Raw genomic sequence first — 72,089 nt, forward strand, 5'->3', positions numbered from 1 at the left:
GCCTTTGCATTCCGAGCCTAACGGCTTTCTACTTATAAATACTTATGTGCTAAAGCTTGTAATTGCGAATTATCTGACAATATTCTTTAAACTTTAACGTTGGACTATGTTTTATATATATTCACTCCCTGAATGATTTCTATATTAAGCGATTGAATTTTGATACGGCATGTCACAACACAATCTCATAATTTATAATTGTACATGTACAATACAAACAAATGGTAGCTTCTCATTTGGCTTAGGGTTGTACAAATACTTTCGTTAAATATGATTCAGCTACAACTTTGAACTAAAAAAAACAGGGCTACACAATAGCCCAGAAAATCGTAATGAGCGTGATAACTCTGGATAACTCTAACATTGACCTTATTATGATGCTAATAAGCTTAACATTTGCCTTATCATTTGATCATTTTGAGCAAAGCTCTCTTTATTATTGTATAAATGTGTACCAAATGGCACTGAATAGTCACAATGCATATCAATGACTTATATTTATGATGATTCCTCTGATGTAAAGCCATAATATTTAAAAAATATAGCATGTTAACATTGACCTTATCATTATGCTAATTAGCTTAACATTCACCTTATCATTTGATAATTTTGAACAAAATTCCCATTATTTTTGTGTAAATGTGTACTAAATGTCACCATATAGTCACAAGACATTATCGATGAGCTATATTTATGATGAATCTTCTGATGCAAAGCCATAATATTTAAAAAATATAACATCTTAACATTGACCTTATCATTATGCTAATTAGCTTAACATTCACATTGAGCAAAACTCTCTTTATTATTGTATAAATGTGTACCAAATGGCACTAAATAGTCACAATGCATATTGATGACTTATATTGATAATGATTCCTCTGATGTAAAGCCAAAGTATAGAAAAAATATAGCATTTTAACATTGACCTTATCATTATATTTTGTTGTATAATGTTCACTCCCCCCTGGTAAATGGTTCTTTTGCAACAAATAGACTCCTTAAGTAGATAAGTTGAAAATAATGGGAAAATAAAAGTGGCATCTTAACATTCTACCTATCATGTAGTGTGGACGCGGACGGGGACGCGGACGCGGACGCCAAGACTATAGCAATAGCTCTAAGCTCTCTTGCACTAAAGTGCAGGCGAGCTAAAAATGGTCGACTTTATTGATCGAGGTAAACAATCATGTTAGCATATGGCTGCTCACGGCTGGGCTTCGCATTAAATTCCATTCTATAAAGCTGATAATTCTTTATTCCACTTTTCGCAACAAATATATCATTCACATATTTCTGGATTACAGTCTGTGGCGTAGCCAGAACGATAATTGGGGGGGCCCATATTCATATATTCGTGATACGCAGGTTTAATTTCTTTTCAAATCAATTGTCTTTACAGTCTGTTAACATGAATATATGAATATGGGCCCCCCCAATTATCGATGCTGGCTACGCCACTGATTACAGTGGCATAACCTGATAATGCAGATAGCTATAAACATGGTCATTATTTTTGTACATGCATGGTACGTATGATAGCAAATTTTAATAGTCTATTCAAGTTACATATACAACAGCTTTGGAATAGAGTCGAAATATCGCAACAAAAGTATTGTCTTGCATGTAATTTTATAGCTCATATCTTGAGTTTAGCTCTATCAGATTAGATCTTTAGTTCTATTTAAGAAATAGAAAACATTTTTCGTGTTTCTATACAGTTATAGAAACAGGCGTGGGAGTTTGGGAGAACGAGAAATAATCAGTAGGGCGAGTTTTTCCACGTTATTTGAAGTTCTCCCAAACTCCCACAAGTGTTTCTATAACTCTATAGAAACACAGGAGAAGATGTTTTCTATTTCTTTTATGATATAACTTAATGAAAAGATTTTGTACAAATATTGTAATTCGATTGAATTACAAATTCTCATTACATCGCTTCGCTTGTCAACAAAATTCCCGTGTTTCTATAGAGTTGTAGAAACACGCTTCTCGACGAATCAGCACGCGCGTACTATTGTTATATTATCGTAGATATTGTTTTTCGTGTGGGTTTTTTTTATTGATAAATTCAATAGAATAGATAAATTGGAATTGTAAAGAATGGCCCTTTTTTGATACCTTTTATAGTTAATACGATGCACAAATTCAGTAGCTAGTAAGCGATCTGAAAATGCGTGTTTTTTATGTAAGATTATAAAGCATTGCGGTTTAATAAAATAGCTACGATCGACCTACATAAACACAGCGTGTTGTTTTCTGCACTAAAGTTATCGAAATTTCTAGAGATTCAATTCGAACCAACCACTGAAGCATTCCGCGATACAAACATATATATGTAGCCGCGTATTTCACCGTGGTTAGGCACTGCTTTGTCAAAAATTAAGGCAACTGTCAGGAACAAGACACCAAGATACAGCAAGCCTTAAAAACGAAACAAAATGAAGTGGAAATATTGATGCATCACGTGAAAAGTAAAGGTTAACGCTCCATTTCGGATAGATACAACATTTTAAATCATTAAAGGACCAAACGAGACACCAACCCCGCAATTAGTTTTGGGAGAAAGGGTTACGAGGGAGAAGTGCTCCAAATATAATGTAGATCTAATGTAGACCTGTTACAGCTTTATACATGTAGTTTATAGTACAATTAATTATGTAGTCCTGGCCAAGGACTCTGATGTCCTCAGGGGTCGGGTATTCCCATGCATGTTGGACGTCCTCAGGGGTTTAGCAGCTGCTCCCCAGTATTGGACTTCGCCCAAACGGGATCATAGCTCCCCTGATAGGTGTCCTAAATGTCCAAAGGGCTAGGTTTATACTTATGTATCGACAAGAATGCATGTAGATTTATGCGAGTCTATGGGGTAGAGGGTGACCTTCGGGAGGACTTCATCTCCACAAATACGCAGCATGCGTATTCCCCATAGACGAAACCCTCGCCCTGAAAAATTTGTGTACACGATACATTGGTTAGTTCAAATCTTGGCAAGTGTGGCTGAAACATTTGACAATGTTGAAGACAAGTTTGAATATATAGCGTTCGTAACAATCCGAAGACCAACGTCCCAGTGTTTTTTTTAAGAAGGTAAGCTAGCTGATGCTGCAGTTGTAGCAGCGCCAATGCGATAGCTGTGACCGGCGAAATTAAAACCAGCGAAACCTGCTTGTGAAAGCAATTTCCGCGTTCCCGGGGTTAGTATTTGCTTCGAAAGTGGTCTTCCCGAAGCATTCAGAAACAGAGATCGATTTGTTGTTGCTGGTCTGATGGCTAAATATCGCTTCCTTGCCTGAACAGGACAGGAGTTTTTGTACCACCGCCGACCGACGCAAAAAGGATCGGTTTTCAATTTTTTCAGCCGAACAAACATCGTTAACAAACAGGCATTAGATTAACCTCGGGGTTAAAGGTTCCGTTGCACGTAAGCTCGCCCAGCCTTAAAAAGCCAAAATTAAAAATGCCAAGCTCATGGCCGCCCATAACATAGTAGAATCAAATCACGTTGAGGCAGGTATGGCAAGCATCAGGTGAAACAGTTTTAGATGATGAATTGTTATTGGAAGGCGAACTCGTATGTTATCTCCTTGTCAGCGTTTAATGGACCAATTGAAGGCGCAACATCTTGTTGACCTCTAACTTAAAGCCATTGCGGATATGAAAGTTCCGAACTGCTGTAAGGTAATTTTTGATTGACGAGTGTTTAATGGTTTTAGCTAGGTAAGCGGAAAACTGTATTAAGGTGTCTTCTCTGGCGGGTAAGAGATGTATGACCCCATTGGGTCGGTATAATTGAACGAAATTGATAAAACGCGTTTTACCGGCAGTCCGGCACTGTATGTCTGTTTGGTTGTAGCAGCCCGGGACAATTGAATATAGTAGGGGATATCATCCTTCAAAGTTGTAGCAGGCAGTCTGGAATTTTGTGTGAAATTGCCTCTGGAATTCCACCTTTTTGTCTGGAATTTTGTGTGGAATTGGCAGGAATAAACTTGCTTAAACTACAAGCATAAAGCTGTAACGAGTCTAAGGGGTAACTTTGACCTGATAAATATTTGCAATATATTTGGAGCACTATTGCGTCAAAACCCTTCCTCGCACAACTAATTGTGCGTTTGGTGTCTCGGTTGGTCCTTTAATGATCTATAACGTTGTGTCTATCTGAACTGGAGCATTAACCTCATTTTGATGCATCACACGTCAATGTCAGAGACTTTTTCACGTCGTAGTATTCACGTTTCCTACTTCTCCTGCTTCAGCTTCGGCCCTTGTACTAGTTAGTAACAATAATACTCAAAGTTGGGACTACTCAAAGTAGGGACTAAGGAATACTTTGGGAATAAGTAGATTCTCCCCTCAATGTCATCTCAAAAACAATTTTTAGCTAGCGTATATTTTTAAAAGTGTATCCTAGGCATGCTGATGAGCCTAATATGGGGCGAAGCAGTTCAGCTGGTAGTCTGAAGACTATAATTTAAAAAATGAACATCTTAACATGCTAGTAAATGAGTCATGCGTGACGCCATACGTGACGTCATAAATGACGTCATAAAATTTGACTAAGGTATGAAAAATCCTAGATCCGCACCTGTATCCAAGAACTGGCCCCGTCGTTTATTCTTTAACATGTTGCCAACCTAATCACAGGCAAACTTTGCGATCTCGTATATGTGTCGCATTTATAAATTTGTTAAAGCAATTGCAAATTTAATTTTCTTTATATGGATATTTGTTTTCAATTCATGTTTAGCTACTTACTTATAGTTTTTCTGAAGACTACCCGTGTTCTTGCACCCGTCAATCAATTCTTCCACCCGTCCCACCACTGCCTTTATGTGGCCGGCGAAATCGTCGTTGGCAAGTGTTCAAATGTAAAGGCACCCATCCTAATCATTATATCTTCTATATCTTATTTAGCCTGAGGAAGGAAATTTAAAAGCTGGAAAAGGTAGAGTATGAAAAAAAGAATCCGAGTAACAAGGTATGTTATAATATTGAAGGCTTTTAGAAACAGCCACGACCAGGAGTTGTAATCAAGTAAGCATTGCTATTGAAAATCACGAATAAAAATATATTGTCCTTAAATAATTACGAGACCATTAAAACACGATTAACCATCTGAAAAGCTTAGCTATTGACATTACTTCTGTTGCTCACTTAGTGATCGATGGCAGATCGCGCTTCAGAGGTGCAAAACAGTATCGATGTGGGCGAAGCTCACGTGAATTTAGGTCATTATGACCAGGCTATCGACTGTTTCAAAAAGTCGTTACAGATGGCCACGGCAATCCGCAACCAATATGGTATAATTCATGCTAATATGTGTTTAGGAGATGTTTACGAAAGATTGAAGGACTATGAAAAAGCTATTAACTATTTGAAAAAAAGCTTAGAAATTAGCACTACCATTGGTGATACGTTTTTAATGGCAGAAAGCAATCGCCAGTTAGCTAATATTTATTATTCTTTAGGAAAGTGGGAAATCGCAATTAGCCATTGGAAAAAAACATTAGAATTAGGAACAGCAATTGACAATCAAGAAATAATAGCAAAAACCAAATACAGTTTAGGCTACTCTTACGTTCAGCTAGGAAGAAACGACGAGGCACTTTTATGTCTCGAAGAAGCGTTAAGAATTTTCACCGCCATTGGCCACCAGAAAGGAATAGCTGAAGCTAATATGAGTTTGGGCATATTTTATCAAAGAATGAAAAACTATGAAAAAGCAATTAGCTTTTTGAAAGTCAGCTTAGAAATTAGCACGGCCATTAGTGATCAGTCATTAATGGCAGAACAGAATAGAAATCTAGGCGATCTTTATCGTTGCATAGAAAAGTGGGAAAGCGCAATTGACTATTATAAGAAAACATTAGAATTGGGAAAAGTAATGGACGATCCAGGGAAACAGCAAATGTCAAATGGAATTAGGCATTTGTACATTAAACTAAAAAGAAATAAGAAGCACTTCAATGTTTCGAAAAAGCGTTAAGAATTTTCACCGCCATTGGCGACCAGGAAGGAATAGCTGGGAGTAATAGCCGTTTAGGTCACATCTATGCTTTTTTCAGTGAATATGAAAAGGCATTTGCTTACTTGAATCGCGCTTTAAACATATATAATGCTATTGATGACCAAAATGGAATTAAATATGTCAGTAACGAATTGGGCCGTGTTCACCAGAATAAAGGTGAATACAGCAAAGCCATCGAATGGCACAGAAAATCTTTAGAGATAGCAAAGACGGTCGATGACCAAGCAGGTATAGTAGAAGCCAATTGTTATTTGTCTTTGATTTACCAAAGAATGGGAGAGGATGAAAAAGCCATTAGCTATATAAAAGAAGGCTCTATAATCGCCAACGCTATTAGTAATCAGACATTAATTGCAAAAACCCATTTCTATTCAGGTAATATTTCTTTTAAATCCAAAAACTGGAAAAATGCAATTGACCATTATGAGAAAGCATCTAAAATTTTCATAGCAGAGGGCGATCAAACTGCCATAATCACGATCAATGGCAACTTGGGAACTTGTTACCGTGAACTAGGAATGTATGACAAGGCTTTGAACTATCACAAAGAGAGTTTAGAATTAGCCAAAACGACTGGAATGCCATCAGGGATAGCAGAAGCCAATAGACACATCGGTATTATATATAGACTGTTGGGTGATCATAAAAAAGCCATTGAACATAGTACAAAAGCTTTAAAAATAAGCACTGATATTGACAAGCCGTTTATGATAATACGTAGTTATGAAGAACTAGCAAATATTTATAAGAGTTTAGGAGAATACAAAGTTGCATCATCATATTTAGTAAAACTTATTAAAGTTCTTGAAGAGCAGTTCCAAAATACGGTTCCGGATGAAAACAAACTCTCCTTCACAAGTTTTTTCTGTAGAGCTCATGGAGAGTTAATGAGTTGTTTTGTTTCTCTGGGGCGCATAGAGTCAGGATTATTAGTGGCTGATCTGGGAAGAGCTAAAGAGCTCCATTTTTCCATTGAAAGAAAACGAAATTATTTAGATGCACAATTGTCTCATTACGCACAATCAATCTGGAGCAAAATTGAGAAAAGGGAGGAAAATCGAGAAATAGAGCGAATACAGAACATTCTTCAGGTAAAAAATAATGAAATTTCAATTGTGTTATTTGCATTTGATTTCAATGAAGGGTCTCTGAAAGTTTGGGTTTTGAATAGCGATGTCACCTTTAAGTGCTTACATGATTTATCGATTATATGGGCGTTTGTGATAAATTTTTCTGCAAACAGAGGTGTGAACGTTAATCGAGATTCTTCATTTTTTAAACTTGATTCACTCGCGAATGAACATAGTTTTGAAAGTCCCATGATCTCACCGCCAACCAAGCCGTGTAAAAGGGAAACGCCTGAAGACTTGCACGAAAAACATTTGAGCGCAGATAGTTGCAGTGATGAAAATAGTTTGAAAAAACTGTTCGATTTTCTCATTCAACCGATAAGAGATGCCGTCAAAGGGAATAAGCTCATTGTTGTTCCTCACGGGCCACTGTTTTTTGTACCATTTTCGTGCTTGATTGATGAAAATGGGAGGTATTTATCTCAGAGTTACAGCATTCAAGTAACACCCTCATTACACACTCTGACGTTGACCAAAGAACAATCCCAGGACCTCGGGTTTGCGTTGTTTGTTGGTAATCCAAAAGTTGGGCATGGCACAGATTTTATAGCTGATGACCTACCCAAAGCAGCTGAGGAAGTTGTAAGTCTTTCGAAGCTCTTCACAGCTAGGCCTCTCGTAAATGCTGAAGCAAAAAAACAGGTCGTTATCGGACTTTTAAGCGGTGCCAGTATAATTCACATTGCTGCTCATGGTGAACCGGAGAGAGGTGAAATAATTCTTGCTCCTGACCTATCTGCAAATGAACAATCTTCTTCTCTTCCTAACCAAGATTCCTATGTCCTCACACAACAGGATATTACAAGCATTTCATTGCAAGCTCGCTTGGTCGTCCTATGCTGTTGTCACACAGGCAAAGGTGAGATTTCTCCAGAAGGTGTCATAGGTATAGCTCGGTCTTTTCTTGCTGCTGGAGCTCGCTCTGTTCTCGCCACACTATGGGGCATTGATGATGATGCAACAAAGGAGTTTATGGAAGTATTGTACGGGGAACTGCTTCAGGAAACACCAGTTTGTGAAGCTTTAAGAAGGGCAATGAACTTCTTTCAGCAACACGAAAGAGAAGATTACCGCTCCTTTTCAATTTGGGCTCCATTTACTCTCTTTGGACATGATGTGATGTTTACAAAAGTCGAGATTGAAACGATCAGAAAAAAATGCAGTGAAACTCTACCCGAGTGTGGTTTTGCGTTGTTTGTTGGTAATCCAACGTCAGACTTACCTAAATCCACCGAAGAGGTTAATTCTCTTTCAAGGCTTTTCAAAGCAAAGGCCTTCGTTGAGGGCGAAGCCAAGAAACAGGCTTTGCTGGGACTTTTGAGCGAGGCTAGTATTATCCATATTTCTGCACATATTCAACCTAAGCAATGTGCAATAATGCTTTCTCCATGTGGCTCCTCGAGTGTGGAGGATGACATTTTGGCACAAAAGGATATCCAGGGTCTTTCTCTGAAAGGTGGCTTGGTTGTTTTATGCTTTTGTCATGCTGACCAAGACGAAATCTCTCCAGAATGTGTTGAAGCTTTAGCTCTGTGTTTTCTTGCAGCCGGAACTTGTTCTGTTCTTACCACACTAAGGCACAGTGACGATGATGCAACAACGGAGTTTTTAAAAGCATTTTATAATGAATTACTGCATGAATTATCAGTCAGGGAGGCGCTAGAGAAGACCGAAAAACTCTTTGAAAAGCGCGATGAAGAGGCGTACCAATCCTTTCTAGGTCGGTCTCCGTTTACAATCTACGGAGAAGATATGATGTTTCAAAAACATGATGTTGAAACGATAAAAGGGAAATCTCGCAAAACGTTTTCTGATTTTGTTGTGTTACCACCATTAGATGAGCTTACTGGTTCGTTTGAAAATCTTGATGTACAAAATGGATCTTAGTATAGGTTATCCTTGCGTATTTTGTAGTTTAGTTTAAGAAAAGAGTACTTACAAGTTCTGTTTGGATCTATATTGGGTAGATTTCTTAGTCTTTGCTTATCCAAGAGATATTCTAGCAATACACCCTCGAGCGTGGATGAACACAAGATTCACTTGAAACTAAAAAAATGCATGGTTCTGATTGTAGTAAAGAGCCTATGTGTTTAAAAATTATGTCTCAATCATTGCATGCAAGAAGCGCCAAGTTGCGTAAAGAGTGAAATCCACGTTGCGCTAACGTACGAGGATCGTGTATAATCATTATATAATCTTGACTTGGAAATGTTTTCGTTAAACCTTAACCGTGTATATAGACACAGTTTTGACAAAATAGTATTAACTGACATGTATCTGTAATTTTTCACAACAATTAGCAGCTATTTTCCAGTGTTTCATGTGCGTTAGAAAATCAGTGATTCCATCACAGGCTGTTCTCCACGAAAAGATCTTCTCGTTACGTTCCAGGCGTAAGTATTAATATTCAAACTCTAATGTTAAATAATAGTTTAAACCGTAAAAATAAACCGTTCGAAAATCGAAGATGCTGCCAAGCTGCATGCTACTTATTGTGTGAATCATGCGACTCTGAATTTGTTTTAAAAAAAAATACAAAACATTATACCGGCCAGCGATGTTATTAAAACAAGCTGGTAAAACCAACGTGCACTTTCTTCGAACTTCTTTTTGAACCAATTCATTTCATGGCAGGAAAAAATTAAACCATTTTCTAAAAGAATACCAAATACGCATGCGCTAACCAAAATGTTAAGAAAAATTATTTGGAAAAAGCAAACCAACAAACATTGTCCTAAATAAGTTAATTGGCTTGCAGGTACACCACGTAAGAATAATAAATACTTATGTGGTGTACCGATATACAAGCTAATTTACTTATTTGCATGACATCACCATGCAAACGTACAAGAATATTATAAACATTGTCGTATTCAACATTTCTTAGATACACGAACTAGTACCGTGTATAGGATTTTGTACTCCACCATACACCGGTATCTTTTTTCCAGAAATTCTAAAAAAATACTTGGAGAATGCAGTTCGCGTAGACGGCAGCTTAACTGCAGCTGTTCTTTAAAACACTATTGGCGAATTTAATCCAGAAATTGCATTTTCCAAAAAATGTTAACTTTTAATGGAGGATAATCAGGAATTGCTCAAGAACCACGAAAAACGCTAACTCAGCAGCGCTTGAGAAACCATAATGATGGAAATGACAGCAAAAAATATTTCGTTGTTCTGAGCACAATCAATTAGCTTAACGCTATTTTTAATGTTAGGTATCTGACATTCAATATTATAGTAATCTTAATTCTTTTATTGCATGAAAAATCTATGTATAAATTGTAAGACAGTACACAGCACCTAGTTTTCACCAAAGGAAAAACGACCATTAACCTACAACCAATATTCCATAACCTGGTGGAAGACAGCATCAGAGTTGCATTGGTATATTGCACGAATGAGAATCAACGAGTGCGATGAAATAATTCGAGTTTTGATGCCTCATATACAAAGACCACATCCCAAAATTGGAAGCAGCCAGGGTCTATTTATTAGTCGTACGAAAATCTGCCAAGGACACATCCCGTATTAGATTGGAGTCACTTAAAACTCGTATTGTACACAATTATTCAAACGCTCTTCGCAAGTTTACAATCACAAGTTGCCATTAAATGAAATACCGTGAATTTTGCTGGGGAAACTCGGCGCAAATGCACATTCCTAACAAAACATAAATACTGTTGTCGTGAAAATACGTAAACCAAGAGCGACGATGTTTGAAGAAATTAACTTAAACTCGAGAACGAAAAACGGTGAAATTTCTGTGTTGTGCAAAATGCGGAATGATATAAGCTGAAAGATACAAGACTAAACAAGATAATTAGGCCTATCGATGGTTTTCATCTGGTGAACAGTGATTATGTGTTAATATATGATCAGATGTCAGTTGAATCTCTATTGCTTAATTACAACGATTACAACATGACTTTCTCGGAGGATGCAAAATAACTTCATGTACGAAGCAATGAGAATACTATAAATAGATTTATGGTCCAAAGGGTATTGGTTTAAAGCTCGTAGATCATTAACTTCATCATTGTGATTTTATTCGAACAGTATAGTTCACGAGAGATGGCACGGCAAATTGCGTCGAAGATTCTATGTCGCATTGCAAGAAACTACGAGGAGATGATGATCCACAAGATGGTTATAAGGAATGTTGGTCATAATTTCTGTAAAGAGACATAGAGTTAAGCTTAACTGAACAAATAATTTTTGCAAGTCACAGTCGTGCCAGTAAAATTGTTCCTATATAATTTACACATCAGTTTATTTCCTCCTTAATAATTAAAATTTTGAAATCTTACTGCAAATTACCGAAAAGACCAAAATCATCTGTACCTTATCTTGCACCTTATTGAGGTACAATTTAAAAATCGCAAAAATATTATCAGAATCAGGTACGCAGTGTCAAAAACTCCCAGCAAATGCATTAAATTAAGCTACAATACTCCTAGAACACTTTCACTACCACGGCTGTTGCTCCGCATGCATGATCTTTAATTTCCTACTACTGGTGGCGATATCTTGATTATCCTCCATTTGTTCACGCGATTACAGCTTCTTTTATGCATTTCTCACGCCGTCTGCTGTCGGACACAGCAACTAATAGTAATTTAATAAACGTATTCACTATAAATATCACTTCACCTGGTAAACATTTTAGCATAAAATCTAGCCTTTATGAAGGACCAAAGTATCATTGGTTAGTAATAATTAGTAAATGCATGAACATCAATCTTAGTTAACTTTTTATCTTTTAATCGTATTTAATTGTCTCTGAAAGACACCATTTTAGTATTTACCCATGTATGCTATTTCAATATTTATAATATACTGTTGTTTTAAGAATCAAACTGTTTATTTTAAGAGTCAATGTCTTTACATTTTAGCCAAATTTAATCAAGGTTTTTAATGTTTGATTTCAATATTGTCAGATTAAGTTTTTTAATATTAATCTGTGACAAGACATGAGTGCATGAAATGAGTGAAACATTGCTATTGACTGCAAGGAAATATAACTTTGTGAACAATAATTTCCAAATAATAATTCCGAAGCAATGGCGGGGCATGAATTGTGCTCGGATATTTACAGAAAATCGAAATATCAAGTTTATCTTGTTTAAGGCTCATTAATTGGGTTTACAAAACGTTGTAATCAGGAAGAGTTTTCCGCCTTATACTTCCTTCACCAACACCCTTCCCGGGAGGTTGCTCGCTCTCTGCACTTACGATATTTTACTTTCGTAGAAAGGTAAGTATTCACGTTTTTTATTCTGTTGTCTGCGTGCCGGTTACAAAATTTGCACTGCTTTTTCGTCTCCTAATGAGCAGTTGTTTTGAGATTTATCATGCAGCTGCTCTGCTTTCTAGTTCATATTTCATTTTGAAATCTTTCATCCTCGAGATCAGTAGGCGACGTCAATCTAACATGCGGCGGAATTAATTGTTCTTCATGAGACCGTGGATATGGCAAGTGAACACATGCCATCCGATATTTAGGAAAACGAATAAGAATAAAATATAAATGCTACACAACAAATATAAGAATATAGCTAAATTAATGCGAAACAACTTGTGAGCAAATTGATTGAAAAATCAAGCTTCTTAGAATTTTGATCGTTTAATGCTTGGCATATTGCGAGATCAATCAGTCGCAAACTGAGCAGATTTTGCATTCTTCCTCAACGTACATTTTACTCTGCACGAGCTCTTTTCTCCTGAGCTCTCACGCTTTACACCTGACATTATCTGACATATACAATGTGAATGATGTAACACTAGCCAGTTCTCCAATCGGTTCTTGTCGCTCGTTTTCAACATTCTAACGAGCCCTTTCGATTGCAGCCATAAACGTCTGCTTGCTTTTCTAAGCATTCTGTCTCATGAATTCCTCTATTTTCTTTTAGTATAAAAATCTTAATATAAAAAACCATCTTAATAATAATATAAAAAATTCTTCCATACCGGATTGTTATCCACGAGGACGTGTAAAAAGCAAGTAAGATATTAAGTAATACCTTATTGTATCGTGTTTATGCTGGTGGTAATTCTTTTTAAAGTTGAGACCGTATAAAAATGCGAATAGGAAGCATTATCTATTCGCATAGGATGAGACCGCAGTACAATGGTACGTGTGCTAAAAAAATCATCATGATAAACTGAAATCTAGCCTGCTCGCACACTGAATTAAATTAAGTCTGCTGAACTGCGGGCTTTATCGTGTACGGTGACGTAATATAAACTGCATAATAATATGATAATTATTCGGGCGCACCGAATACTAAAATCCACTGAGCTATATAATAATTCCTGGAGGACCGGCTCGTCATTTTTCGGTAACTTCGCCGCCATCGTTTTGTCCGCAAAAACATGGCGGACTTCGCCCTTCTGCGCAACCGCAGAAGCTCTGCTGACGCCACATGGTTCCTTTTGGCTATGGCAGTTACCACTGACCGGGCTCAATAATGAGCCCGCTACAAGGGTGTTCTCCCCCCTGGATTTAGTAAACGACAGGTTCTCCCCCCTGGCCTTTATAAAAAAAATTTTCCGTGAAAACTTGTTTTGTTTTTTTGAAATATAAAGTCATGAAAACATCATTAATTGCATTTTTTTGAAATATGAAGCGTTTTTTTAAGATGAATACAAGTCGTAGACGCTGTTATTGCCAACGCAAGAACAAATATATATTAAAACGTCAAAAAATTGTGGACAAAATTGAAGATTTTCGTACAGGCGTTTTTGTTCGTGACAGGTGTTTTTCATTATATTTTCATTATTTCTACATTCCTATAACAAATACTTGAACTTTTTGGCACTATTGTCGGACATTTTGGGGACAATTGGATATTTATGGACATCAATTAGACTTTTTTGAACCCTGTATGAACAGCAGAATTACTGAAAGTATGCAATTAATAATGTTTTCTTGAATGGTCTTGAATGTCTTCAGAACAATATATCTAGGTATAATCCAAAGAAACAGAGGCCAAAGCTCAGGGGCAAGATGCTTGGCAGCTGACTAAGTGCAAGAATATAGTTTCAACCATTCATGAGTCATATTTGCATAATACACTTTTCAGTAAGGTGATCAGCTTAATTGTACCTCAATGGGCAATAAAGTTTTCAATATTATCTAATTGCACCCCTGGTCTTATTAATGAATAATATTCATCCCTCCATAGACTCAATTACTCCTGATTAGCCCATTGAATTTAGCCCTCTTGAGTTTGATACCATAAACAAAAAATTATAAAAGTGGCTGCAGATTGAAGATACACTGCTCACACAATGCATGTTTATATTTATTTCTTTTATAAATTAATATAACAATGGTTATAAAAATACCAGCCAACAACAAAATCAGATAACATGGTAATTAAGGATAACAATGCAGATTCATAACAATGTGTATAATGTGCTTAATACATCTCAGTTCAATGTTCCAACAAATTGCATGACAATTAATTAATAAGCCATCTCTAGCTTGTTTTATTTCATAGCTAGCATCTTCATCCTGAAAAATATAAATGGAGATCTGATCAAGATTTATTCACAAGGTGCAAGAAGTTAAAAAATCAATTAATTATATAAGCCATGATAATTGATTTGAATTTGATGAGGCAAACAAGATAATATATTAACTAGGTTTTAACAGTCACCATCATCAGAGGTTGAAATTTACACTGTTTGCAGCAAAAATCTTATTACTTTGTATCAGCACCCACTCCACACTTTTGTCAGTCAGATCATGTTAATTATTGCTTAAATCTAATAGACTCACTGGGGGGAAGGTTTACCTATTTACATTATTGTTTGCTATCATGAAAACAAAATAGACCTAACTCAAAGATTGACATTGCCAGGAATTTAATTCCTTCCCCACACAAGTCAAGAAAATGATAAAGTTTGAGTATATAACATTGCACATGTACCAAAGGTCTAAAATAGTATATTTGCTGTTTGTACCATAAGTTTTGATGGATTTATATGGCTCAGAACCTTTGGTAATCAGTTTGTATTCGAGTCCAAAGGCAAAAAACTGAAATTGTTAGAAAAACCGGCTTACCTGGATGCCATAAAATAACAGCCGAATGACAAAAATCATTCCCCCGATAAGTGAATTGAGCCATTCAAAACGTCAGACATATAGAGCACAAAGCTACGTCTCCTTTCCATTTGTTGAACAGGGAAAAAGAGGATTTATATGAAATACAAAAAATATATACCGAAAGCCGAAAATATTTTCATAAAAACCAGAAGGGAGATGGACACAGTTTTTTACCTTGTATCGCGGTATGTCAGTGGTAACTACCATGAGCAAAAGGAACCATGTGGCGTTTGTGGCGTCAGCAAAGCTCAAAATCCGCCATGTTTTTGCGGACACGATTTGCCCGCGAGCCGGTCCTCCAGGAATTATTATATAGCTCAGTGCTAAAATCATGGCCAAGAGCGCACATGGCGTCGAATAATCCCAATTGCAATTGTATTCTGTGCTCTCGAACCATCGAAAAGCCACACGAAAGATATTTGGTATCCGGGAAGACGAAATTTAACGCTAGTGAGGCTCTTCGACAGTTTAATTTTGATGTTTTAGACTTGGAGACATCACTTTACATTTGTCGACTGAGTATCTCGTTAAATGGAAAAAATGGAATGGAAAAAACTTTATTTATACAACTCCTTTAAATTGAATGTAGAGCACACAGTCCGCAAGGCTGTTCACCCAACGGTGAACATCTATATCGTAACTATATGCATCGACGACACCATGTTTTCATAACAAACAGTGTAAAATTATTTTATTTCCAAAAATAACTTATTCAAAATATTTAGCGACTAAACGAATCAAAACGCTTGATCTATCGTTGATACGTTTGATCCAATCACGTTCAGTTACTTAAATCCGTGTAAGTGTTACGTCACCGTACACGATAAAGCCCGCAGTTCAGCAGACTGAATTTTCCCTAATTCAGTCTGCGAGTAGGCTACTGAAATCGAGCTGCACCGAATGTAAGGCTGCTTGGAGCAATCCTATTTCAGATTGTAGGGATAACGAATTACCGCCACAGGTATGATAAAATTCTACCTTTTAAATTAGCCTGTCAGCCTGCGTTTCTATAAATACTATCATATCTGCACGCATACAATGCATGATGCTGTCTCAATTATATAATAGCACAACATATGATCTAGGTATTAACAAGAAGGAAATTAATCATCACAGCTTATAAGAACATACTGAGATTAGTATAATTGCCAAGTTTGGCTGCTAAATGTCTGGAAGTACGGAAAATATAGCCATGCGAACTGCGAAGTAGGCAATTTTTAAATATCTTTTGTACTGCGGGCGGAAGTGTTAATTAGACTCTTTTGGCCGTAATAGAAAAGTACACATTCAAAGTTTGCCCACTTCGCTTGGCTTATGTTCGGTACTTTACAATATTTCGCAGCTAAGCCTGGCAAATTTTGTACATCCTTTTCGGATATTCCCTTCTTGTCGCCTAAATCAAAAGTTGGTCTATTACGCAAGTGGTCTATTACACCAACGATAACTTGCATCAGAATGCAAATATTTACTTAGCTCCCACGCAACCATGTGAATAAGACACGCTTCCGGTTGGTGCCCAGTCGAATGCTTGGTTATAGAGTATTGCGCAAACACTATAGCTAACAACGCCGCACATGTTTAATCTAAGGTATAACTCCATAGTTTCCTTCCATTGTCTCATTCTTTCAGATAACGATAACTGTTCAGCAGTTGAGAGATTTAGCTTTATAAAAGGTTCCATCCTGACACCATGTAATGTTATTAGCCCTTTATTAAGTTACATCACGATATTCTTGCTCATTTTTATCGTTCTACTTCAAATATCAGTAACTCTTCAAAATATTTCGACCGATGATAATTAATATTCACTGTTTCAAAGACAAAATAAAAACAAGACGGTTACTCAGCGCTATAATCCAGCCAACGAGTTTATATCCGTGATATTTCGGTTATCATTAGAAGGTTTAACTCTCATGCTCTGTGATTCAATTTTTAGGCCCTAAGTCAATCGGTCAAAACATTTCGTCGCAACATTACGCAATATGGTTGGCATATCTTGCAAGATGTTTTATTCTTTAACATGTTGCCAACCTAATCACACGGAAACTTTGCGATCTCGTATATGTGTCGCATTTGTAAATTTGTTAAAGCAATTGCAAATTTTGTTTAAGTAGATATTTGTTTTCAATTCACGTTTAGCTGCTTACTTGTAGTTCTGAGGACTGGCCTTGTTCTCGTGCAGAAAGTTCAGAAGGTGAAAATTACATACACACGGCTAAACTTCCGAATATTGAGTTTGGAAAACCATGTTGATCAATATAATCACGAGTATTTTAACAGTTAAATTCAATAATCAGTTCATCATAAGAATAAAAAGCGGATGTTTGGAAGCAAATTTGTTCCTAGAAAGTATATACAAAGCATAGTGGTCTTGACTTTCAGATTTGCATCAAAATCCCAACGTGTTTAGACGAACTCAGCGGCCATACACCCATAATCCTAAACATTTAACCATACACCCATCATGCCGTCCATCTACCTAACCACCAAACCATTCACCCTTCCACCATCCATCCATACAACCACCCACCCATCCACAAACCTGACCAACCCATCCATACACCAATCCATCCACCTGTCCCACCACTGCCTTTATGTGGTCGGAGAAAATTGTCGTTGGCAAGTGTTCACATGTAAAAGCACCCATCCTAAGCATTATATCTTCTATATTTTACTTAGATTGAAGAAGGAAACTTAAAGACGGAAAAGGTAGAGTATGAAGAAAAAGAATCCGAGCAACAAGGTATGTTATAATATTGAAGGCTTTTAGAAACAGCCGAAGTATTGCTATTGAAAATCAAGAATAAAAATATATGGTTCTAAATTAATTAAGGGACCATAAAAACACGATTAACCATCTGAAAAGCTTAGCAATTGACATTTCTTCTGCTGCTCGCTTAGCGATGGCAGATCGCGCTTCAGAGGTGCAAAACAGTATCGAGGAGGGCAAAGCTCACGTGAATTTAGGTCATTATGGGCAGGCTATCGACTGTTTCAAAAAATCGTTACAGATGGCAACGGCAATCCACGACCAATATGGTATAGCTCATGCTAATTTGTATTTAGGAAATGTTTACAAAAGATTAAAAGACCATGAAAAAGCTATTAGCTGTTTGAAAGAAAGCTTAGAAATTAGCACGACCATTGGCGATACGTATTTAATGGTTGAGAGCAATCACCAGTTAGCTAATACTTATTATTCTTTAGAAAAGTGGGAAATCGCAATTAGCCATTGTAAAAAAACATTAGAATTAGGAAAAGAAAGTAAGAATAAAAAAATAATGGCAATTGCCAGCCACACGTTACGTCTCTTTTACGTTAAGCTAGGAAGAAACGACGAGACACTTTTCTGTCTCGAAGAAGAGTTAAGACTTATGACCGCTATTGACGACCAGAAAGGGATAGCTGGTGCTAATATGTATTTGGGGATTTTTTATGAAGGAATGAAAGACTATGAAAAGGCAATTAGCTTTTTGAAAGTCAGCTTAGAAATTAGCACGGCCATTAGTGATCAGTCATTAATGCCTGAACAGAACAGAAGTCTTGGTGATCTTTATCGTTGTATAGAAAAGTGGGAAAGCGCAATTGACTATTATAAGAAAACATTAGAAATGGGAAAAGCAATGGGCGATCAAGGGAGAACAGCAAATGTCAAATATAATTTAGGCGTTTGTTACTTTGAACTAAAAAGAAATGAAAACGCACTTCAATGTTTCCAAGAAACGTTAAAAATTTTCACCGCGATTGGCGACCAGAAAGGAATAGCTAAGAGTAATAGTAGTTTAGGTCATATACATATTTTTTTCGGTGAATATGAAAAGGCATTTGCATACTTAAAAGACGCTTTAAACATATATAATGCTATTGATGACAAAAACGGAATTAAAGATATCAGCAACGAATTGGGCCGTGTTCACTGCTTTTTAGGTGAATACAGCAAAGCCATCGAATGGCACAGAAAATCTTTAGAGATCGCAAAGACGGCCTGTGACCAAGAAGGTATAGTAGAAGCCATGTTTGATTTGTTACCGATTTACGGAAGAATGGGAGAGTATGAAAAGGTTAGTAGGTATTTTGAAGATAGCTTCAAAATCGCCATGGCTATCGGTAATCAGTTATTAATTGCAAAATGCTATATGTATTTAGGTGATAATTCCGAAAAGTTAGAAAATGCAATTGACTACTATGAGAAAGCATCTAAAATTTTCATAGCAAAGGGCATTCAAACTGCCAAAATCGCGATCAATGACAACTTGGGAACTTGTTACCGTAAACTAGGAATGTATGATAAAGCTTTGAATTATCACAAAGAGAGTTTAGAATTAGCCAAAACGTCTGGAATGCGATCAGGGATAGCAAAAGCCAATAGACACATCGGTGTTACATATAGACTGTTGGGTGATACTGAAAAAGCCATTGAACATAGTACAAAAGCTTTAGAAATAGGCACTCTTATTCGCGAGCCGCTTATGATAATACGTAGTTATGAAGAACTTGCAAATGTTTATAAGAGTTTAGGAGAACATAGAGTTGCATCATCATATTTAGTAAAACTTATAAAAGTTCTCGAAGAGCAGTTCCAAAATACGGTTCCAGATGAAAACAAACTCTCCTTCACAGTTTTTTTATCAACAGCCCATGGAGAGTTAATGAGTTGCTTTGTTTCTCTGGGGCGCATAGAATCAGGATTATTAGTGGCTGATCTGGGAAGAGCTAAAGAGCTCCATTTTTCCATTGAAAGAAAACAAAATTATTTAGATGCAGAATTATTTCAATATGCACAATCAATATGGAGCAAAATTGAGAAAAGGGAGGAAAATCGAGAAATAGAGCGAATACAGAACATTCTTGAGGTAAAAAATGGTGAAACTTCAATAGTGTTATTTGCGTTTAATTTCATTGAAGGTTCTCTGAAAGTTTGGGTTTTGAATAGTGATGTCACCTTTAAATGCTTATTACATGATGCATCGAATATATGGGCGTTTGTGATGAATTTTTCCGCAAGCAGAGGTGTCAACGTTAATCGAGATTCTTCATTTTTTAAACTTGATTCACTTGCGAATGAACATACTTTTGAAAGTCCTATGATCTCACCGCCAACCAAGCCGTGCAAAAGGGAAAAGCCTTCAGGCTTGCGCGAAAAACATTCGAGCGCCGATAATTGCGGTCATGAAAATAGTTTGAAAAAGCTTTTCGATTTTCTCATTCAACCAATAAGAGATGCCGTCAAAGGAAATAAGCTCATTGTTGTTCCTCACGGGCCACTGTTTTTTGTACCATTTTCTTCCCTGATTGATGAAAATGGGAGGTATTTATCTCAGAGTTACAGCATTCAAGTAACACCCTCATTACACACTCTGACGTTTACCAAAGAACAACCCAATGACTCTGACCCCGGTTTTGCGTTGTTTGTTGGTAATCCAAAAGTTGGGAAGGTTTCTTTGCATGGCACAGATTTCTCACCTGATGACCTACCGAAAGCGACTGAGGAAGTTGCAAGTCTTGCAAAGCTCTTCACAGCAAGGCCTCTCGTAAAAGATGAAGCGAAAAAACAGGTTATTCTCGGACGTTTAAGTGATGCTAGTATAATTCATATTGCTGCTCATGGTGAACCGAAGAGAGGTGAAATAATGCTTGCTCCTGACCCTTCTTTAAATGAACCATCTTCTTCTCTTTCTAATCCAGATTCCTATCTCCTCACACAGAACGATGTTACAAGTATTTCATTGCGAGCTCGCTTGGTTGTCCTATGCTGTTGTCACACAGGTCAAGGCGAGATTTCTGCAGAAGGTGTCATAGGTATAGCTCGGTCTTTTCTTGCTGCTGGAGCTCGCTCTGTTCTCGCCACACTATGGCCCATTAGTGATGATGCAACAAAAGATTTCATGGAAGCATTCTACGGCGAATTGCTTCAGGAAACACCAGTTTGTGAAGCTTTAAGAAGGGCAATGAACCTCTTTCAGCAACACGAAAGAGAAGATTACCGATCCTTTTTAATTTGGGCTCCATTTACTCTCTATGGAGAGGACGTGATGTTTACAAGGTGCGACATTGAAATGATCCGAAAAAGATCCAGTGAAACTCTACCCGAGTGTGGTTTTGCGTTGTTTGTTGGTAATCCAACGTCAGACTTGCCAAAAGCCACTGAGGAGGTTAATTCTCTGTCAAAGCGTTTTAAGGCTAAGGCATTCCTGGAGAGTGAAGCAAGGAAACAGGTTGTGCTTGGACTTTTCGGTGGAGCTGGTATTATCCATATTTCTGCCAACGTTGAACCGAAACAATGTGCAATAATGCTTTCTCCTCGTGTCTACTCAAAGCAAAAATCTTTCGCTTTACCTCAACAGGATGACTTTTTGACGCAACAAGTTATTAAAGGCACTCGTTTGCAAGCTCGCTTAGTAGTTTTATGCCTCTGTCTTTCAGGACAAGACCAAATTTCCCCAGATGTCGTCGAATCTGTAGTTAAGGCTTTTCTTGCAGCCGGAGCTCGCTCTGTTCTTTCCACACTAAAGCACAGTGACGATGATGCAACAACGGAGTTTATAGAATTATTTTATGATCACTTGCTGCATGAATCATCAGTCAGGGAAGCGCTAGAAAAGACAAAGGAACTCTTTGAAAAGCACGATAAAGAGGCGTACCGCTCCTTTGTAGGTCGAGCTCCGTTTACAATCCACGGAGAAGATGTGATTTTTCAAAAACACGACATCGAAACGATAAGAGAGAAATCTCACAAAATGTTTTCTGGTTTTGTTGTATTACCATCTGATGAGCTTATTGGTTCGTTTGAAAATCTTAATCTGCAGTAATATATCGTAGTAGGTTAACGTTGTCTATTCTGTAGTTCAAGTTTAGGAAGGTTAAATAATCTTACAGGTTCTGCTCAATATAATGATTTGTAAGTTTTTTATTCTTTAGTCCTCGCTAATACAGAATGGGAGAGCAGACTGGCTGTAAAGTTTTGAATTACATATTTTACTCAATCATGTAATCCTGTACTTAGGTTTGTGTGAAATTCAAGATGCGCATTGCTAACGTATCCAAATAGTTCATATAATCATATAATTACCTCAACCGGAGGATATGTAAACATCTGGGTTTTATCTTTGTGTGTGTGTATTAAGTGTAAATAAATAAATACTAAGTGTATTTATGCCAAATTTTGTGAGCGAATTTCATATCGGCCATTAAAGAATTGAATATAAATTCAAGCGAATTAAATATCGAAGATTATGTAAACAAAGTAACCTTCTACGGCTCTCCAAATGCCCTAGTGCAAAAAAGTAGCTACTAAATTTATGTGAAATTTCTTCTCACCACAATTAACAGCTATTTTCCAGAGTTTGGTGTGTGTTAGAGAACAAGCGATTAATTCTATGGCATGGAATCACCACGCAAAGATCTTTGTGGTTTCTGGTGTAAGTATATAATTCAACCTTCAACTTAGATTTAGTTTAGTAAACCTGCCTGAATGCAGGTGCATAGGAACCGCGCCCGCGAAACACAACTCTTGCAGTAAAGAGGAGAGGTTTTCTTGTTGCATCATCACATAGCTGATAAACCAATTCATCAATTGGAAAATCGAAGAGGCTGCCATGCTGCATGCTACTCCATCTGGATCATGTTTAACTACAATTTCATGAATTTTTCAAAAATTATCTAATGTCTTTTTTGCACATTTCAAAGATAGACGTACTTGCTTCGTGCGTGAAAATTTTCCATCAATTTTCTGCTCAATACCATACAATGGTATAACTAATATTGAATGTTTACGAGGGCAATGGTAAAGAATATTTTCAGGTGAAAGTTAGATGGATTATTTCATTCATCGAGGAGAATGATTTGTTTTATACAACACAAAAAAAACACTTAGAAGATCTAATGTTATTGAATAAACAGTTTGTGTTTATGAGTAATTCCATGTTCGGATTCGTGATCAAATGTGTGCAATTACGCCTTACGATTAATATTAATATGAGTGATTAAATTTTGTGAAAAAGCAACTGTGCATTGAGAAAACTTCGGCGGCTTGGCAGTGCAATGGAAACATTCATTACACGGTCAGTAAAATGGAGAATTTTATCTAATGCCACGTAATCACAAACAACCAATTGAAAGACTTAAAATGAATAAGGTATTAAATAATTGCATTATTTTACTTCCATTGGAGGATAATGAAGAAATGCTCGTGAACAACGCTAGCTGTTTGCAGCTTCATATTAATTCTAAACATGGATCTAATATCAATAAGTAGCTATTACTATATATATTACTATAAATTGTTACAAAGCACAGTACTTAGTTATCTTAAATGAAAAAACCATTGACTATTAACCAACATTCTATAACCTGGTGGAAAAACAACATCTTATCGGCATATCACAAGAATAAGAAAGAACAAGTATGATTCGAGTCTTCGTACCCTGCACAGAATACGACGTCCCGAATTAGCAGGCAGTCATGGCCTAATTATATAGTCGTGCGAGAACATCGCGTAAACCTTAGGAGAATCAGTCAAAAAAACCTTCGCAAGAAAGTCATGAGTTGCAAAGGAATGGAAGTTGCAAAGTTTCCGTGGGAAACTTTGCGAATTTGCCCGTTTCAACGGAATACAAAGTGCTGGGAGCACGGAAACACATGAACTAAAAACGATGAAATTACATGAGTTAAAAAATGAAGTAGATGAACGTAAAAAAGGTAAAGAGACGTGTTATTACGTAAAATGCAGAAAGATAGCTAAGGTGGGAGATGAAAGCCAAACAGTATAACTATCAATACTTACCATGTGGCTTACAGTGACTGTGATAAAAGTGACTCTTTCACCCTAAGATTATAACATGTCCGCTTCAAGGGATTAAAAATGGCCTTTATGGTGAAGCAATGGCCGTTCTATAAATGGATTCAAAGGTTTTTAGTTTATAACGTGTATTTCTTTCAGTCATCGCTATTTTATTCGAACAGTATTTCTTGTGGAAAAGGTTGCCATAAAAATTATTGTCTTATGAACTTCACACCCTGAAGCGATGGAAACTATAACAAAGAGGACACGGACAGTCCACAAGATGGTTATAAAGAATGTTGGTCATAATCTAAGTAGAAAAATTTAATAATTTAAATAGACATATAGAGTTAAGATTAGCCCTATTAAAAGTGGTGGAAATAGAAGTGTTCCTAATAACCTATTATAGTTTATTTGCTTTATTAGGTTAGGATTTTGACACCTCACTAAACATTTGGTAATTTTTCATAAACCTTTTAATAATGCGAAAATCACGTATGATTTTGTTCTAAATTGAGATCTCATAAAGTTATTCGAAGTGAGAAATTGATCAATTAAACAAAAAACAAAACAACGCAATACATGCATGCAACCAAGAAACAACATCAACATATCAGGAACACTTTTATTGCCACAGCAGCACCAATAGTCCACGATCTTTAGCTTCCTAACTCTACTGCTGAGCTCTACATTATCCTCCATTTGTTTCACATACGGAATTTTCCTTTTTTATACTTCATAACGTCATTACATTTATTTACACAACACAAAAGTATAAAACAGTATAATCAAAAGTAGTTATTATCATTGAACAATTAGTAACTATCTTAGCCTAAAATTGGCACTTTAGAAGACCAATGAATTAGATTTAATTTTAGTCGATGATTATAATTTAAATTAGCACAAATCGGTCATAAATCGATAAGAAAATAATTGATTTCTTTGTCTATTTTTTAGTCGTATTGTGTATCGATATAGCATCACCATAAAAAATGTAATCATGCATATAATATTATTCGAATAATTACAATATATTGTTGTTTTAAGAATCAAAATGGTTACTTTGTTGATTCTATTTATCATGGACTAATGAATTATCTGTGCTCAGGTTACTGTGATATACAAAGCCAAGCACATATGCATACAATTTTGCTAATGTGACTGAATTTACAGTGCTGTATCAATGGATTGATCAAGTGCAATGTAAGTCGGGCATATTGTTTATTAACTCTGGTTATGAGTACAAAAGAATTACACAAAAAAGAGTATATATCATAAACAATACACCAACACAGTAATTTCATTGCCATTTATTGCATTGGTGCACTTAGAATGTCTTCATCTAACTTATAAGTTTGAATTCAGATTAAATATATTATGATAAAATAATTCTATTGAGGATTTGGCCATCTTAGGATGAATATATAGGTCATTAAATACAAGTGTCATTTGTAACATATGATTCCCGGGCGAAAAACACAAGAGGATTTAAGACATTTAATAGCAAACATAGCTACCTGTTAAAACAAATCCAGGCTGCCCTGTTTGATGACATCAAATGAATGCGGGGCTTAACTCTTATATGCGGTCATGCACAAGTCTTTGGGTATACGGCAATATTTTTTGTAGGCTGATAATTAATTGGTCGCAATCTGCCCCTTGCATAAATAATATGGATTTTTATTCCAGCGTACGAATTCGCCTAATTTTTCTCACGATCGATCTTAATTTGATATCTCCAGTCAAAAACGAGCCGCGTCTTTGTTTGTCTAATATTATTACGTTTTCAACGTTTCGTTTAAAATTGTGCCGCAAATGAAAGATTGTAAGGCATCCCAGCTAACCAGTGAATTAAGTGAATATCGACAATCCCACTGATCGTAAGTACGCGAATGTAAGGTAATGTAAGGTTCAAAGAAATGCAGTAAATTTAGTGAATATGACTGAAATATAAATTGTAAATTGTTGACATTCTTGGGTATAGTTAGAACAGTTTAAAAAAATAAGGAGTACGTTCTAAGTCAGTTTCTTTATTACAATAAATGCAAGGTTTCAAACCATCTATGAATGTCTTATCTCTTACCCTGGTTGCATAAAGATTGGCGTTCATGCACTGCATGGTGCTAACGAATTTCTATTTATGATGCTTCGGTTAGGATTGAAAATAGTTTCACTCTCATACAGAAAATTTATTTCACAATGATTTTTCACGACTTGTGCAAACCAAAAAAACGTAAATTTGGTATCTCGTGTATGTGTGAAAATGCCCTGTAATTTCACTTTTAGGTTGTAATTCATGTTACCGCGTCATGATGCATTTAATATAACAAAATAACATAATTATTCTAACACGACAAACTGCGCCTTTCCCTTGCATTGGCTTGTAACTGAAAAAATAACATATTCAAAGTGTTCGCATTTTACATAAACGATTTCCTTTATAAGGTAGAGGGAATTAATTAATTGGGGTCATAATAGATTTGCGTATTTTTCCGTTCGACTTTGTACGTTAGCGATTCTGCGAAAATTTCTGGAAGGAGATAATTATTATTCACAGCTGTCTCAAAGACAAATGAAAACAAGACGGTTGCTAAGCGCTTACTCAAGTTAACGAGTTTCTATTTGTGATATATTTCAGTTAGCATTGGAAAGTTTAACTCTCATACCGCAAATATATACTAAAGTGATTTGTTGATGATGGCAACGGCAGTACGTAACCAATGAGGTATGTGGCACAAGCCAATTTGAATGATTTTTACAAAAGAGTGAAAGACCATGCAAAAGCATAATTTGAACGACAGCTTAGAAATTAGCACCGCCATTGGTGATATATACTATGATTTAGACAAGTGGGAGATTGCAATTGGCTATTATAGAGAGACATTAGAATAAAGAATAGCAAAAGGCGATCAAAAGAGAATAGTTGTGCCCTATAGCAAATTAGGCATTTGTTGCAGTAAACTAGAAAGAAAAATTGAGAACAGGGAGGAAATCGAGAAATAAGGCGAATAATTCTCTGAATTTTTTGGTTTTGAACAGTGATGTTATATAGATTTGAGTGCCAGATGTTATTGGATATATTAATGTCCCTGATGAAGTTTTCTACAAGCACTTTGTGCCTATTTGTACCGAATGATCGACTGAATAATCAGCATAATGTACTTATATAGTGATAAATTAGAATGAAGTTTGTGGAGCAGACACATAGTAGCCTAGCCACCTGCAGCATCATTATACTATTAAAATTTAATCGCTATAGAAGAGCAACGTGCAAATTTGAAATTTAGAAAAGGGTTTTCTTCAATTTTTGTTATTTTTAAATATTTTTCGTCGTCTGATAAAATTTGGTCAATTTTCTGATGGGCGATTCGATTTTGCTCACATAATACATAATACTCCTCCATGACGCACAAATACACCGTTCTTTTAATGCTGCTCGATTAAGTTTAGGTTTGGACGAACCCAGCTTGGTGGACAAAAGTAGAGAAGCGCCAGAGCAGGTGTCTTGTTTAGCTAGAAATACATGCATGCAAAATCCTCACGCCTATATGAGACAATTAACAATTTTCTTAAACAGTGAATACTTTTGTGAAGTATAATTAATTCTCTGAATGTAAAATATTTTAGTATTTTTTCAAAATTAATGCATGGAAGCAATTGTGTTCGAAACTACTGAATAACCGACTTCCTATAAGTTAGATTATCAGTTAGATCATTAGATTCATATATTAGTCTGATGGTCATCGCATCCGTCTATAGCAAATAATTACGCATTGTGAACAGATAGTACTTAATATTCACTCTTTCCAAAGCAAAACGAGACAAGACGGTTGCTAAGCGTTCACTTGAGCAAAGAGTTTCTATTTGAGACGTTTCGGTTAGCATTGGAAAGTTTACTTCTCGCACAGCAAATACATACTACAATATTAATGATTTGATACGACTTGTGCCAGGTAAATTTGCGATTTCATATATGTTTGTGAATGCTGTGAAATTTTCCACAAGCACTTTGTGCCTATTTGTACCGAATGATCGACTCATTTGAGTCATTGCAGAATCATAAACCCGAGTTTGCTAGCTTGCTTTAAAAAGCAGAGATAATCTGCATAATATATTTAAGTAGTGATATAAATTAGTGGAAAGTTTGTGGGGCAGGCACCTTAGCTATACCTGCGGCATAATTATTATTAAAATTTAATTGCGTGCATGGCTTGTCGGTCGAATAAGTATCGCGTCATTTAACATGGACTTGGCTTCCAATATCTTCAAACCTTTAAGAGCAGAATTTATACTCCCGTCAACGAGGGAAGAATCACATTTTACCAGTCCTGCGTGTAGGAGATGTAAGTATTGAAGTTTGAAATAGTTTTGAAATTGGTTTTCTTTAGTTTTTGTTATATTTTTAATATTTTTCGTCGTCTTATCGAATCTTGGGCCAATTTTTCAATGAGCGATTCGATTTTGCTCACATAGTACTCCTACATGAGGCACAAATACACTGTTTTTTTAATGCTGCTCGATTAAGCTTAGGTTTAACTGGCGTAAGAATATATTTTCATCTAGATTTTTGTTCTATTTTAATAATATCGCTGCTATTTCGCCGTTTAAAGATATGGTACCGCATGTCGCGTAAAAACGTCGCACATGATTGAAAAAGAATACGACTAAGCTCTAACGCAGCATGAACCATTTATATTCATGAACACATTACACATATTACACCGCACACTAATATAAGACTGGCATACGCGAGGGGCGCTAGAGCAGAAGTCTTGTTTAACTAGAAATAGATGCTTGTGCTGTTCTAAACTTTAAATTGAAAAGAAACGACCCTACAGAAAATTTTGAGGAGGAAGAACCGAGAACCGAGAAGCGCCAGAGCAGGTGTCTTTTTTAACTAGAAATACATGCATGCAAAATCCCCACGCCTGTATGAGGTAAATAACAATTTTCTCAAACAGTGAAGGCTATTGTGAAATGTAATTAATTTTCTGAATATAAAATATTTCAGGATTTTTTCAAAATTAATGCATGGAAGCAACTATGCTCGAAACTACTGAATAATCGACTTCCCATCAAATGCCGTAGATTCATAATTTAATTATTAGTCTTCTGGTCATCGCATCCGTCTATAGCAAATAACGCATTGTGAACACGACAACACGGCCCTTACATGGTCTTATCAAAACATATGATTTTCAGAGTGTTCACATTTTACATGATCTAGTTCACGAGGGAATTGACAAAACAATAGTTTTGCTAATTTTTCTCGCTCTACTTTCCCTGATAGTGAAACATATCTAACTAACAACAGATGGTAGTTAATATTCACTAGCACTTTCCAAAGCAAAACGAGACATGACGGTTGCTAAGCGTTCACTTGAGCAAAGAGTTTCTATTCGAAAGTGTTATTTGCTTTTGAAAGTGAAACTCTGAATGTTTGCGTTTTGAACAGTGATGTTATATAGATTTGAGTGCCAGATGTTATTGGATCTATTGATGTCCCAGATAAAGTTTTCCACAAGCACTTTGTGCCTATTTGTACCGAATTATCGACTCGATAATCATGCAGCATATTGTATTTATGTAGTGATATAAATTAGTATAGTAAGTTTGTGGCTCGATTCGATTCGATTTTGCTCACATAATACAGCAACTCCTCCATGACGCACAAATACACCGTTCTTTTAATGCTGCTCAGTATCAGAGAAAAGTGATTTATGATCTGGATAGTTTTGCTAATTTGATAGTTCTGCTATAGGAATGCTCTGCTATTGCACTTTTAGGTTTTAATTCACGTTACTGCGTCATCACGCATTTAATAAAACAAAATAACATATTTATTGTAACATGACAACATATGGCCCTTACAAGGCCCTTTCAAAACATATGGTATTCACTGTGTTCATATTTTACATAATGATTTACCCTTTACTCCATGAAAAAATAAAATCCAAATACTATCCTCGACTTAGGATCACGATATAGTTTTGCTAATTTTTCTCGCTCTACTTTGCATGTTTTTGAGTGATAATTAATAATTTAGTCTTTTCAAAACAAAACGAAACAAGACGGTTGCCAAGTGTTCACTTGAGCAAAGAGTTTCTATTTGAGACGTTTCGGTTAGCATTGAAAAGTTTACTTCTTGTATACCAAATATATATATACTACAATGTCAATGATTTGAGTGACATGACTTGTGCAGGCCAAGCAAATGTAAATTTGGGATCTCATAAATGTGTGTCATGCTGTGCAATCGCCCCTTTTATGTGTACTTGACGTTGCCTAGCTAGTCATCATTGAATTTAACAAATTACCACGACATGACAAACTGAGCGTTGTGGTCTTGTCAAATTATCACGTATTCAGCGCGTTCACATTTCACATAATGATTTACTTCATATTCCGTATTTGGGCACACATTTGAGGATCTTGACACTCAATTATACATGTCTACCAACTTGCATATTTAACATTTATATAACCAGTTCTCCTTCGAATGTCAGTAATTCTTTGAAATATCTCTACCGATGATAATTATAATTCTAGGCGTTTTAAATACAATATTTAAACAAGACGGTTGCTCAGCGCTATAATCGATCTAACGAGTTCGATTATGTAACAAACTCCTCTTCACAAGTATTTGCATAAAGCTTTGAGGAGTTGTTTTGTTTCTATGGGCCACATAGAATCCGGATTAATAGCGACTGAACTGGGTTGAGCTGAAGAGCTTCATTTTTCTATTGAAACAAAAAAAATATTTGGAGACAAAATGGTTCGCTAACGCACAATCTAGGCTACATGGAGAAAATTGAGAACAGGGAGGAAATCGAGAAGTAAGGCGAATACAAAATTCTCAAGGTAGAAAGTGATGAAAATTCAAAAGTGTTATTTGCTTTTGAAAAGTGAAAGTTCTCTGAATGTTTTGGTTTTGAACAGTGATACATTTGAGTGCCAGATATTATTGGATATATTGATGTCCTGAGGAGGTTTTCAACAAGCACTTTGTGGCTATTTTTACCAAATGATTGACTCGATAATCACCATAATGTACTTAAGTAGCGATATAAATTAGTAGAAAGTTTGTGGCGCAGACACATAGCAGCCTAGCTACCGGCAGCATAATTATTATTAAAATTTAATTGGGTGCATGGCTTGTCGGTCGAGTAGGACAAGTATCGCGTCAATTAACATTGACTCGGCTTCCAATATCTTCAAACGTTAGGAGCAGAATTTAAATTCCCGTCAACGAGGGGAGAATCACATTTTACCAGCCCCGCGTGTAGGAAATGTAAGTATTGAAATTTGAAATACTGTAAATGTTCTCGAATTTTAATTTGAGTTGATGAAATATTTCAGGTTGTCTTCCTAGTTACTTACTAGGAAAATACAACAAACAATTTACAAACAACAAAGAGTTAGAAAACCTGATGTGAACAATACCATGTTATAGACCAGCCCAAGAATCACTTTTATTTTTTACACAATTGCCATACGTTTCACGGACGAATTCTTTGTTTCTGCTTGATGTTTATGAGACCTTTAAGGAACTGCGCTATAGAAGAGCCACCTGCAAATTTGAAATTTAGAAAATGGTTTTGACATGACGCACAAACACAGCGTTCTTTTAATGCTGCCCGATTAAGCTTAGGTTTAATTGGCGTAAGAATATATTTTCATCTAGATTTTGGTTCTATTTTAATAATATCGCTGCTAGTTCGCCGTTTAAAGATATGGTACCGCATGGGGCGTATAAACGTCCCACATGATTGAAAAAGAATACGACCAAGCTCTAACGCAGCATGAACCATTTATATTCGTGAACACATTACACATATTACACCGCACACTATAATATAAGACCGGCATACGCGAGGCACGCTAGAGCAGAAGTCTTGTTTAACTAGAAATACATGCTTGTGCTGTTCTAAACTTTAAATTGAAAAGAAAAGATCCTACAGAAAATTTTGGGGAGGACGAACCCAGCTTGGTGGACAAAGGTCGAGAAGCGGCAGAGCAGGTGTCTTGTTTAGCTAGAAATACATGCATGCAAAATCCTCACGCCTATATGAGGCAATTTTCTTAAAAAGTAAAGGCTATTGTGCAATGTAATTAATTTTCTGAATGTAAAATATTTCAGTATTTTTTCAAAATTAATGCACGGAACCAATTGTGCTCGAAACTACTGAATAATCGACTTCCCATTATCAGTGGCGTAGATTCATATATTATTCTCATGGTCATCGCAATGTGAAATATTTCAGAGAGCGATTGTGCTCGACACTTCTGAATAGTCGACTTCCCATGCATCAGTAGAGTAGTTCATATATTAGTCTTATGGTCATCGCATCCGTCTATAGCAAATAATTAACGCATTGTGAACACGACAACACGGCCCTTACATGGTCTTATCAAAACATATGATTTTCAGAATGTTCACATTTTACATGATCTACTTCACGAGGGAATTGACAAAACAATAGTTTTGCTAATTTTTCTCGCTCTACTTTCCATGACAGTGAAACACATCTAACTAACTACAGATGGTAGTTAATATTCACTTTTTCCAAAGGAAAACAAGACAAGACGGTTGCTAAGCGTTCACTTGAGCAAAGAGTTTCTATTTGAGACGTTTCGGTTAGCATTGGAAAGTTTACTTCTCGTACAGCAAATACATACTACAATATTAATGATTTGACACGACTTGTGTCAGGTAAATTTGCGATTTCCTATATGTTTGTCAATGCTGTGCAATTTTCCACAAGCACTTTGTGCCTATTTTTACCGAATGATCAACTCATTTGAGTCATTCCAGAAATATACACCCGAGTTTGCTAGCTTGCTTTAAAAAGCAGAGATAATCTGCAATATATATATAAGTAGCGATATAAATAAGTGGGAAGCATAATTATTATTAAATTTAATTGGGTGAATGGCTTGTCGGTCGAATAGGTATCGCATCAATTAACATTGACCTGGCTTCCAATAGCTTCAAACCTTAAGAGCAGAATTTATACTCCCGTCAACGGAAGAATCACATTTTACCAGGCCCGCGTCTAGGAAATGTAAATATTGAAATAGTTTTAATTTAAAATCGGTTTTCTTCAATTTCTGTTATTTTTTAATATTTTTCGTCGTCTTATCGAATCTTGGGCCAATTTTCTGACGCGCGATTCAATTTTGCTCACATAATACATAATACTCCTAGATGATGGACAAATACACCGTTCTTTTAATGCTGCCTGATTAAGTTTAGGTTTAACAAGCATAAAAATATATTTTCATGTAGATCTTGGTTCTATTTTAATAATATCGCTGCTATTTCGCTGTTTAAAGTATGGTACCGCATGGGGCGTAAAAACGTCTTATATGATTGAAAAAGAATACGACGAAGCTCTAACGCAGCATGAACCATTTATATTCGTGAACACATTACACATATTACACCGCACACTATAATATAAGACCGGCATACGCGAGGCACGCTAGAGCAGAAGTCTTGTTTAACTAGAAATACATGCTTGTGCTGTTCTAAACTTTAAATTGAAAAGAAAAGATCCTACAGAAAATTTTGGGGAGGACGAACCCAGCTTGGTGGACAAAAGTCGAGAAACGCCAGAGCAGGGGTCTTGTTTAACTAGAAATACATGCTTGCGAAATCCCCACGCCTATATGAGGCAATTAACAATTTTCTCAAATAGTGAAGGCTATTGTGAAATGTAATTAATTTTCTGAATGTAAAATATTTCAGTATTTTTTCAAAATTAATGCATGCATGGAAGCAATTGTGTTCGAAACTACTGAATAACCGCGCCAGAGCAGGTGTCTTGTTTAGCTAGAAACTATGATAGTTTGAGATTTATTTTCTTTTGGAAAATCAAAAACTTTGAAAAATCGCGCCGCGTTGCCAAATCGCGTCCGGTATGTGTTGGCATAGTTTTCCACTTGCAGATAAATAGTTCGCTAGCGAAATATTTGCATATTTTCTTTTGAAATGAATGAAGTGAAGCTGAACTAATTTAGCAATTCGGTCAAAATTCTAAAGAAAATATGCAAATATTTCGCTGGCGAACTGTTTCTCTGCAAGTGAAACCTAACCTAACTTAGTGAGGTAACAGCCAGAAGAGGTCTAAAAGCTCCGCTAAACAACGGCATTCATATGCGAGTTACGACCGATTATGTCAAATGAAAACCAGCATTAATGATTTTGCATGTGATGGTTCTTCCCTGAGTTATCAACCCGAAACTAGATAACAATGGTTGAAACCAAACCATCAATCTTTGGTTTATTTTATGAAGCATTTAGGTCACGTGTCCTTTATTCCCATAAGTAACCTGTAATTCAAAACATAGAGTAGCATACAGGAACCATCAGAAAGCATAATATGAATCTTTTTGAACAAAAATGTTAACCTTGTTTTATATTTTGGGTTAGAGCGAGTTCTAACTTTAGCCCAACTTTCTTCCAATTCTTTTGAAGAAATAATCCTATTGTCTTCATAGAGTGTTTACTATTTCAAAACCGTTTCAAACATGGGATTAAATCGTGAGATTAAATAATCTCATACACGATAATATGGTTCCTACTGCATGGTTTTTCAAAGTGAACCAACGAAGGCAAAGATGCTTTTAATGACACATTGTGATTTAATAAAATAACCAAAGCTGGCACAGCATGTGGCTTGCTGGTGCATTCTAACTATTCAACAATAGCACATCATGCGTGCCATTGGTATTTATCGAATCAAATGCTGAACGATAATGCTCAAAGATGTAGAGCGATAAAATATATATTATCAGAAATTCGCTTTGCTAAGGAATAAACAATTATTGTCTAAGGGCAAGACACAGAGATAGATACAAAATATGGCCAGAATCCCTTGCACGGTGAAGCTTAGAAGCTCACTGGCCTACGAGAAAGGTAGGATGCTGAACGGATTTCACTACTAGTTAGGTTCTTCTGAATGATATTACGTTGGTTAAAATGCATTAAAGCTGTTGAAATCTTTCAGTTTCTCGAGTTCGGAGAAGTATTTTGTAAAGCTACATTTATATATATGGTAAAAATCTTGACCCTACGAGAAAAAATTCTCGACCATACGAGATAAATCTCGACCGTCTGAGAAAAATGTTGTCCTGCGAGAAAAACTCGAGACCTTTTGCCCAAAATGGCTTTCCATATACCTATTATACGCAATGAAATTGAATTAGTATCCTCTTGTAGACATTCTAATAAATTAATATTCCTTTTACAAATTCTCAAGTAGGAAGCCAGACTATAATTTACAATATACGCATATGACCGAACAGCTCTAACGTACTAAGTTAATATTTCCGCGACCTGTCAATATAAATTACATTATCGCTTATAATAATAATCTGATGTCGCTGGACCAATCAGATGCCAGTGTTTTCAATAATCACCATTGTAATTATATTAATATCTATTATGAGCCACCAGTAATAACTCTCGCAGCTCAGTTTTGGAGATTCCGTAGCTTCGCTTTTAAATATTCGTCACAGTTACCCCAGACTATTGAGCAATAATCAAAGTATGGTAGCACTAAAGCTTGATAAAGATATGTAAGAGTTTTGAGGAAACTAGTGCTGTCTAAGCACATTTCAACCTTATCTAATACTTTTCACAATGATATTTTGAAAAAGAAGAGTGGAGATTTTTCTTGGAAATTTTAATTCGTTTGAGGTTTTCTGCTACGCTCAAGTTTTTCTGTGTGTGTGTCTATTAATCTAGTGTCATTCAGATGTTTATTGGAATCGAAATAGAAGTTTATACTGAAAGTTGGTTTTTTATGCTCTTCGACATTAGGTTTAGAAATGAAAATATCATTTCTAAACGATGACTTTCATATTTCCAATAATATTATCATATTCCAAATAAATCATATTTCAAATTTCATATGACGAATAAAGTTTTTATAAAACTATATGTTCAAAATGCCTTCTCTCTCCAGTAGGCATCAAGGAATTTGAATAATTGGTTTGGTACGTTCCAAGAAATATCATCTAAATGGCAGAAAAACCCTTTTCAAACGAAGAATTGAATTTCTTCAAATTTGCATCCATCGTTTTTGACGAGTTTCCGAACATGCTACGTGCGACATTTGCGAAACTTTGGAACACAAAGATTTCAAAAGTTCTTGGATGTAAAGAATGGGACGACACACCCGAAGTCCGCGCCCTTTTTTTGCATCATGAAGGAACGACTGACGTACCAACCAACACATCGTACCAGGATTGGGATTGTACAAGTCTGTTTAGAGCAACCATTTACTCAAAGACCTTCGGAATCTCCACCATGGTACGGGATTCAAACACTCAACGACCAATATATAGGGAGAAGAACCAGGGAATTTCACACCACGCTGATCAGTCCAGACGGAGTCGAAGAAGAAACATTAACTTTAGCCATTGACCAAGTTAGACTTCTTAGAAACCATCTGTGTCACATGCCAAATCCAAAATAGAAGACGCTGATTTCTTAAAGTATGTTGAACTCGCTAAAGATGCTTTTGCCGCAACTGGATACTCGACCGTTCGAGTTGATTATATTGGCAATCTTAAAGAGGATAATTTTCCAACTAAGGAATTAATAGGTTAAGAGGAATGGTCGAGTCCATTCAAAAAAGAGTAAAAGAAATGATACGCACAATGATCGATAACAACGAAAAGTTTCAAGTAGCGGTCATACGATATTCTAATAGAACTGAAGAGAATCAAGGGAATCAATGTGATGAAACAGGTAATAGTGACATTGATAAACAGAATTCTGAATTCCTCCCAACTCTGATGAAATCTATGCAAATATATATGGGACAAAAAATTATGTATGATCGAAATTTTTATGCGAAACACACTTCGACCACACAATATGTGAGAATATGGACTGTGCTACTGACAAGCTATCCGAGTTTCAAAAATTAGGTGCAGAGGCTTTGATCATCTTTGAAATCTGGATTTTTACCGCTTCTGTAAGTCGAAAATGAATTCAAACGAATTTATGCATGGTCGAAAATAAAATATTGCAATTTGATTAATTTTATGATTTAATGAATTACATCGCACACTTAATATACCGCGGGTGTCCCAAAAAACGTACTCTGGTTTGATTCTTAGATAGAGGGAAGGTTATCTTAGATTTTGGTATATCACAATTACATTTTACCCAAAAAATCACAGAGATAATAGCCTATTTAAGATGTCTCTTAATTATTCAAAATCGCGGCATAGCAGCAAAATAATCAGAGAAGTATTGCGCGCATTTAAGAAACACGTTAGAAACACGTTAACAAGACGTTATCCTGACTTATATCAATTAATTATCGTCAAAATTTCTAGTGAGATAGCATTGTGCAATAGTTTGTCAAGTTTGTTAAATGTGCGAGCTTCAGTTGAGCCGGGTGAGGGTGCTAATTCCGCCCGGAGATTTTAATTACGCCCGGGAATGCAAATGCAAAATCAAGTTGTCCGCCATTATGTCGTCGCCATAAAAAAACTTTGATTCAAATGGATGGTAAAAAATTTACGATTTTGGAGCAGTTTTGGAGTGCTTTTGAACAGGCAAAGGGGTAGATTTCGTATGTTAAAGCGTGCAAGTATTTTGTAAGTTCAATATGTGGATTTATCAACAAATGTATATGACACCCCTTTGAATTTATTCGTCAATTTTGTTAAAAATATTTTGATTAGGAAAGCATGTATTTTCAAAGGTGAATCTGTTTAAAAAGGAATTGAAATTTCGCTAACAATAGTAGTACAGTATTTAAAACTAAAAACTATTCGTAGCACAATTAATGAATTATATAGTTGAATGTCATAGCTCGAGAGTCGATTTTATAATTGTACTTGATATAGGATTTTACTTATACGACTTCGATCATTCAGCAGAAACGAGTATTATAGAATCTCAGTGATGGAAATATATGTTTATTGCTTCAGGCGAGGGGATTTTGCATGCATGTATTTCTAGTTAAGCAATATTTTTATAGGGCGTATTTTCCATATTTTAGAGACATCCCGAAATAATGTACCGATTTTAAAAAGTAATATCCCCATGAATTTTTATTAAAAATACAACTATAATATATCAAAATCTAAGTTAGTCCTTTCTCAAAGTTAGTCCTTTCTCAAACGGACGAAAGTTCTCTAAAATTGATTTTAAACTTTGCAAAAAATCATTTTCGCTAAAAAGGTAGGTTTCTATAAGTTCTGGCGCTGCCCAAAGCGTCAATGATTCAATTAAATTTCCTCAAACTTCGATAGTTTGTTTTATCTTCGTTACAGGTGCAATTTTTTGGCTATCTAAATTTAGTATACAACTGACACAATTCTCACAGAATTTATAAACTTACCATGTCCCTTTCGCCTAAATTCCCCCTAGGCTGTTTAGCAATTGGGCAGGAAAGTACATCATTGAAGTTTATGAGTTCACGGCAACCAGGTATATAATCCATCGTAATTATCGCTACTCTGGTTTTAGTAAATGAAAGTAATCACCACACAAAGATTAACTTTCACGACCCAACGTTTCGACACTCCGGTCTAGTGTCTTCATCAGGGGTGTACATCATTGCCAAATGACAACCTGCCATGTGATGTGAACAAGGAAGGAGTTATTCTCGTAATATTTGTCAACGGAAGAATAAAGCATGAAAAAGAGCCAAGAGATTTGGACATAGAAGCTTTTATTGGCGATTTGCTTGATGAACTGAAAAAAGATCCTGGATTAGATGTTCTCGAGTACACAGTGATTAGAGCTTTCGGTCCTGAGAAACATGACCAAGAAATAACAAACATCGAAAAAGGAAGTCTTCTTGTTTCATTGCACTGCTTTACAGATGAACGGTTTCTTGAGGTTTTGGATGATTTTGAATCCAAAAGGCTTCAGGAAAGTTTTCTGAGGGAACTTTCGCTGATTGGAATTGAAATGGAGGGAATAGAGTTGAAGATACTAAACATGGAGGAGGTAAATAAAAAAAGGTATGTATATGAATGTGCTTTACACCCATATTTCATACACGCCCAGAGGTTTATTACATCCGGGAAATGTGACAGAACAATACCACTGGTTATGCGCATGCGCAGCAAGTAATAATGGAATCAGCAACGTCCTGTTCGTCAAGACAGAAGTATTGTATTTTAATGAAAAGCAATGTAACTGCCATTTCGCAAAAGTTTTCGTAAAAAAGTTTTAAAAATGCATTATACAAAACAAAACATGGAAATTATATCCAAGTTTCTTCGTCCAATGAAAAACATGAAAAGCGGGCTTAAGACCGCAACTTTAAGTTTTTATAATCATTCGCACAGTTATGAACATAGTGGACATTACGTAATCACAACCATAGATGACGTTTTAAGGCCGACCCACATTGGACGCGTTCCGCCAACGCAACTTTTAAGAAATTTTAAGAAAGTTTTGAGAAGCTACTAAGTTTTCCAATGCAGTGGTATCCTTGGTAATTATAGAACGATAGTCATTTTGATTTGTCTGGATCCTGTATCTCTCAAAATGTTCTGAAAATGTTCGCTTCTGAAAAAGAAAATTCGCGTCGCGTTAGCGAATCTCGTCCAGTTTCCAGGGCCTTTAAGGCCCCGTCCACACGATGCCGGAAGAATTTGAAAACGCAAGAATATTCCCACGGTTACGCGTACCGTACACACGTATCCGGCGTTTTCGCCCACTGAAAACGGAAGAATCTGAAACGCACCCCAGCTATTTGAAGTGTTTCTAACCCGTGCGGGACAAAAATGTTAACGAGAATTCGTTATTCATGCATGGACCACTCACAATACTGCCAAGTTTACATTGAATACACAATAGCTATATGGTGTTAAGATATCTTCGCTATTAAACTATTTGTCTACAGTAACATTTTTCTTCCAGGAATGCTGCTAAAACGAAGATCGCAATTAAAGAAGGAAGTCTTGAAGAAGTAAGACGACCTGTTGAATTTGATATTGATATGCATGAGCTGGAAAATCACGCAAGAAATTTTTTGCTTCATCTCGATTTTTGTTCGCTAACATTTAAAGAATATATTTAGTGTTGACAACACATACACAGTCAAATTCGCCAAATTAGTCAAAAATTGATTACATAATTGCTTGTTTACAAAGTCGAATATTTTTTTTCATAAATAATTTCTGAACCGATAGAAGTCACCGATTTAAAACACTGTTCAACCCAGGGTTAGCGCATTTTTTCTGGAAGATGACTATTTGGAGTTAGGTTGGTATAAGAAGGCAATTGAGTATTTGGAATAGGCGTTAAAAGTTGTAATGAAATTGACAGTTATGCAGTTCGCAATTCACTGCAGAAAATATCATACCTAAATTTAGTTGAGAAAATATGCAAAAGCTATTGGCTGCTTAAAAAAAAGTGTATTACTTAGCGACGATTAAATATAAGTAGCACATGGCAACGAAAATTTAGGCCGTGCTTATTTTGAATTTGGCCAATAATAATTATAAAGAGGCTATTAACTGCTTGAACATAGCTTTGGAGACATGTACTGCCGCTAGAGACCATCTAGGAATAGTAAATAACTGCACAAGCGTTAACGCAGACCAGAATGAAACCACTTTTCGAAATCGAATTACAAGAATGCAAAATATTTGTTTATATTAAACTATATTGAATTATTAGCCTTTGTTTTTGACACGCAACTCTGCCTTACTCTATATTCCCCGAGCCGGTGCGGAGCACCGTGCGAGGGTACTAATTCCGCTCGGATATTTACACCCACGAAATGCGAATGCGAAATCAATGTCGTCCGCCATTATGCAATGGACCTCACGCCATGGACGGTCTTCTACGTTATGCGCATGCGCCAGTGTGAACTGTGAACTACTAAGCTCTTGATTGGTCGAGACAAAAATTTGTATTTTCAAACGTCAATAAATAACTGTCATTTAGCAAAATTTTGATGAAATTTATAAATTTATACTTTTATATATATGGAATATATGTATTTTTACTAAATTAGAGGGAAACTCGAATGAGGTCAGGACTTTTCACGGTTTAACAAATAATGAAGTCGGAAGATTTTACACTTGATAATATTTCATCCGGCACAGCTTTAAAAAGTAATTCTTTTGTGGCAAACACAACTTTAATATTCTCAAATGTATTTCACTATAAATCTGAATGTGTTCTATGATAAACGACATTATAATTTCATTTATAAACTCCGTTTTCCTAATGACAAAAAGAAAACAAAATGAAAACATTCCCGTACAAAAACCAGTCGAATCGCTGTATGAGACGTCTGATGTTATATTTCATGGTATTTAATAATTAAAATAATTTACCATAACACTGACTATAGATGAGTAACTTAACTTCCAGAAAAAAGTAAAAATCTTGTCGTATTTTTGCCAATTTTTCACAAAAATATGAGGGTAAACTTTGATTCTTTAAAAATATACGGCCGTTGCGAGTTGCTATGACTACAGTGTTTCCACGTGCAGAAAAATATTTCTATACTTCTCTCAATTTCTATTTCTCAAATACCCTGTACCCTCCAAAACCCCCAAACCACATAAAATTTCCAACAATCATTAACAAATTTTGTTTAACCTAGGCGAGGGGTTGCTGCATGCATGTATTTCTAGTCTAATTAATAAATTCACTTACACATGCCTGTACGCGAAGTTTGATACCAAACTCTAGGCTGTTGTCGAATGCAGATCAAATTACAGGATTAAACCTTGCATTTGATCTCATCTCTATCTAATTTCATATAGTTTTAATCCCTGGTTAAAAAGGTTTTTTTAATAATTATATATAATTGTTTAAATGCATTTTTAATAATTTTACCGTTGTACTCTTCATAAATATAGACAGAGGAAAGTAAATCAAAAGGTGTGATGGAACCCAAGGAGCTAAATATTGGGAAGTTAGAAGACATCAGAATGACGAATCATCTTGAAATAGCTACATGCACCGCACGTTCAGGAGATAACAACTTGAAATCAGGTAAGTATAAAGAGGCAATTGAGTGTTACGAAACAGCCATTGAAAGTTTAACTAAAATTGAAGATTTAGAACTTGCTATTTTCGAGTCCGCTCTACACACAAGTAAAGGCGAGGCTTATATTGGATTGAAAGAATATCAAAATGCTATTGCCTGCTTCAAAAAGGGTTTTTCACTTAGTGACGATAGGTTTCCAGTAGCAATCAGCAATGAAGGTTTAGGCCGTGTTTATTTTGAATTAGGCCAATATGAAGAGGCCATTAACAGTTATAAAATAGCTCTAGATGCAAGTACTGCCATTGGGGACAAAGCAAGGATTGCAAATATTCGCGCGCTTGTTGACGCTTGTTATGAAGCTTCAGGCGAAGAAAGAAGGGCTATTGAATACTTAAAAAAAGGCTTGGAGGGAGGTACTGCTTCTGATGATCGCAGAAAAATTGCCGTAAGCCACAGAAACTTATGCGACTGCAATTTGAGCTTAGAGCGAATAGCAGAGGTTAATCGTGGTTTAGGAAGTCGACGTTATTGTCAACTAGAAAGAAATGAAGAGGCAGTTCAATGTTTCGAACAAATGTTAAGACTTATGACCGTTATTGGAGACAAGAAAGGTATAGCTGATGCTAAGATGAGTTTGGGGAGGTTTTCAAATCCCGCTTTAGAGGCGCAAAACAGTATCGATGTGGGAAACGCTTACGTGAATTTAGGTCATTATGACCAGGCTATCGACTGTTTCAGAAACTCGTTACAGATAGCAACGGCAATCGGCAACCAATATGGTATAGCTCGTGCTAATATGTATTTGGGAGATGTTTACAAAAGATTAAAAGACTATGAAAAAGCTATTAGCTATTTGATAGAAAGCTTAAAAATTAGCACGACCATTGGCAATACGTATTTAATGGCAGAAAGCAATCGCCAGTTAGGTAATATTTATTATTCTTTAGGAAAGGGGGAAATCGCAATTAGCCATTGGAAAAAAGCATTAGAATTAGGAACAGCAATTGACAATCAAGGAATAATAGCAAAGGTCAATCACAGTTTAAGCTACACTTACGTTCAGCTAGGAAGAAACGACGAGGCACTTTTATGTCTCGAAGAAGCGTTAAGACTTATGACCGCTATTGACGACCAGAAAGGGATAGCTGGTGTTAATATGAGTTTGGGCAGATTTTATCAAAGAACGAAAGACTATAAAAAGGCAATTAGCTTTTGGAAAGTCAGCTTAGAAATTAGCACGGCTATTAGTGATCAGCCATCAATGGCAGAACAGAATAGAAATCTAGGTGATCTTTATCGTTGTATAGAAAAGTGGGAAAGCGCAATTGACCATTATAAGAAAACATTAGAATTGGGAAAACCAATGGGCGATCAAGAAAAAATAGCAGATGTCAATTGTAACTTAGGCAATTGTTACAGTAAACTAGAAAGCAATGAAGAGGCAGTTCAATGTTTTGAAGAAATGTTAAGACTTATGACCGCTATTGGCGACCAGAAAGGTATAGCTCATGCTAATATGTATTTAGGAGATGTTTACGAAAGATTAAAAGATTATGAAAAAGCTATTAGCTGTTTGAAAGAAAGCTTAGAAATTACCACGACCATTGGCGATACGTATTTAATGGCAGAAAGCAATCGCCAGTTAGCGAATAATTATTATTCTTTAGGAAAGTGGGAAATCGCAATTTACCATTGGAAAAAAACATTAGAATTAGGAACAGCAATTGGCAATCAAGGAATAATAGCAAAGGTCAATCACAGTTTAAGCTACTCTTACGTTCAGCTAGGAAGAAACGACGAGGCACTTTCATGTCTCGAAGAAGCGTTAAGACTTATGAACGCAATTGACGACCAGAAAGGAATAGCTGATGCTAATATGAGTTTGGGGAGATTTTATCAAAGAAGGAAAGACTATGAAAAGGCAATTAGCTATTTGAAAGTCAGCTTAGAAATTAGCACGGCCATTAGTGATCAGTCATCAATGGCAGAACAGAATAGAAATCTAGGTGATCTTTATCGTTGTAAGAAAAAGTGGGAAAGCGCTATCGACCATTATAAGAAAACATTAGAAATAGGAAAAGCAATGGGCGATCAAGGGGAAACAGCAAATGTCAAATGTAATTTAGGCATTTGTTACATTAAACTAAAAAGAAATGAAGAAGCACTTCAATGTTTCAAAGAAACGTTAAGAATTTTCACAGCCATTGGCCACCAGGAAGGAATAGCTGAGAGTAATAGCCGTTTATGACACATCCATGCTTTTTTCAGTGAATATGAAAAATCATTTGCTTACTTGAATCGCGCTTTAAACATATATAATGCTATTGATGACCAAAATGGAATTAAATATGTCAGTAACGAATTGGGCCGTGTTCACCAGCATAAAGGTGAATACAGCAAAGCCATCGAATGGCACAGAAAATCTTTAGAGATAGCAAAGACGGTCGATGACCAAGCAGGTATAGTAGAAGCCAATTGTGATTTGTCTTTGATTTACCAAAGAATGGGAGAGGATGAAAAAGCCATTAGCTATATAAAAGAAGGCTCTAAAATCGCCAAGGCTATTATTGACAAGCCGTTTATGATAATACGTAGTTATGAAGAACTAGCAAATGTTTTTAAGAGTTTAGGAGAATACAAAGTTGCATCATCATATTTAGTAAAACTTATTAAACTTCTTGAAGAGCAGTTCCAAAATAAAGTTCCAGATGAAAACAAACTCTCCTTCACAAGTTTTTTCTGTAGAGCTCATGGAGAGTTAATGAGTTGTTTTGTTTCTCTGGGGCGCATAGAATCAGGATTATTAGTGACTGATCTGGGTAGAGCTAAAGAGCTCCATTTTTCTATTGAAAGAAAACGAAATAATTTCGATGCAGAATTGTCTCATTACGCACGATCAATATGGAGCAAAATTGAGAAAAGAGAGGAAAATCGAGAAATAGAGCGAATACAGAATATTCTTCAGGTAAAAAATAATGAAATTTCAATAGTGTTATTTGCATTTGATTTCAATGAAGGGTCTCTGAAAGTTTGGGTTTTGAACAGTGATGTCACCTTTAAGTGCTCACATGATTTATCGATTATATGGGCGTTTGTGATGAATTTTTCCGCAAACAGAGGTGTCAAAGTTAATCGAGATTCTTCATTTTTTAAACTTGATTCACTTGCGAATGAACATAGTTTTGAAAGTCACATGATCTCACCGCCAACCAAGCCGTGTAAAAGGGAAACGCTTGAAGACTTGCACGAAAAACATTTGAGCGCAGATAGTTGCAGTGATGAAAATAGTTTGAAAAAACTGTTCGATTTTCTCATTCAACCGATAAGAGATGCCGTCAAAGGAAATAAGCTCATTGTTGTTCCTCACGGGCCACTGTTTTTTGTACCATTTTCTTCCCTGATTGATGAAAATGGGAGGTATTTATCTCAGAGTTACAGCATTCAAGTAACACCCTCATTACACACTCTGACGTTTACCAAAGAACAACCCCATGACTATGAACCCGGTTTTGCGTTGTTTGTTGGTAATCCAAAAGTTGGGCATGGCAAAGATGTCACACCTCTTGATCTACCCAAAGCAGCTGAGGAAGTTGCAAGTCTTTCGAAGCTCTTCACAGCAAGACCTCTCGTAAATGCTGAAGCAAAAAAACAGGTTGTTCTCGGACTTCTAAGCGGTGCTAGTATAATTCATATTGCTGCTCATGGTGAACCGAAGAATGGTGAAATAATGCTTGCTCCTGACCTTTCCTTAAATGAACCATCTTCGTCTCCACCAAATCCAGATTCCTATCTCCTCACTCAGAATGATATTATGAGTATTTCATTGCAAGCTCGCTTGGTCGTCCTATGCTGTTGTCACACAGGCCTAGGGGAGATTTCTTCAGGAGACATAGGTATAGCCCTGTCTTTTCTTGCTGCTGGAGCACGCTCTGTTCTCGCCACACTATGGCCCATTAGTGATGATGCAACAAAAGATTTCATGGAAGCATTTTACGGCGAACTGCTTCAGAAAACGTCAGTTTGTGAGGCTTTAAGAAGGGTAATGAACCTCTTCCAACAACACGAAAGAGGAGATTACCGCTCCTTTTTTATTTGGGCTTTATTTACTCTCTATGGAGAGGATGTGATGTTTACAAAAGGCGACATTGAAATGATCAGAGAAAAATCCAGTGAAACTCTACCCGAGTGTGGTTTTGCGTTGTTTGTTGGTAATCCAACGTCAGACTTGCCTAAAGCCACTGAGGAGGTTCATTCTCTGTCAAAGCTTTTCAATGCCAAGGCCTTCGTGGAGGGCGAAGCCAGGAAACAGGTTTTGCTGGGACTTTTGAGCGGGGCAAGTATTATCCATATTTCTGCACATATTGAACCTAAGCAATGCGCAATAATGCTCTCTCCATGTGTCTCCTCGAATCAAGCATCTTCCACTCTTCCTGACCAGGATGACTTTTTGACGCAAAAGGATGTTCAGGGTCTTTCTCTTAAAGCTCGCTTGGTTGTTTTATGCCTACGTCTCTCTGAGCAAGACGAGATCTCTCCAGAGGGTGTTAAAACTTTAGCTTTGTCTTTTCTTTCAGCCGGAGCTCGCTCTGTTCTTACCACACTAAGCCACAGTGACGATGATGCAACAACGGAGTTTATAAAAGGATTTTATAATCACTTACTGCATGAATCATCAGTCAAGGAGGCGCTAGAGAAGACAAAAAAACTCTTTGAAAAGCACGATAAAGAGTCGCATCGATCCATTGTAGGTTATTCTCGGTTTACAATCTACGGAAAAGATGTGATGTTTCAAAAACACGACATCGAAACGATAAGAAAGAAATCTCACAAAATGTTTTCTGGTTTTGTGGTATTACCAACTGATGACCTTAATGGTTCATTTCAAAATTTTAACCTACTAGATAAAGCGTAGTATAGGTAATCTATTCTGTCGTTCAAGTTTAGGAAGGTTATTAATCTTACAGGTTCTGCTCTATGTAATTAGCTTTTGGTTGTTTAGTCCTCGTTAATACAGAAAACAGTCGGAATGGGAGACCGGCTGTTATATTTTGCAAATTTTGTTAGTAAAATTCTTATCAGCGATTAAAGAATTTGTGAGTAAGTTTCCTATCGGCCAAACAGAAGTAGTAAATTTATGTGAAATTTCTTCTCACCGCAATTAACAGTTATTTTCCAGAGTTTGGTGTGTTTTAGACAACAAGCGATTGATTCTATGGCATGGGGATCACCACGCAAAGATATTTCTGGTTTCTTGTGTAAGTATATAATTCAATCTTCAACTTAGATTTAGTTTAGTAAACTTGCCTCAATGCAGGTGCATAGGCACCGCGCCCGCGAAACTCTACACTTGCGGTAAAGAGGAGAGGTTTTTTTTGCATCATCACATAGCTGATAAACCAATTCATGAATTGGAAAATCAAAGAGGCTGCCATGCTGCATGCTACTCCATCTGGATCATGTAACTACAATTCCTATTTTTTAAAAATTATCCAATGTCTTTTTCAACATTTCGAAGATAGACGTAGCTACTTGTTTCGCGTGAAATTTTCTCCCCAGTTTCTGCTCAATACCATACAAACAATGGTATAACAGGAGGGCAATGGTAAAGAATATTTTCACGAGATGAAAGATGGATTATTCTATTCATGGTGGAGAATGATTTGTTTTATACAACACAAAAAAACACACCAAAAAATCTAACTTTATTGAATAAACAGTTTGTGTTTATGAGTAATTCCATGTTCGGATTCGTGATCAAATGTGTGCAAGTACGCGATACGATTAATACTGTGAATGATTGAATTTTGTGAAAAAGCAATTGTGCATTGAGAAAACTTGACAATGCAATGGAAACATTGATTTCATTACACGGTCAGTAAAATGGAAAATGTTTATGTGATACAAACAACCAATTGAAAGACTTAAAATGAATAAGATATTAAATAATTGCATTATTTCACTTTCGTTGGAGGATAATGAAAAAATGCTCGTGAACAACGCTAGATCTTCGCAGCTTAAAAAGAATTTGATTACTCGTTTTAAAATCCCAAAAGTTAATATTCCTCTCGAGTAAACAAATTTTTCGTTGTTCTCAGCAGTGTCGATTACTCAATTTCTGCATATCTCGGGAAGGTCTTGGGGTATAATTCTAAACATTGATCTAATAAGAATGAAAAGTAGCTATTACTCGCTATAAATTGCGACAGAGCACAGTACTTAGTTATCTTAAGTGTAAAAACATTGACTATTAACAAACATTCTATAACCTGGTGGAAAAACAACATCTGCATTTTATTGGCATACAACCAGAATAAGAAAGAAGAAATATGATAATTATAATGATTCGAGTCTTCGTGCCTTGTATAGAACACCACGTCCCAAATTAGCAAGCAGTGATTTTCTAACTCGTCACGCGAGAAAATTCCGTATGCTTTCAAGATATTTTAATTTTAACATTTTATTAAAATCAGTCAAAAGAACTTCGCAAGGAAATCACGAGTAACATAATGACGAGTTGCAAAGGAATGGAAAGTTGCCAAGTTTCTGTGGAAAACTTTGCGGATGCGCCCGTTTCAACGGAATAGAAAATAACGTGGACACGGAAACACAAAAATTAACAACGACGAAATTACATGAATTAAAAATACGAACTAGACCTGCAGAAAAAAGGAAAAGTGACGCCTGATTGTCTTAAATGCAGAAAGATACGGTGGAAGATGAAAGCCAAACAGTATAATCATCAATATTTACCGTGTGGTTTACAGCGACGGCAGTAAAGGTATATATACTGATCTCTTTCACCCAAGATTATAACATGCCTCTTTTTGGATTGAAAATGACGTCTTTTAGAAAAGCAGTGGCAACACTACAAATGGATTAATAAAAGGATATGAGTTTATAACGTGTATATCTACAACTCGATCATCGTGATTACATTCGAACAGTATTTCTCGTGGAAAAGGTGGCATATGGTCTCATGAACTTCATACCCTGAAGCGATGGAAACTAACAAAAAGGATACGTACGGTCCACAAGATGGTTAAAATGAATGTTGGTCATAATCATAATAAGTAGACATATAGATTTGAGCATAGCCTATATTAATGATACGTGGTAATGGAAGTGTTCAACTATACATTACTTATTAGTTTATTAATTTACTATTTTGAAACCTCACTGTACATTTGGTAAACATCTTATTCATGCTCCAATCCCCTATGATTTTGGTCTAAATCGAGCACTCCTAATAAAGTTTTCGAAGTTAGAAGTTGATCAGTTAAACTAAATTAAAAGTAAACCGTCGCGATACACCCAAGAAACAATATATCAATATATCAACACTTTCATTACCACAGCAGCTGCAATCTGCACGATGTTTAGATTCCTACCACTGCTGCTGAGCTCTACATTATCCTCCAATTCATGTCTTATACTTCTTTACCACATTACTTTTATTGAATACAAAAGTATAAAACATAAATATAGTATAATAAAAAGTAGTTATTATCTTATATCATTTCACAAGTATAATATCTTAGCATTAAATTGGGACTTTAGAAGACCAATGAATTACATTCAATTTAAGTCAATCATAATAATTTAAATTAGTCCTAATTAAATCAGACCTGAAATCGATGAAAAGTTGATTTTTTGTCTATTTTTTAGTCGTATTGTATATATACCGATATAGCATCGCCGTAAAAAATGTAACCATGCATATGATATGATTTGAATATTTACAATATATTGTTGTTTCAATAATCAAAATGGTTGCTTTCATGATTATATTTCCCGATATAATTAAGGCTCATTTCTTGGGTGCACTATAGGTGTTGTTTTTCAAGTATGATTTTACCTTACACTTTCTTCACTATTATCCCTCCCCTGGACTTTGTACTTATGATCTTTTTCAAAGACAGGAATTCATTTTATTTTTTGTCTGTACGTTAGAATTATTTCTACAGCAAGATGTTCAAATTCAATGGTATTGGTTATCAAAAAGTTGTTTGGTAAATAAAAATAGATATAAACTGTTAATTGTTTGTTGTTATATGATTTTGTAATTTTTTTGAAACCGAATCACTTTATTGTGAAAAAGCATATCTTAATGAAAATCATAATTATAATCTTACCGCGTCATCATGCATTCAATATAAAAAGTTAAAATACTGGAACACAACAATATGTTAATTCGTTTTCCTTCCACGGTCTTCTTAAAACGTATGGTATTCAGGGTGTCCACATTTTACATAGTGATTTACTGTACTTCATGAACGAAAAGCAACTTAGGATCATGCAGTTAATGGCTAATTTTTTTTATATACTTTGCATGTTATTATAGTTCTTTGAAATATCGCAACCGATGATAATTATATATGCAATATTTCAAGGACAAAGCGAAAAAAGATGGTTGCTAAACGTTCACATAAGGTAAAGAGTTTCTATTTGAAATGTTTCAGTTAATGATGTGAAAGCCAATCAAAAGTAAATTTGCGGTATTGTACACGTGTGTCATGCTGCGACAGGAATTGCGACTTTAGCGAGTAAAGCCCCGTACAGACGGGCAAGTTTTCCTTCACAAGTTTTCTTGACCAGTTCACTTGCTGGTGTGTATGACGAACAAGTTTTTTTTTGCCTTGCCAATTTTATTTGCTCGCGTGTACGCGAAGAATTTGACAAATTTTTCTTGACAAGTTTACGATAATATGAGTACACTTTACGATAATATAAGCCATGATAAAATAAGTATACGACCGAGTTTCAATACAAACAAAACCCGCACGATTGGCTCGCAGATATTGTTGCGCATTTCCCTACAATTCCTTGAGCAATTCCTTGTTAATTCCGTACACACGGGCATTTTTCCTTGTTCAAGGAAAACTTGTAAATTTTTTCGCGTTCACACGAGCAAATAAAACTTGGTAAGGAAAACTTGGCAAGGGAAACTTGGCAAGGAAAACTTGTCAAGGAAACTTGCCCGTCTGTACGGGGCTTAATTCACGTTACGCGCCATCACTGAATATTTATTTTATAGATATTAATTTTATTTCTACTGTTGATAAGGACTTGTATAACATGAGCTGAAAGCCGAGAATAAACCATTAGAATACATCGCAGCTAACCAGTGAATTAATTGAATGAAACTCAACAATCCATGAATTGTAAGTACGCGAATGTATAGTTCAAAGAAATGGCATAATTTTAGTTAATGTCACTGAAATATGAGCGAATGTTTTGTGCAATTGTCCATATCTTTGGTAGTTAAAGCGGTTCTTACAAGGCAAGGAGTTCCGATTAAGTTCCCCGAAGGGCAAGGTATATATCTCTATATATTTCTTATTACAATGCAAGATTTCAAATCATCTATAAGTTGCGGTCTGGCGTCTGACTGTATCACAGACAGCAAACATTCTTTCATGATTGTATACTTGTATTAAACACGACCAAACGATTGATGTAAATAAATTAGACGTTAACTAGGCGTTAAGTATCAGAGAAAAGTGATTTATGATCTGGATAGTTTTGCTAATTTGATAGTTTTGCTAGGCATGCTCTGCTATTGCACTTTTAGGTTTTAATTTACAGTACGGCGTCGTCACGCATTCAAAATAACAAAATAACATGACAACAAGGCCCTTAAGGCCATGTTACACGCTGCAATTTTTCTTGCAACTTGGAATGGAATCCTACTTTTAAGAGATGTAAATTAGTACAAAGTACTCAAAATGTAAGTGTAAGAAACGCACATGGAATCTAATAAACATAAAAGTTTCGTAGTTGCCAAATTTACATCTCCAAACGTAGAATTGCATTGCAAGTCGCAAGAAAAATTGCACCGTATAACAGGGCCTTTACATGGCCCTTTGCATGGCCTTTTGTTTTCCTTCAACGGCCTTTTTAAACCATATGGTATATTCAGGGTGTTCACATTTTACATAGTGATTTACTTTATAGACGAAAACTAACTTAGGATAATGCAGTTAATTGCTAATTATTCTTGATATACTTTGCATGTTATGATAGTTCTTTGAAATATCTCAACCGATGATAATTATATATGCACTGTTTCAAGGACAAAGCGAAAAAAGATGGTTGCTAAACGTTCACATAAGGTAAAGAGTTTCTTTTTGCAATGTTATAGTTAATGATGTGGAAGCCAATCAAACGTAAATTTGCGATCTCGTACACGTGTGTCATGCTGCAACAGGAATTGCGACTTTTGTGAGGAAAGCCCCGTATACAGACGGGCAAGTTTTCTTTCACAAGTTTTCTTGCCCAAAACACGTTTTTTCGCACGTTTTTCTCGAACACGTTTTTTTGCCTTGCCAATTTTATTTGCTCGTGTGTACGCAAAAAATTTGGCAAATTTTTCTTGACAAGTTTTACGATAATATGAGTAAATTTCACGATAACATGAGGCATGATAAAATGAGTGTACGACCGAATCTTAATAATACAAAAAGAAATGATAAAACTTCAAAAACCCGCCCGATTGGATCGAAAATATTGTTGCGCAGTTCCCTACAATTCCTTGCCAATTCCTTGTCAAGTTTTCCTTGACGGCCGTACACACGGGCATTTTTCCTTGTTCAAAAGCTGGCATTATTCGAGACTATCTTTGGAAGAAGGCTCTTTGTCAGGGAAAACCTGTCATTTTCTTCGCGTACACACGAGCAACGGAAACTTGCATGTTTTTCTACTGTTAATCAGAACTTGTAAAACATGAGCTGAAAGCCGAGAATAAACCATTGGAATACATCGCAGCAATCCAGTGAATTAATCTAATCAAACTGGACAATCCATGAATTGTAAGTACGCGAATGTATGGTTCAAGGAAATGGCGTGATTTTAGTTTATGTCACTGAAATATGAGCGAATGTTTTGTGCAATTGTCCATATCTTTTGGTAGTTAAAGCGTTCTTACAAGGCAAGGAGTTCCGATTAAGTTCCCCTAAGGGCAATCGGTCATTCTTATTACAATGCAAGATTTCAAATCATCTATAAGTTGCGGTCTGGCGTCTGATTGTATTACAGACAGCAAACATTCTTTCATGATGGTATACTTGTGTTAAACACGACCAAACGATTGATATAAATAAACAAGACGCCTGCTCTGGCGTTAACTCCGGCGCACGTGCCAGTCTTTAATATAGAGCTTCTGAACATAAACAATACAGTTCATATTCGCATTTAGATACCTTGCGAAACCTATAATTACTCCGGCGTCAGCGACGGAGTTGAAAATTCGCCCCGGTTTTTTTTTGTTTTTTTTGTTTTTTTTTTTTATTTTTCGTCGTCGCAAGTCTGAATGGCGCGAAACATTGTAGTATTTAAAATGTGTATGTAACCGTATTTATATACGTCCCAGTCCTATCTGCCAAGATTTGTGGTGCACAGCTTTGGCTAATTTTCCAATGCGCGATTCGATTTCGCTCGCATGATACGGCAATTTCTTCAAGAGGAACAAATAAACCGCTCTTTTCATGCTGTTCGATTAAGTTTAGATTGAATTGGGGTAAGAATATATTTAATACATGTAGACCCGGTCCTATTTTGATAATATCACTGCTATTTCGCCGTTTAACAAAATGATGTGGTCGTGTATGGGCGCGTTGACACGTCGCGTAGTTTGCACAGGATCGAAGATTTAATACAACTATAGAAGCGCGAATTCCAAAGGCAAAGTGTAAGACGAAGCGAATGTATCATGCGGTTTATTTACATTTTTGAACAATTGAACTTTTATACTGCGATGTGCTTCTGAATTTCGCCATCGAACATTTAGGTTCGCAAGGCATCTAAATGCGAATATGTATGCAAAACAATACGCGAACTGTATTTTTTGTGTTCAGAAGCTCTATATTGAAGACTGGCACGTGCGCCAGAGTTAACGCCAGAACGGCGTTTTTGAACAATTGAACTTCTATACTTTTTAAAGTACGATGCTTCTGAATTTTGCGATCGAACATTTATAGGTTCGCAAGGCATCTAAATGCGAATATGACTAATGGACTGAATTGTTTATGTTCAGAAGCTCTATACACACGTAAAAACGCACGAGTTGTAACAAGCCTGCAGCAAGCTTGTCGCAAGCTCGTTTCAACAAGCTTGTTGCAAGATTTATTCGCACCGCTTGTCCCAAGTTGTTGTGACGGACGTGTAGCAAGTTGTTGTCAGACTTGTAGCAAGTTTGTTGTGACAATGCTGTACCAAGGTTGTTGCCAACAAGCTTGCTACAAGTCTGACAACAACTTGCTACAAGCTTGTTGAACTTGAGCTGTTCCAAGCTTGTTATAACAAGGCCGTTACAAGCTTGTCGCGACAAGCTTGCTGCAAACATGGCCGCGCATTAAATCTCGCTTTAAAACACGCGTGTTTTCCCGGAGATTGTGAAACAAAGAACAAACAACACAAAGTTTGATGTAAAAATCATATTATTTTAAAAACAAATTCAAAGGTTAGCAATTAAATACAAACTTCACATTTGAAGTACCAAGATTACTAAAGGCTCAGTACAAGAACATATGTATTTTCCTTTCTGAGTATATAGCCTAATAATCAGTTCGTAAGAAAAGTTTCTTTGCATTCATATGGTAAAAATTAACTGGTGCATGAATATTCTTGTATAATACCAGTATTTCAGTCACTTGTTGAATTGACTTCGTCATCCCAAGAATCAACAGCTAGCTGCTCCTCTTTCCTATAATTCACTTTGTTTGATACGACTTTCCGGCCAATACCTCAGTTTAGCTCCAGTTTGATAATCAAATTCCTATAAAGTATAATATACAATGGCTTCAGGAATCAGTTACTTTAAAAAATATGCAAATATTTTTGAGGAAACTGGTTTGCAAATACGTTGAGGAAACTCCATCCTGTCTCCTGTGGCGAGGGTCTTGCTTGCCATCCAAGTCTAATGTCAAATAAGTAATGTACAAATACTTTATTACCATGATACGTAAATATATATTATTATTTCTAATCAGAGCATGCTAAAAACATACGCACAGATATTAAAAATAGGAAATTTTGCACTTTACCGTACACCTACTCGTCATTAAAAATATTTGAATTATTGAATACAAAAAACCGGCAAAGTTTCGATTTTGATAAATATCCACAGAAACTAACAGTTCAATGTTTATAAAAAGCAATAAATTCAACAAATATTTTAAAAACTATATACTTTTTAAAAGGCTAGCTTGTGTACTATAATAAATTGTGTTGATACCGGCGTTGTGTACGCCATATCAAATATTTGGATGAATTAAACGCACATACCTTTATCAAAACGTCGAACTGTAGTATTCTTCAAACTTTTTTAAGTTGCCCATCCGTTTTAACTGATATTTCAACGTTTATTAAACTTTTAAAGGCTTAAAAAATCAAAGGTTTTGGCACAAAGATAGCTCAATGACCAGGTGAATCAGTGAACTCTTGAAAAGAGCAGGGAAATTTGCAAATATACTGACGTATATTTCAACCAATAAGATCACTTATACATAGTTTAAACAGAGTCTGAACCAATGAGATTACTCCGTTGAAATCGTCACTTCCTCAACGGTTCAACGGTTATAGATATCCTTAAAACAAGGAAATGTTCATCTGTAATGTTTTCAAGGAATTCGGATTCTTTTCAAATCTTATTACTAAAAGAAGTTATGAACTTCGTTGCAGAGTGTTAAAGTGTTTAAAAGCTCGTTGATCTTGCTTTTGCGATTTGATGAATGGCAATGATCAATAAAATCATATTTGGCCCAGTTCAAATTGATTTTGTTGTTATCGGAAAACTTTTGCCGTTAACAATGTCGCTACAACTTGTTGGAACTGTCTTGTTACAGCATTGTCACGCGCAGCCTTCGTACAAGCTTGTTGTGACAGGCTTGTTACAACTTGATGACTATAACAACTTGTCAACAAGTTGCTCCAACAAGCTTGGTACAGCTTGTTGTCGACAAGCTTGGAACAAGTTGTTCCAACAACTTGCTACAAGTCTGCAAGCCAACAAGTTGTAGCAAGCTTGATGTCAACAAGCTTGCTACAACCTGTTGTCTCAACAAGCTTGTTACAACTTGTCAACAAGCTTGCTACAAGCTTGTTGAGCCAACAAGTTGTCAACAAGATGTGAGATTTTTACGTGTGTATTAAAGACTGGCACGTGCGCCGGAGTTAACGCCAGAAAAGGCGTCTTGTTATAAATGTTCGATCGCGAAATCCAGAAGCACATCGTACTTTAAAAAGTATAGAAGTTCAATTGTTCAAAAATGTAAATAAACCGCATGATACATTCGCTTTGTCTTACACTTTGCCTTTGGAATTCGCGCTTATATAGTTATATTAAATCTTCAATCCTGTGCAAACTACGACGTGTCCACGCGCCCATACACGACCACATCATCTGGTTAAACGGCGAAATAGCAGTGATATTATTAAAATAGGACCAGAATCAACATGTATTAATATATTCTTACCCCAATTCAATCTAAACTTAATCGAACAGCATGAAAACAACGGTTTATTGGTTCCTCTTGGAGGAATTGCCGTATCATGCGAGCGAAATCGAATCGCGCATCGGAAAATTAGCCAAAGCGGTACACCACAACACTTAGGAGATAAGACTGGGACGTAGATAAATACGGTTACATACACCTTTTAAGTACTACAATGTTTCGCGCCATTTCAGACTTGCGACGACGAAAAATAAAAATAAAACAAAAAAAAAACAACAAAACAAAACCGAGGCGAATTTTCAACTCCGTCGCTGACGCCGGAGTAATTAGACGTTAACTAGGCGTTAAGTATCAGAGAAAAGTGATTTATGATTTGGATAGTTTTGCTAATTTGATAGTTCTGCTAGGCATGCTCTGCTATTGCACTTTTAGGTTTTAATTCACGGTACGGCATCGTCACGCATTCAACATCACAAAATAATTTTTAATTTTTTTTTAATTTATTAACTTCGCCACGGACATATAATAACTAAGTCATTACAACATATATTACCTAACATTACTAGACAAAAACAAGAAAAAGAAAAATGTGACAGGGAAATCGCAACAGCTAATACGCCAATTACTGCGGTCCCGTTATAACAAAGGAAAAGTAAAAGTGAAACTACAATTAAAAGCAAGAAAGTTATAGGTGCATGCAAACGGCGGACACAAATAGACTTCCAAGTCCGAGAGTTTTCAGAGTCGTAACAGCCAATTAAAGTAAAAGTATAATACTTCCACAATTTAGCTTTAAAAGACGACAAGGAATTGTTCTTTTTACGAATATCATTGGGCAATATATTCCAAACTCTAGTGACTCTATTTATGTAAGAGGTCTGATAAGTTTTTGTATGACAAAAATGTTGTTGGAAAATAGTCTCATCACTAACAGCGGAGGAGCGTGTTAATCGACTCGATAATTTAGGCTTTGGTAACACTTCAGCGCTGATATCAACTAGACCACTTGATGCTTTAAGAGGCTGTCTCTGTAAAAACCACCCACTCAATTTCAATGCAAAATTAGATTTTTCTCATCAGCTCAGTTTTTCTTACTTTAGCCATGACTAATACGAAAACGAATTGTATTTCATTCGTAAGTCGATTTTGACATTTTCAGGATGGATACAAAGTCAGGTGTAGGCCACTTCAATTATGCACCGTTAAAAATCGGAAATATGACTGACATTCTCATCGCTGTGAAACAAGCGGAATTCCATTTAAAGCCTTAGTTTTTATACAGTTTATAGATATGGCATAGCTAAATATTTGTACCAAACATTGTTGAAATTGCGTATGAGAATTCGTCAGAACCAGCTATTTACTTATAACATGTAAACTGTTTTGCGACAAAACACAAAAGTATCACAACTCTAAGACAGAATTTTAAAAGTGTGGCACGTATTTGAAACATCTGAATCATATAAATAGAGACAATAAATAATGTCTAATTTAAAACAATAATAACATTTTTCTGCACGCAATGTTTGAGAAAATAACAGTAGCCTACAAATCACAAAATTTTCAAAATGCAGTGCGCCAACCGACAGATGATGGCCGTTGCAAAGTTCGATGTAATTCGGTCATTAAACTCCCTTACCTTGTCTAGCCATAAGTTAAGAGTTGTTATCTTCGTGTGACACTACAGTAAATCCAAGATAATGTGAAAAACTGAAATTGCATCCACTGACGCTAATTTTGTAAATATATTAAACCGTATTCAACGAAGCTCGTAAAATTATAAAGTAAAATACAAGAACGATAGAACTTGCATGCATGTATTTTGTTTATTACAACGACCTTGCTTGCTTGATTTTGACAGAATTCACAGAAAACAAAGCCAAAGATTGGCAAAGACATCAGGTCACCACAATAAATTTACTTCAAGTCATAGCTAAACACGTAATAATTACTAGAAGTTACTATCGCAAGGGAAGTGCAGGCATCGCAAGTCCATTTATCACACGTTGAAGAAAAACAACGGCTATTTAAACTAAGTCTGTCTACTCCATAGAGGCTTTCTGGGCTTTTTTTTCAAATGAATAATATTGTGAACATTGTCGTGAACAATAGGTGCATTAAGTGTTAGGTGTCACTACTGTTACAGTAACAATGTTGCGACAACATGTGTTTTTGCGCGTGTATTTGATACAGCATTAATTTGCTCCTGCCAGCAGCTTCGAGCGTGCTGAGAGTGAGAGCAATTGTGAATAGACTCATCAATGTTATTTCCGCTATATTGCCTGCGGCTGCAGGGCAAAAAAAACTGTGTTTGAGCTGTGCGACCCGCCAATCCAGGCATTTACATTAAGATTCAATACATATGGCGGTCACAGAATGTTTTCCTTTTTGCCACCATTTCTAACGAAGCACTGTGTTGTTATGGCGAGACGGGATTTTATTTCAATTAATAATAGTAATACCCAATCTCGTCTCCAGTGTGCCCAGAGCCCGCAATGCTTTGCTTGCAAGTGTGAAAATTGAAGGCTATTATAAGATGTGGGTGGCGGCTTTTCGGGGCGGCTGTTGTGCGCTTGTCATCACGCGGAAATACAAATCAACACAAATCGTCCTTTGTTGTGACTTCAAGCAAGTTAAACCGCTCAATAAAACGAGTGAAAAATCGTTAAATTCAGCGTTCACTTGCCGTTTGCCTACGAAGTGGCAAAAACGAAAACTTTCTATGACCGCCTTTCGTATTGAATCTTAAAACTCATTGTCATCGGATCAGATGGCATCTTAAAGTGGTTAGCTCATTTGACCGATTTTGATAAAAATAGAACCATTTTAAGAAGGAAATTATCCTCAGTAGATACATGCTTTTTTAGATTGATATGTTGCCAATTCGCCATAATATTCACTTGAGTTAAGCGCGTGCTTACTACGTGCTCGGAATGTTGTCATGCGGTTGGAAAAGGCGACAAAACTCTATGATACCCTCCCGCTAGGGTAAATTTGACCCCAAAAATCGATTCCGGACGTAAAATTGGAGTCAGTTTTTCGGCTTTTTTTGCCCGATTCATATCATCATGCATGTTTATATAAAAGAATTGGCAAAAATCCTCTAAAGGCTCGATTTTGACGATAAAGATCTAAAAATAATGCTGAAAATGTGAACTAACTGTACTAACTCACTGTAACCGTTTCAGTATGTATTTTGCGCAATATTTTATAGATTAGGCTGCTTTGATGTGTAATATTAATAATTATTAATGCAGATCAATTGCATTAAACGGCTACTAATATGCAAAGCGGAAGTAAAGTTAACAATGTTTTGTTTAACTCATTCCACTCTCCAGGTGAATTGTCAGCAAACTGCAAACGAAGTGTAAATATGAGAAAAGACGAATTATAGAAAACATTGCAATAAAATTCTATTAAACTGCTATAAATTTTTTAGGTTTCTTGATGAGCTCGCGTTTTTTCCACTTTTGAGAATTTTGTAAAAGAGAAGTATTTTTAATTACTTAAAATATTTAAAATACTTAAAACGTAAGTTGTTAAGTGATAATCAGTGGTTAATTATGAACCATGTGTATCACGTGACTTCTTGCATAATACCACACTGGTATCCACTGGGGTCGACCGTCGATAAATTCGACGTTAAATTTTCTTAAGTTTGCTTATAAAGACCTAACAGATCATTCGTAGTGGGTGGCATCACATTCACACTCGCTAATAACGTTTTTGAGTTTGTCTGTTAGAGTTTGCTTCTTATCCTTAGACTTAAAGTTGACTTCAAGGTGACAAAGAATATTTTTAAGCATTGGGACATTGAAATCCGAAAGCTTTTTTCTGTGATAATATTCACAAAGATCATACATGTCGAACGTAATAGGGTGCTTCAAGCCAAGTTCATGAGTGATGCTCTTGATTAATTCTTGTCGTTCGGAATCCTTCACCAGGCACTCTACATCGTCTTCACATTCCAATGAAAGGCCTACCAAACCGTTCTCTTTGCGACGAGAAGCTGCCAGACGAGAAAAGAAGCTCTTTATCTGTGTCTTCGTTAGCCATTCTTCAGAACTGAATTTGCGCTCATTTGATGGATTTCTCAGATGTTCTCATATCCTTCTCAACCTGGCTTGAATCAGCTTTACAACCAGTTTTTTCGCCAATTAAAAATCTTGCTGTTAGATAATCCTTGACCTTTTGCGAAAATCGAGTAGAGCTTGTGGTCTTGTTGATTGCCCATCCCATGGTTAGAGGTGTACCGTTGATGTCGCTAGATGAAGCTGTTTCCAGAGATGTGGAATTGACTGAGGTCAAAGTTGTGCAACAATTTGCTTGAGATGCTACATCAACTGAAGCAAATTTTCCTGCCCAATCGTTTCTAACTTTGTCATAAAAACTTTCACTTGTAGTTCGGATTCCGGTGTGTTGGCCGACATTAAGGTGCGACTCCAGCTCGGAGAACAATTCAAAAGCTTGGGTACACCCTGGCACAGAACACTCGAAAAGTGATTCGCTCGCGGTTGGTTGTTTCTTTCGTTCTGGATTCAAATCTCTTTCTTTGACTGCATCAAACCAATGGTCAGGGTCGTTACCCTCCGTTTGAAGCATAGTTGAATCCTGATGTTTCACGTACAGCGCTTTATACGGAAACATCTTTCCCGTGCCAATACCGTAAGCTTTCCATGCTCGAATTCCTGCACTTTCAAAATGGAAGTTATGGAACGCACGGAAGTTGTCAAGCTTGTTCACATCGAGACTCTCCCTTGATCTGTCAACGACATTTACCGAAGTCGACGTTCCCCGTACAGGATGTTGCTTCAAAGCCTCTTTCATGTCCGATGCTGTCAAAATATCATGACCCTCAGAACAATATTCGCGAATAGACGCTTTTAGCGGGCAAAGAATCCTGTCACATATGTCCTTTCCACTTTGTGGCTCGGAAAAATCATAGTTGTTAACGGTTATTCCAACCCTCTCTCCAATATCTCTTACTGCAGCAATCAACAGGTTATTGTGATAACACCCTGCCTCATCTGATCGAAAATATACACTTTGAAGCGAGGGATGTTTGGCTTTCAAATGCTTTAGCAGGTGCTCAATAATTGACGCTACCGCGTACCAATCTTGTGTGCATTGATCAAACAAGTGCGCGTACGTGGGTGACTTGCAATTTCTTAGATAACTCATCGCGTGATACAACACTACTAACATGCCAGCTGAGTCCTCTTTTACCATACCAATCGCTTTGCTTTTCACGGTAGCGCAACTGTAGAAATTTCATCGCCCAATCCATGATGACCAATCGCGAACTTGAGTCAACCTTTGCAAAGACGTCTTGTTTAGCGCGTTCTTGGTTTGTTGTCCGCATGACATGTGCTTTCCACTGATTGATAGATTTTACAGCTTGCTCAAAGTCATAGGCGATGTCTTCTTGTTGCTCCTTACAGTAAAATGTAAGGCCTTCATGTTTGATTGCTTGCTCTATTTTGTTGATGCATGTAGATATGTTATCACATTGGTTACAGCGTGTTGTATGTTCATGTGCACACGTTTCATTCAAATCCGTATCTTTGGGATCACTAAGCCCGAACTTCAAACAATGATCAGGACAAGGGCTCTCGGATTCCTGGCAATGATTACGGTATTCCGTCTTTAAGTACCGTTTACCGTCTAGGAGAGACTTCTTTATAGCTTTTGACCAGGTATCATCTTGCCCTAGCTCCTGTAGATCTTCCAAAATTTTACAAAGTCTCTCGAAACCAGCTGAGCCATCCGCTGCTGTATTGCCAACACCACACAACGACTTTTGTTGGGAGGCTTCTCTTACTTGCAGGATACAAAACAACGTCGCGCGACCCAATGGCACTGCATTCTCTTTGAGCGAGTTACAGTGCGGATTACATTAGGCATCTTTATCTTTGCACCACTGTCCATCTTTAATGTTCTAGTTCCGTATGCCACATCTTGGTAAAAGTATGGTCTGTTGATAAAATCAATAAAGTGGTCAACTTGAACTTTATTCAGTCGTACACGATGTGATTTGGATTTCTCAACGACATAACCTGGTCCACATTCACTGGCATGAGCTCGCGCTCTCTTGATTTGCCAATCAGATATTCGTTCGTACGGTTCATGTAGCTTTTTTAGCTTTTTCACGGAATATTGGTAAGTATAAAGGTTCAAAATTTGTGTCTTTAAATTTCTGGTTGGAGCATTTTTGTGAGTTTGCATAAGGGTAATAAGCTCATCTGAAAGAGACTCATTCCCTTGGTCGGATAGCTGCACACACGATTGCAAAAGTTATCTCCTGCCTTTGGCGCTATTACTTCGCACACGATCTTGCATCCTTCCATGGCTTTATCAATGCAGATTTCTTTTTCCCCGTGTGTTGCTTCCTCCCACGTTGTATTTAGTTGAAATGTCAAAGGGGTGAATTTTCCAACATTAACTTTCTCCGACAAACCAGACAAAGCTTTGTTGTATTCCAGCATCAACAAATCGTTTTCCTGTCCACACGAGCGGTGTTCTTCATCTGAATCTTTACTGTCTTCACCCGTCCATTGCCCCGGTGTCCAGTCAGCTGGTGCAAACATCGTCTTTGTTGCAACCGGGGTGCCTTCCCAATGTTTGACGTTGTTCAAGGTCATTTCATATATATATATATATATATATATATATAATATATATATATATAATATATATTATATTATATATATTATATATAATATATATATATATATATATTATAATATATATATATATATATATATATATAATCTTGGATTTGTGCTTAGTAAACCAGAGTGTTCAATACAAGTAAATAGTAGAGCAAAAACACAAACAAACCAACAAAATATAATCATAAAATTGTATTTTATCGCTACACTGTGTTTCACGTACTAGTTTTAGTACGATCCTCAGGCGATAACTATTTACAACGGTTGACGCACACGCGTTTTTGATTGATTACGCGAGGGTTTTAACGTGCATGTTTGCGTGCGCTTAACATTACAAACCTTAAAACCATATCTATGCCGGCATTTACTAAACAGTTCTGTCCTTTTGTTCAACGATTTGTTTTTGTCTGATAGCATGATTAATCTTTTTTCCTCGGTGCATAAATTGCAAACTTTCATTTCTGGACATGCGGCGGGAACTTGCTTCATCACTGACCATTTTATCCCAAATGGTTTATCTTGCGACTTGAGCTCCCAAACATACTTCGAGAGCTCCGTTTCTCCAGAGTAGCGTTCGTCGTTAAAAGACTTTAGGTGGTTGCTGTATCTGAGTTTGAAGCTATAGCGTAGCCAGCCCGACAATTTAGTCATGCTATGCTAACATTTTGGTGTTCATTGACTGTGAAAACAATGAATTTCTAAAGAAATGAATAATGATAATAACGTAGAATTTGCATAGCATGACTACATCGTCAGGCTGGCCACGCCATTTCAATCATATTACACAACATATGCAATTCTAATTAGATTTCGAGTATCTATCTATGTATCTACCTGCGGCCAACGTTTTTGCAAACGGGTGTATATATATATATATATATAATTATATATATATATATATATATATATATATATATATATATATTTTCAGATTTCTTCAACTTATCGACAAACATTTTCCTCCCACAAACCCGCTTCACAAGATATTTAACAGAAGCACGATAAAAGTCAGTTATAGTTGTATGCCAAATGTAAAGAATGTAATTTCGCAGCATAATCGGAAACTATTAAGGAAAAAGGATCCTCAGACAACCCCAACGTGTAATTGTAGAAATCGGGATAAATGCCCTCTAGACAACAAATGTCAATCGAAAAGTGTCGTTTACAAAGCAATTGTAGCGTAACCCGGGGCAAAGTGAGACACCGGGGCAAAGCGAGACACTTTGCTTGTTTTGTATGAATTAGCGCTTTTGGTGCGACCACTGTGGCAGGAATGCTGGTCAGCGGGTTCTAAGCGATATTTAGCATGCTTTCAACATGGCGGGTGCTGTAGTGTTGTCCGTATAGAAGAAAAAAGCGATTGATAATAAGTAGCATTCAATAAGCTAATAGTCAAATCTACCCGTGAGATTTACAAGGTAAGAACTATATTTCAGATATTTTGAAGAATATTGACTGCAACAAATGAATTTATGTTTTTTCGATAGCATTTTTAATGCTCTATCAATTGAGATATTTGTATTTGGATAATGATAATGCTTAGTTCAAAATTTTGAGTTTATACTAAGAGTATACAAATGGGGAAAGTGAGACAGCTTATCCTCTGTGTGAGGCAATGTTAAATTCTCATTGATCCTTACCTTACAATCACTTAGTTCATTGATATTAAAGGTAAATACATGGTATATAATGCTATATGAGTATTTACTGAATGTTTTCAATCATTTAATGTATTTTCACCAATTATACAGATTTAAATATGGTGAGAAACTATGTTAGGAAGACAAATCAAGCATCATGGACAGAAGATAGCATGAAATTAGCACTGGAAAGTGTTGCTAAGAAAGAAATGGGCCTAAGACAAGCAGCAAAAGCCTTTAATGTACCAAAGGACTCTTTGCATAGAAGACTAAAAAAGATGAAAGAATGTGACCCCAATGGTGAAATTATTCAAAGCATGTCCAAGAATTTGTTGGGACGGTTTAGAAATGTGCTATCTGAGAGCCAGGAGAAAGAACTTAAAGGGTACATCATTAATATGGATACTGCATTTTATGGCCTTACTATTAGAGACATCCAGGTATTAGTTTACGAGTACTGCGAACGAAACAATGTAGCTCATCATTTTTCAAAGGAAAAAAAGCTTGCTGGCGAAGATTTTGTCCGAGGATTTTTGAAGCGACATAAAGATTTATCTCTTCGTAAACCCCAGGGAGTTGCTCTTAGTAGAGTATTTGGCTTGAACAAGAAGTCAGTGGATAACTACTTCAAAAATCTTGAAACAGTGTTGGATGAACACAAGTGGATAACGGTGTGAAGAAACTATATGTTGGTATGACAGCAAATTCGTTTAAGGAAAGATATAGCAACCATAAGAAATCGTTTAATTTAATTCAATATGAAAAGGAAACTGAACTGTCTAAATATATATGGCAACTTAAGTTTAAGGAAAAAGATTTTTCCATCCACTGGTCAATTCTTAATCAATCAACACCCTATGCTCCCGGTAACTCACGTTGTAATCTTTGTATTGAAGAGAAACTTTGTATTATGAAATCAAACCATAAAAACTTGTTAAATAAGCGATCAGAGCTGTTCAAGAAATGTCCCCACAATGACCGGTACAAAGCTGGAAAATTTCATCGTGTGCGCGTGCAGCAAGATCAATTGAAAATCACGAAATCAAGCAGGAAAATAATTAAACGGACAATAATAATTGCCTGATGATCGATCGTTAAAGATCGTGAAACTCTGAGTAGCGAAAAATCATCGTAATTTTAAGATAATCTTAAATAATAATAAAAATCATTAGCGAAAAATCATTGTAATTTTAAGATTATATATATATATATATATATATATATATTATATATATATATATATTATAATATATATATAATATATATATATTATATATATATATATATATATATATATATATATATATATATACTTTGCTTTTCAAAGCCATGTCACGTCATGTCAAAGACATGGCTTTGCAAAGCAAACGTCAATTTGCGATCTCATATATATGTGTGTCATGCTGTGAAAGTGTTCCTCTAATGTGTCTTTGACGTTGCCTCGTTATCATTAACAAATTAAGTGCAAGGTGTTATTGGATATATTGATGTCCTTAATGAAGTTTTCCACAAGCACTTTGTGGCTATTTGTACTGAATGATCGACTCGATAATCTGCATAATGTATTTAAGTAGTGATATTAATTAGTAGCTACGACGTTTGTGGCGCAGACACATAGCAGCCTAGCCACCGGCAGCATAAATTATTATTAAAATTTAATTGGGTGCATAGCTTGTCGGTCAAACAGGTATCGCATCAATTAATATTGACTTGGCTTCCAATATCTTCAAACCTTAAGAGCTGAATTTATACTCCCGTCAAGGAGGGAAGAATCACATTTTACGAGCCCCGCGTGTATAGGAAATGTAAGTATTGAAACTTGAAATACTGTAAATGTTCTCGAATTTTGATTTAAGTTGATGAAATATTTCAGGTTATTTTCCTAGTTACTTATACTAGGCAAATACAACAAAGAATTTACAAACAACAAAGAATTAGAAGTCCTGGTGTGAACAATACCATGTTAGACCAGCCCAAGAGCCACTTTTATTTTTTTACACGAAAACCATACGTTTCACCGACGAATTCTTTGTTTCTGCTTGATGTTTACAAGACCTTTTAAGGAACTGCGCTATAGAAGATCCACCTGCACCTTTGAAATTTAGAAAATTGTTAACTTCAATTTTTGTCATTTTTAAAATATTTTTCGTCGTCTTATGAAATCTTAGGCCAATTTTCTGATGCGCGATTCGATATCGATTTTGTTCACATAATACATAATACTCCAACATGACGCACAAATACAACGTTCTTTTAATGCTGCTCGATTAAGTTTAGGTTTAACTGGCGTAAGAATATATTTTCATGGAGATTTTGGTTCTATTTTAATAATATCGCTGTCGCTGCTATTTCGCCGTTTAAAGATATGGTACCGCATAGCGCGTATAAACGTCGCACATGATTGAAAAAGAATACGACCAAGCTCTAACGCAGCATGAACCATTTATATTCGTGAACACATTACACATATTACACCGCACACTAATATAAGTCTGGCATGCGCGAGGCGCGCCAGAGCAGGTGTCTTGTTTAACTAAATCAAAAACTTTGAAAAATCGCACCGCGTTGCCAAATCGCGTCCGGTCTGTTTGGGCATTAAGGCTGGATTTCCAATTGCAGAGAAATATTCTGAAGAAAATATGCAAATATTTAGCTAGCTAACTATTTCTCTGCAAATGAAACCCACCCTAACTTGGTGAGCTAACAGCCACGCGAGGTCTAAAAGCTCAGCTCGCGTGTGCGGCTGGCTTAAGGCACACTCGTTTGTTTGCGGATTAATTAAATTGGGCAACTGCAGCGTGTCTTTACATGGACAGTTATCCGGAAATTGCTCCAATTTATGGATCGAACAGTATTACATATCTCCTTCGAAACACATCAGGCAGTTTTAAGAGCCTGTTCATATGAGCGAGTTATCCCGGCTAGGCGAGGTAAAAAGCGCATCACATCAAAGGCTTAACCTAGGCAGTTTAGGCAATTCAAACTATGAACGAGGCGTATTATTTCACCTATTGCCGTGTTTAAATTGTATTTGACGCCATCAAAATACGATGGATAAACTCGGCCTGAAAGGCAGGTTTTAATGTTTAATAACTCATCGTAATTCACACGCCTTTCTTGAAATTCGTTGTTATGCAAAGTCTGACGAAGTATGAAAACCGAATTCCAACAAATTAAAACAAATGACGACATGCATATGCGAGTTAAGATACGCACTGTGTAGGGTGTATACTATTATTAGTGTACACCCTGTACCTAGATATACTAGAAATACATTGCATGCAAAGTCCTCTCGCCCGAAGCAATAAACTTTTGACAATAAACAATATTTTAAGCTACAAAGAATATTTCCATCACTGAAATTCTATAATACTCGTTTTTGCTGAATGATCGAAGTCGTAAAGTAAAATCCTATATCTTGGTACAATTATAAAGTCGACTCTCGAGCTATCAAATTCGACTATAATATAATTATAAAGTTGTGCTACGAATAGTTTTAAATACTACAATTCTTAGCAAAATTTCAATTACTTTTTAAACAAATTCACCTTTAAAAAAAAATAAATACTTTCTAAATCCAAATCATTTCAACGAAATTGACGAATAAATTCAAAGAGGGGTCATACATTTGTTGATAAATCCACATATTAAACTTACAAATACTTGTATACTTTAAAATACAAAATCTACGATTTAGCTACCTGTTCAAAAACACTTTAAAAATGCTTCAAAATCGTAGATTTTTTACCATCCATTGGAATGAAAATTTTTCTACCCAAAGGCATCTCTTACATTATATTTTAATCAATTTTACGAGTCAATTTTTCGTATATTTTTAAGACCATCCAAATGAAAATTATTATTTAAAAAAAGTTTTATAATTCAAAATATCAGTTATGCTGACGTGAACACAAATTTTAATTTAGCCAATCGCACGTTTGTAAACGTTTGCTAGTTACCAGTTTTAACTCGTCTTATACTCACGCATGCGCATAACTTACAAAAACGCCCAACGTCCATGACATAATGGCGGACAACTTTCATTTCGCATTTGCATTCCCGGGCGTAATTAAAATCTCCGGGCGGAATTAGTGCCCTTGCCCGGTGCTTCGCACCGGCTCGGGGATTAATTTCGAGAAAAGAATCGATACACCGCAATTACACCGAAAAATAATTTAATTAATTCAATTTTATACGGTCGCGCGTGCGAATTTTTCCGAAACGTTCACCATAGTCACCGCTTAGGTGACTATCGCGTAATAATCCGAGGTCGTTCGACCAATCAGATGCCAGTATTTTCAATAATCACCTTTGTAATTATATTAATATCTCATATGAGTCACCGGTAATAACTCTCGCAGCTCGGTTTTGGAGATTCTGTAGCTTCGCTTTTAAACATTCGTCACAGTTACCCCAGACTATTGAGCAGTAATCAAAGTGTGGTAGAACTAAAGCTTGATGAAGATACGTAAGAGTTTTGAAGAAACTAGTGCTGTCTAAGCACCTTTCAACCTTATTTAATACTTTTCCGCAATGATATCTTGAAAAAGATGATTTCATCTCTCAAATTCTAATTCGTTTGAGGTTTTCTGCTACGCTCAAGTTTTTCTGTGCGTATCTCTATTAATCTAGTGTCATTCAGATGTTTTTTGGAATCGAAATAAAAGTTTATACTGAAAGTTGGTTTTTTATGCTCTTCGACATTCGGTTTAGAAATGAAAATATCAGTTTCGTTGTTTGTGTATTATTTTCTGCTAGGTATTTTGTATTGTTCAAATTATTGAGACTTAAGACGAAGGAAAATTTTCTTTCGTCATTGGATTAATTTTTGATGCAAATTGAAGAGCATATTGAAGAGCCTGGCAACATTAGGTCCTAGAGTATTTGTACGAATGTCTCGAAGGAAATACCTGGTCGAGTGACTTCGGATATTTTCAATATCAACATTGCCTCACAAGGCAAACTTGTCCGTGCAAATACGAAATTTGGCAATGATTGGTTTGCAAAAGTGCTTTGCAATAACCTTTTAATAACCTTTGCAATAACCTTTGTTAACCGGTCATTGTATGTATTTTGGGTAATCTTTCTGAAGATTATTATCTTCTTACAGAGTATCTAAATATTTGCACACTAGTACTGATCTATATTATAAAATTATAATTTAACTTTTTGATTTGATTGTTTTTATGGTATGGGTAATAATTTTAATACGCAATCTAAAATCAGTCGAGTGAAATCGCCGTCTAAAAGTCTCTTTACTCGTTTATTTCATTGTTCTAAACGAAGACTTTCATATTTCCAATAAATTATATTTCAAATAAATCATATTTCAAATTTCATATGACCAATATTATTTTTATAAAACTATATGTTAAAAATGCCTTCTTTCTCAAGTAGGCATCAAGGAATTTGAATAATTGGTTTGGCACGTTCCAAGAAATATCATCTAAATGGCAGCAAAAACCTTTTCAAACGAAGAATTGAATTTCTTCAAATTTGCATCCATCGTTTTTGACGAGTTTCCGAACATGCTACGTGCGACATTTGTGAAACTTTGGAACACAAAGATTTCAAAAGTTCTTGGATGTAACGAATGGGACGACACACCCGAAGTCCGCGCCCTTTTTTTGAAACATGAAGGAGGAACGACTCTGGTACCAACCAACACATCGTACCATGATTGGGATTGTAAAAATCTGTTTAGGGCAACCATATTCTCGAAGACCTTCGGAATCTCCACCATGTTCGAGATTCAAACACTGAACGACCAATATATAAAAGGGAGAAAAATCAAATTTCACGAATTTCACCCCTCGCTGATCAGTCCAGGCGGAGTCGAAGAAGAAACATTAACTTTAGCCATTGACCAAGTTCGACGTCTTAGAAACCATCTCTGTCACTTGTCCAAACCCAAAATGAAAAAAGCTGATTTCCTAAAGTATGTTCAACTCGCTAAAGATGCTTTTGCCGCAACTGCATGGATACTCGACCTTTCGAGTTGATTATATTGGCAATCTTAAAGAGGATGATTTTCCAACTAATGAAGTTAATAGGTTAAGAGGAGCAGTCGAGTTTATTCATGAAAGAGTAACAGAAATGTTACGTACAATGATCGATAACAACGAACTCTTTCAAGTAGCAGTCAGAAGATATTCTAATAGAGCTGAAGAGAATGAAGGGGATCAATGTGATAAAACAGGTAATAGTGTCATTGATAAACAGAATTCCTAACTCCTTCCAACTATGATGAAATCTATGCGAATATATGCATGGGACAAAAAATTATGTAGGATCGAAATTTCCATGGATTTTTATGCGAAACACATTTTGATCAAACTAAGTGAGAATATGAACTGTGCTACACTGACAAGCTATCCAAGTTTCAAAAAATTAGGTGCAGAGGCGTTGCCCATCAGAAAATCTTTGAAATCTGGATTTTTTACTGCTTCTGTAAGTCGAAAATGAATTCAAACGAATTTATGCATGGTCGGAAATAAAAAGTCGCAATTTGATTAATTTTATGATTTGATGAATTACATCGCACACTTAATATAGCGCAGTTGTCCCAAAAAACGTACTCGGGTTTGATGAGGGAAGGTTATCTTATTTTTTGGTATATTACAATTACATTTTACCCAAAAAATCACTGAGATAATAGCCTTTTTAAGATGTGTCTAAATTACGCAAAATCGCGGCATAGCAGCAAAATAATAATGACAGAAGTATTGCGCGCATTTAAGAAAGGTTTGCACATTATCCTGACTTACACTCCAATTAATTATCGTGAGAATTTCTTTTGGGATAGCATTGTGCAATAGTTTGTCAATAAGAAAACTTTGATTAAAATGAGTGGAAAAAAAATTACGATTTTGGAGCATTTTTGGAGTGTTTTTAAAACAGGTAAATTGGTAGATTTTGTATTTTAAAGCATGCAAGTATTTTGTAAGTTGAATATGTGGATTTATCAACAAATGTATGACACCCCTTTGAATTTATTCGTGAATTTTGTTAAAATTATTTTGATTGGGAAAGCATGAATCTGTTTAAAAATGAATTGAAATTTCGCTTAAAATTGTAGTACCGTGTTTAAAACTATTCGTAGCACAATTAATGAATTATGATTATAGTTGAATGTGATAGCACGAGAGTCGACTTTATAATTGTACTTGATATAGGATTTCACTTATACGACTTCGATCATTCAGCAGAAACCATAGGCAGCCCTGTCAACGCGGGTAAACCAGGGACATGTCGCAGCTCTCGGAAGCTTTCGTACAAT

The 72,089-nt window shown here is 36.1% G+C and overlaps 2 protein-coding genes across 2 annotated transcripts; both read left to right on the forward strand.

Moving 5' to 3' along the window:
• Positions 1-4,923: 4,923 nt before the first annotated feature.
• Positions 4,924-9,739, forward strand: LOC114523963 (tetratricopeptide repeat protein 28-like). Its single transcript, XM_028545031.1, has 2 exons — positions 4,924-5,934; positions 5,991-9,739. The coding sequence occupies exons 1-2, from the start codon at positions 5,168-5,170 to the stop codon at positions 9,046-9,048; spliced, it is 3,825 nt and encodes a 1,274-aa protein (XP_028400832.1). The 5' UTR covers positions 4,924-5,167; the 3' UTR covers positions 9,049-9,739.
• A 27,216-nt stretch (positions 9,740-36,955) lies between these two features.
• LOC114523964 (tetratricopeptide repeat protein 28-like) lies at positions 36,956-46,961 on the forward strand. Its single transcript, XM_028545032.1, has 5 exons — positions 36,956-37,045; positions 38,620-39,053; positions 39,961-40,009; positions 41,919-44,280; positions 44,365-46,961. The coding sequence occupies exons 1-5, from the start codon at positions 36,956-36,958 to the stop codon at positions 46,959-46,961; spliced, it is 5,532 nt and encodes a 1,843-aa protein (XP_028400833.1).
• The last annotated feature ends 25,128 nt before the right edge of the window (positions 46,962-72,089 follow it).

This window comes from Dendronephthya gigantea, unplaced genomic scaffold (genome assembly GCF_004324835.1).
Source record: "Dendronephthya gigantea isolate DGI-Jeju-01 unplaced genomic scaffold, DenGig_1.0 000029F, whole genome shotgun sequence".
NCBI classification, from domain to species: domain Eukaryota; kingdom Metazoa; phylum Cnidaria; class Anthozoa; order Malacalcyonacea; family Nephtheidae; genus Dendronephthya; species Dendronephthya gigantea.

Bases quoted from the DNA above. Each gene is read 5' to 3' on its own strand.
- LOC114523963 (XM_028545031.1), top strand. From the start codon at position 5,168: ATGGCAGATCGCGCTTCAGAGGTGCAAAACAGTATCGATGTGGGCGAA. The intron at 5,935-5,990 runs GTACATTAAACT...AAAAGCGTTAAG, and splicing joins TCAAATGGAATTAGGCATTT to AATTTTCACCGCCATTGGCG.
- LOC114523964 (XM_028545032.1), top strand. From the start codon at position 36,956: ATGGACTGTGCTACTGACAAGCTATCCGAGTTTCAAAAATTAGGTGCA. The intron at 37,046-38,619 runs GTAAGTCGAAAA...ACTCCGGTCTAG, and splicing joins TCTGGATTTTTACCGCTTCT to TGTCTTCATCAGGGGTGTAC. The intron at 40,010-41,918 runs GTAAGACGACCT...TCATAAATATAG, and splicing joins AAGAAGGAAGTCTTGAAGAA to ACAGAGGAAAGTAAATCAAA.